This window comes from Macrobrachium nipponense, chromosome 14 (assembly GCF_015104395.2).
Source record: "Macrobrachium nipponense isolate FS-2020 chromosome 14, ASM1510439v2, whole genome shotgun sequence".
NCBI classification, from domain to species: domain Eukaryota; kingdom Metazoa; phylum Arthropoda; class Malacostraca; order Decapoda; family Palaemonidae; genus Macrobrachium; species Macrobrachium nipponense.
This window is the reverse complement of record NC_087207.1, coordinates 49,216,855-49,288,943: the sequence shown is the minus strand read 5'-3', so window position 1 is coordinate 49,288,943 and position 72,089 is coordinate 49,216,855.

The following is a 72,089-nucleotide window of genomic DNA, read 5'->3' as shown; positions in this document are numbered from 1 at the left end:
TCTAAGGCGAGCACTTTAGATTCTAAATTACGAATCGACTCTAAGATAAGTGTAAGGGTATTACCCTCCACAGACACTGTTTCAGGGCCCGAAGGCAACACTACAGGGTTAGGAGTAGTGATTAAAGGAGGGTTAGTAGGAGAAACATGAACTTCCTGACGTTTACCTGAAACGCTCCTGGAGGAAGACCTCCTTGACCTATCCCGTTCAAGCTTACGCAGATAGGACTCATACGCTCTCCATCCAGAATCAGAAAGACACTCACATTCCTTGCAGCGACTTTCATACATACAATCATGCTCTCTGCAACTCTTACACAAAGTATGAGGGTCTACTGATGCTTTCAGTAGCCTACCTCGACAATCACTCTTGGTACAAAACCTGGCGCTAGCCGAACTAGAACCAGACATCTTATTTAAAGAGAAATCAAGCCAAAATCAATCAAATCCACAATTAACGTGTGCCTAGCCACCGATCCAAAAGTCAAGATACCAAAAAATCAAAAAGGGGTACTTATAGTAGCCAAGTTTCCTAAATTCAAGACGGAGGTGCTGAAAACTGTGTTTACAACACCGGCGACAGAAAAATTATGAATAGAAAATGGGAATGATTCCTGATACCCGCCTCCCAGCGGCGGGAATGGGTACTAACCACCTGACTCCCACTACGTGTGTCGTAAGTTTTTTAATTTCTGTCGGACTTCGGAAAATACAGCTATATATATATCTGACAGGTAAGTTTCATGAACAAAATGAATTTTAATGAATGGAGTAATATATATTAAAAATAATTTAATGTCTTTAAAAATCTGTATATGATTAATAAAATTTATCTAAATATTATTAAAAATTTCTATACACTTTAAAAAGGAGATGAGAGCAGAAATGTCTGCGTCATCTCCCAAGATATTTGAGAGGGATTTACCCTGGAAATATCTTTCCCTTTGGTTAAAATATCTGGGGCAAACCATCAGAATGTGCTCCACTGTTTGTATCTCGTCACAGTAAGGACACACTGGTGGGCTGCTTCCTTCTAAAATAAACTGATGGGTTAAATAAGTGTGGCCAGTCCTTAATCTCGTTAAAATAACCTCTGTTCGTCTGTCAAGCTGGAATGACGAATTCCACGGCAGTATATTTTTCCTAATATTTCTATACTTATTATTATTGGCAAGAAGAGGAGAAGTCCATCTTTCTTGCCATTTACTTAATACGTAAGACCTATTAGGACCTTTTAGGTCTGTATAAGGCACTTTCCTGAAGGTTGTTTCTGGCAAAGCGCTAGCTGCTTTTGCTTCCCTGTCTGCCATCTTGTTTCCGTGAATCCCCACGTGAGAAGGGACCCAACAGAAAGAGACTGACTTACGCAGACAATATATACGAAAAAGCGACTCCTGAAGTTTTTGGATTAATGGATGAAAGCTATTAAATCTTTTGATAGCTTCTAAAGTGCTTTTAGAATCCGAGTATATGACAAAATTAGTGTCACTACTTTGAAGAACTAAATCTAGGGCAGAGACTATGGCTGTTAATTACAGCTGTAAATACAGATGCAAAGTCAGGTAATTTAGCTGTATATGCTGTATCACAAGGATAACAGCACACCCAACACCACTATCCGACTTTGATCCATCTATATATATCTTCACATAATTGGCATGGGTAACGTCGTGCTCTAAGAATTTTCCCCTAATCTCTTCTCCAGTACAATCCTTCTTCTTATATGGTTTCTTGCATACTAATGCTTCAGGAATAAGCCATGGAGGATTTACGGGATGTTTTACCTCCAGGACTTTCTGGGATTTGAGATGGTTATCCCTAACATCCTCGTTCAGTCTAATTTGGAATGGTTTAGAAGCTCTTGTACCAGAGAAATTCTGCGAGTCTGTTTCCTTAAGTACTTGAAAAGAGGGATTTTTGGGAGCACTTTTCATTCTAGCCACGTATCGCAACCCTAGCTCTTGCCTTCTTAGATCAAGGGGAAGATGATCTGTGTCGACATACATGCTTTCAACAGAAGTTCTAAAAGCCCCTGAGCATATTCTCAACCCCATGTTCTGTACAACATCCAATTCCTTTAGCTTGGTTTTACAAGCTGAGGAATAGATCTGACAGCCATAGTCTAGCTTGGAGCGACACAGTGAGTCATATAGCCTCAAAAGGGATTTTTTTATCAGCCCCCCAACTAAAACCAGAAACAACCTTTAAAATATTCAAAGATTTTTTCACATTAATCTTTAGGGCATTTATGTGGTTGGCCCATGTTAATTTGTGGTCAATAATCATCCCCAGAAATTTTACTTCATTTTCATAGGGAATGATAGATCCTTTTAAACTAAGTGTGGGAACTTCTTCCGCACGCCGGCATCTAGTAAATCTTATTGCAACTGTTTTGGAAGAGGAGAATTTAAAACCATTCTCATCAGCCCACTTAGTAATTGCATTAATAGACCTTTGCATATGTTTACATACTGACAATGAATCATATCCTGTGCAGTATATTGCAAGGTCATCCACAAAAAGTGAGCATTTTACAGAAGGCAAGATTTTTTCAACCACACTATTTATAGCCACTGAAAAGAGTGTTACACTTAAAACGCTTCCTTGGGGAACTCCTTCCTCCTGCATAAAAGGTTGGGAGAAAGTGTTTCCCACTTTTACCTTAAAAAATCTGTCCGTTAAAAAGGAATATATAAATCTGATCATTCTTCCACATATGCCCATCTTGTGCAATTGTTTCATGATGCCAATTCTCCAGGCAGTGTCATATGCTTTTTCGAGGTCAAAAAATACTCCAATGGTCTGACATTGTTTGGCGAATCCTTGCTGGATTGGTTGGTGGTCAGCCTCAGCAACGGATCAAGGGTGGAGTGGTTCTTCCTGAAACCAAATTGAAATGATGATATTAATCCTTTAGTTTCTAAGTGCCAAACTAGTCTAGTATTTATCATTTTCTCCATCAGCTTACACACACAGCCGGTAAGAGCTATTGGTCTATAGCTGGTGGCTAGGGAACCATCTTTATTAGGCTTTTTAGCTGGAACAACTATGGATATTTTCCAGTCGTTGGGTAAAATTCCAGTTTCCCATATTTTGTTTATAATCTTCAGTAAATATTTTTTGGCATCGTTGGGAGGGTGTTTAAGCATTTCATATATGATTGTATCCTCACCTAGACTTGTGGATTCACTAGAGGAGAGCGCCTCCCGTAATTCTCTCAAGGAAAATCTGTAGTTGTATGGTTCAGATTTTCCTGAATCGAATTCCAGAATCATTTCAGAATTCCTAATTTTTTTAAATTCTCTAGAATAATTCTTGGCGCTGGAAACTTCAGAAAAGTGTTTTCCTAGCTCATTGGCAACTTCAGTGGGCTCTGTGATCAGTGTCATTTATTTTTAATGAGGGTAATGGTGACGCAACAAATTTCCCACTCAGTTTCCTTATTTTGCGCCACACCACTTTCAGTGGAGTCTTTGAGTTTATTCCATTAATATAGTAAAGCCAACTTTCTCTTTTGGCTCTCTTATAAAAGCGGCATTGCTTAGCTAATGCACGTTTGTAGATTAATTTAGACTGAGGAGAGCCACTAGTTTTGCAACGTCTGTAGCACTTCCTAGTAATTTTCCTCAGAATACCACAAGTCTTACTCCACCAGGGAACTGCAGGTCTACGAGGTTTGCCTTTTGTTTTGGGAATAGAGCCTTCAGCACTCTTCAGAGTAGATTCAATAAAGTAATCATAAGCATCTAGATGAGAATGAAATGACTCAAACTCCCTATCTAGTATGACGCCCTTACTGAATTTATCCCAATCTGCCTCCTCTACCTTCCACTTTGGTAAAACTTCAGATGGACCATTCACAGCATATTTCAAATGGATCAGGTAATGATCACTCCCATTTAAATTTTTGTTAACAGACCAACTAAAATCAAGGTGGATACTTCCCGAAGAGATACTAAGGTCCAGTGCAGAGAAATGATGATCATGAATACTGTGGAAAGTCATTGACCCATTATTATATAGGATAACATCATTCCTATCAATAACGTCTTCAATTAATTTCCCTTTACTCTCTAGAAACCAACTTCCCCAAAGGGGGTTGTGGGCATTAAAATCTCCTAGAAGTAGAAAAGGAGCTGGAAGTTGGTTAATTAAGGCCTGAATATCTTCACTGATAAAAACAAGATCTGGTGGAAGGTATAAGGAGCAGACTGTTATCGTCTTTTCCAAGATGACTGAAATAGCAACAGCTTGTAGAGTTGTATTTAATTTTATTATGGAGTGCTGCAGAGCTTTATTAACAATAATTGCAACACCTCCATGGGCCCGACCACCACTTGGGGGAGAGGAGTTAAATATTGAATAATTTAGTCCAGGATTATAAGGATTGTTACCTAACATTGTCTCCTGAAGGCATATAATCCCTGGATTGGATTCATGAATTAAGACTTTAAGGTCTTCTGCACGGGCTCTGAGACCTTTACAGTTCCACTGAAGGATATCAAACATGAATGTTACGGTGGTAAAAAGTGCTACTTCCCACTCCTTAGAGGGGAAGTACTGTTCCTAGTGTGGAGAGGAAAGTTCTCCATAATAGTGATTGTTTCTTTAATCCTTTTCATTTGAATTGGAATTTAAGAGTTTTTGGCTGATCATATTTTGGTATTGATTCTGATCAGAATTTCTACTGTGATTCTGCGAATCACAAGGTTCATTGTCTTAGGCCGGCAAGACTGATCAGAACTCATATGTTTTTGGGCTGAAACTGCTTTTGGAACCACCTTTCTAGGTGGAGAGATCTCTTCCAAAACACTGAACCCATTTGAGGTTTTTATTTTAAAGCTATCATTATTTGGGGATGTATTCCTTGTGCGCTTCTTGGTGGTTGTAATTATAGTTTTGTTTTCATTTTTGTTTGTGGCTGTGACAATTGATGGCTCTGAAGTAGCTCTATCTAATTGGGCTTGGTCCCTTGGTTTATTCTTGTTGGAAGTGGTTTTTGGAACAGCTTCCCGAATTATTGATTGATTTGGCTCCCTTTTTGGGAGGAGAGCCTGCAACTATCATATTAGTCAGCTTTGTATTGACTTTGGTAGGCGAGTTTTCTATACTTCTTGAAGTACAACTTTTGGTGTTGGAGTTCAAGGCACTAGCAGATGAAAATTTCTTGACAGAATGGGAATTTTCATAATTTACAGTCCGTGGAGTAGCAGGTATGTGATGCCTATTATCAGATGCAGTTGTTTGTTGTCTTACATTGCTGGAACTTTTCATAAGTTTTATTACCGACGCATAGGTAGAGTTGGCACTTTTGTTTGCCCCCATTACCACACGCTTTGCTTCGCTAATGCTGACATGTTCATTGTCAGCCACTGCCAATACATCTTCTTCAAATCTGTATCTGAGGCAAGTCCTAGAATTTCGAGAGTGATCACCCTTACACTGAAAACAGTATTGGGTTGCTACACACTCGTCAAAATTATCATGTTCCGCAGAGCACACCGAACATCTTTTGTTGTTTTCAAAAGAGTTTTGAATGTGGCCATATTCAAAACATTTGCGACACTGTTTCAGATTTCTTTTATCTTTAACCTGCATCCTCTCATGGCCAAGAAAGGGATTTTGACGTAGGAAAAATCTATTTCTGGGTGATTGGCTCGTGTCGCCCTATGAAATATCCTTAAGATCATTATTTCTAGGTAAAATTAATCTAAAATTACCAGAGAAAAATAAAATTAAGAAAATGTCAGTAAAACTGACTCGCTCACTCTAGAAAAGAAGTGTCGGTACGGGAATATAGGCGAGTGGGATCACTACCAAGAGTCATTCACCATTTAGACCTTCCAACATAAAATCCCCACCAGAGAGCGTGATACTAAAGGGTGATGCGGCCGCTACTACTACTACTACCGACGCCACGGACAGCAGCGCCCTAGCGGTCATCCTTAATCTATGAACATCTTGTCCTGGTAGGGTGGGTAAAAGAAAACAGGGTGGGTTTCATAGGGGCGACACGAGCCAATCACCCAGAAATAGATTTTCCTATGTCAAAATCCCTTTTCTGGGCTCAGCTCGTGTCGGCCTATGAAATAGTACCAGAGAAACAGACAAGATGGGAATAAGGACCAAATGAAACCCAATAGTAAAAAAGTTATATAATATAAAGTGAATCAGGGAACATTACAGTATACAAAACAAAAGTACTTAAAGCTAAACTTATCCTAAACAATGGCATGGTAAAGAAAGCAATCAATATAAAGTACTAAAAATTAAACTTTATATAGACATGGTAATACATAATAGTGTAATGGCCAAAAAAAACAATATAGAATGATTCACTTATTAAGATATTTACAAAAATATACAAAACTCTATTGTTGTTCTACCCTAGCATTAGGGTTAGAAACACTGAAGTACATTATATGTACAATTAACGTGGATGTCCCTAGCAAAAAAAATAAGGGACAATCCACCAATATTGATTCTAGGCGGCTAAGGCTAGAGTATCCCGAGAGTAGCATGGCAATAGGGTGAGGCATGTTGGACGAGGTAGGTAGAAAGGAGAGACCTGGATCTATACTACAACTACTGTGCAGTATCAGGAGAAACAATGTTTCCCGCTGCTACTGCAGAAAAATTTTAAAGATTCCAAAGACTTCAGGTAATGACGTTTAAAGACTGTCGGTGATTTCCATCCAGTATACTTTTTAAGATCCTCAAAGTTCATATGTTGGAAGTGATTAATTGAGGTGGCTACTCCTCTGATGTCATTGTGCTTTTGGAAATGAATCAGGGTTGGCTTGTTTAATGAAGTAAAGGATCTGTTGTCTGATTCCTTTCACTGATAAAGTGCCACCTTTTTCTTCATAAAGAGAGAACCTGAGGATCTAGAGGATGTACTAGATAAAAGGCTCTTAAAGTTGCTACTGGGCAGAGAGAAGAATCTTGCGGAAGTGGGATGACTTCCAAGGAGCCCACCTTGCAAGAGGATCCTCATTTTTTGCTAAAAAGCTACGATCCGGGGAAAGTAGAACTTCTCCTGAGGGGAGAAATTCCACATGACCCGCATCTCTGGATAGAGCCGACAGTTCTGAAATTCTGGCTCCTGAAGCCAGGCTTAACAAAAATAACGTCTTTCTAAGGAGCATAATGAATGTGCAAGACGAGTTGTCAGTATCTGAGGCTAGTTTGAGGACATCATTTAAGAACCATGAAACTGCAGTAGGCCTTTGAGAAGGTCTAAGTCTAGCACAGGCTTTGGGAATAGACGTAAAGTAAGATTCTGTTAGGTCTATTTGGAAACCCAACTGAAAAGATTTTCTTCAAAGCCGATTTTATTAGTAGTGATAGTGCTAGCTGGCTAAACCTTTTTCAAACAAGGACCTGAAAAAGGATATAGCTAAATTAACTGTCATGGTTGTAGTGTTTGATTCATTCAGGAAGGATGCTAATTTTTTAACAGCTGAGTCATATTGCCTAATAGTTGACTCTCTCTTGTCTGATTCTAGAAAGAGGATGTTTTGTGGATCAATATTAGCATCTTTTTTAGCCGCAAACTTCATGAGGTCCATAAAGTTAGGGTCTGGAGAATTCCTGAGGAAGCGAACACAGTCCTCATTTGTACTGATTGCGACAACTTGGGATTGGGAATAACCGTTGAGGTCGGAGACCCAATTCCAGAAGCAGCGGATACCAGTTGCTTTTTGGCCAGTCTGGAGCAATCAGAGCTACTAGTCCCTTGAAAGTCCTCAGCTTGCTCAAGACTTTCAAAAGAAGATTCACTGGAGGAAATATATAGATTTTCCTCCATTGATTCCAATCTAACGACAGGGCGTCCGTGGCATAGGCCAGAGGGTCCAGGTTGGGGGCCACATAGCAAGGGAGCTTGTGGTTCGCTTGTGAGGCGAAGAGATCCACTTGTAAGCCTGGGACTCTCCGGCATATCCACTGGAATGACCTGTCGTCTAGGGACCATTCTGATTCCAGAGGGACTGACCGGGACAAAGCGTCTTGCTATTACATTTCTTACCCCTGCCAGGTGAGTGGCGGGACAGATGCCATCTGTGTTTGTCTGCTAGCGCAAAGATGGCTATCATGACATGATTCACGTGATTTGGACCCTCCTCTGTTGATGCAATGTACTACCACTGCACTGTCCAAAAACTAGTCTTAGATGATACTTCTTCGGGGGAAGGAGTCTCTTCAGGGTAAGAAATACTGCCATTGCTTCCAGGACGTTTATGTGAAGCTGGCGGAAACTGAACTGACCAAGTCCCCTGAACTTGTTTGAATTGAGAATATCCCCCCAACCGGACAGGGAGGCATCCGTGTGAATGGTTAACACTGGAAGGGGATATTGAAGGGGTACTAATTTGGCAAGATCTTCACTTTTGTCCATGGACGGAGCTGATTGCGAAGGATCTGTGGAATTACTGACAACTTGTCTTGAGATTTGACGTTTGCTCTCGATCGCCAAACTCGATTTATCTCTTAGCCTTGCTTTCAGGAGGATGTTCTGTCACTGAGGCAAACTGAAGAGAACCCAGGATTCTTTCCTGGTTTCTCCTTGATGATTGTTTGCACTTGAGAAATTGTTTCACAGACTTGGCTATTTCTTTTCTTTTGACCACTGAAATTGACAGATTGTGGGAAGACAAATCCCATTGGATTCCTAGCCACTGAAAACGAGACTCCGGAGTGAGTCTGGATTTCGTTTTTGTTTATCTGGAACCCCAGATGTTCCAGAAATTGAACTACCTTCTTCGTGGCTTTGAGACATTCCTCGACCGTTGGTGCCCAGATCAACCAATCGTCGAGGTATGCTGACTACCATTATCCTGAGTTCTCAACTGTTGAACTACCACTTCGCTATTTTCGTGAATACCCTGGGGGCTACATTCAGACCGAAGGGCATCACTTTGAATGAGAACCTCTGATTTCCTAGTTTGAAGCCTAGGAATGGACGGAAGTGTCTGGCTATAGGGATATGATAGTATGCGTCTGTAAGATCGATAGAGGTTGTGACGGCCCCACGGGGAAGTAAGGTCCGTACCTGCGAGATGGTGAGCATTTTGAACTTGTTGCAACGAATGAAAGAGTTTAGCTTTGACAAGTCTAAGATTACCCTTCTTTTTGTTGAGCCTTTCTTTGGCACGCTGAATAAGCGACCTTGAAATTTTACATGCTTGACTCTCGCAATAGCTCCTTTCTGAAGGAGTTCCTCCGCATAATCTGTCAATTCCTTTGATGGTACTTGATAGAATGATTTGATTGGAGGAGGATCTTTGATCCAACTCCAACCCAATCCTTTGGACACGATGCTCTGTGCCCATTTGCTGAACCCCCACCTGTGACGGAAGAGGAACAGCCTCCCTCGTACCTGGTTGACCTCCGCGCCCTCCTCTGAAGTGCTTGCCTCTTGCAGCTCTTCCTGTGCCACGCTGGCGAAAGTGGCCCCTCGCCCTGCTACCCCTAGAGAACCTGTTAAAGGTTGGGTAGGCCTGGCTTTCATACATTGAATTGAAGGCCGGCGAGACTGCATAAGAGGTGGAAGGTTGACTTTGAGGAGACAACAGGAGAATGGGCTGTGTCTGCTTCGAGGTTGACGGCTGTCCCTGTTGTGTAACTGGGACGGCCTGAACGAAATGCTGTTGCTGCTGTGTTTCTGGTAAGGTTGAAACCTTCTACCTGTCTTCTTTGTTAGTTTCTTACCAGCAGCAGGGGCGGTCTCTTGTTTCCTCTTGGAGGAGATGCCCCATCTGGCTCTAAGGCTCTGGTTAAGCCTAGCAGCCTCGTGGTGCACCTCATTCACAGAGGCCTCTGGGAAGAGGTCCGCACCTCACATGCTGGAAGCTAAGAGTCTATTAGGCTCATGCCTGATAGTTGCCTCCTGCAAGACATGCTTTCGGTCAGTTCCTTCTGGCTAGGAAAAGAAGTCAAAAAGCATCGGCTTGGACCGTCTGGAGCTGGGATTTAGCCAGTATCTTGAACAATAGTTCTGTGGCGTAAGACAGGGCAGCCATTTCCGTAATGATCAGGGAGTTAAGAGACCTCCCAAATCTTGTACGGGCATCAAACTCTGCCTGAATAAGGGTATCAGGCAGTCTTGGAAGCTTCTCGCCAAACTGATCCATTGCGCAGTCTGGCTTCAGCTTACCTACTGAGAAAGTGGCAGGTAAGTTCTCCCACAATTCTCCAAAGGCCGGGAAGAGCGGAGATGTAGATTCCGCTTCCCTCAACTGTGGCATGGGCTCGTCCTTGAGGACTGCCTGAAGAGTCGCTTCTATACCTTGGTAGCGAACGGAAGAGAAGCCTCCTCCTCCGTAGCGAAGATAGTAAATCGACTCTTGAATGCCTGGAGTTTGGTGTTGGTACATTCCCAATCCTCCAGGCAGTGAACCCATTCCCGCTGTGCATGATCCCTACTATACAGCACAGTCTCTCGGGAGATCTTATCCTCTCTATTGAGAGCAGTGACGGTCAGCCTAGCATACCCAATGAAAGGCTGAGTCAGTCCGGGAGGGTAGAACTCAAAGTCCTCAATCCTTCGAGTTCCACACTCTGGGATAGAAATCATGCCGTCCTTGAAGGGGGCATAAGCGGCCACTCTCCATGGGTTATCCATAGAGAAGGCTGGTAGGGATTCATAAGAAGGTAACTGTAAAAGACCAGTACCTGCTACAGGGGAGCTTGGCTGAGGAGCCTGGTTGAGGCCAGCAAAGCGGTCGTCGTGCTCTCTAACTCGGTTAGAGATATCTTGGATAGACTGACCAGATTGGTTAAGTGTGTTTGACAGCTGTGCAAACATCTGCTCAAACTTGGAGCCAAGAGAGCCAACCATCTCTCCCACTTGTTGCATTACTACTGCTGAGAAAGTGATGGGATCAAAAGAGCTCGGTCCCGCCACCCCAACAGGAGTTACCGGAGTAGATTCCGGTAGAATGTCTGAGAAGGCGTTGGCTCGCCGGAGCGCGAGCCTTCTCCTTGAGAAGCCTTGTTCTAGAGCTCTTAGAATAGGAAGAGCTAGGCTTTGCTTTCACCGCGTCTGCGTAGGAAGTCGTAGACTTCCTAGCTGAAGAAGACGACGACTTCTTAGAAGTCGTCTTATGTAGGGTCTTCTGTTCTCTCTGTCCCTTCACCTTCGGGGGTACAGAGAGAGCGGGAGAGTGAGCAGGGATCTCAGATCCCGTGAAGCCTTGGAATGAAGAGGAAGAAGGGACAGGGGAAGAAGATCCAGGAGCACCCAAGGAAAGACCTTGGGCGCCCGACACACCTACCTCAACCAACAAATCCTCTGCCCCTACCGCCATAGGTTCAATATTCAGGTCCAGGTTGGCCACATCTGGGACCGGCTCCTGCGTAGAGACGGACCCGAACGCCTGCTGCACCTCCTGCTGAATAGAGGCTATGAGTGGGGCTGCCGAGATGGGGTCCACATATCCCGTCGCCTTGCCTCCGGGGAAGATCTGGACGGCCAGCTTCTTATCGAGTATATAAGGTTGGCCCTTGGCGGCGTTCTTCCCGAAGCCGCCCACCCAAGCCTTCAGGGTTGCCAGGGCGACTTCCTTCACGGCGGCAGCCTGGAAGAGAAGGCGATATGAAGCTTCTAGCGGCGGGAGATACGGTTTTAAAGAAGCTTAAAACTAAGGTTAGTGGATGATAAGACGAAGAAAAGCTCCAGGAGTAAACTTACCCCACCCAAAAGCTGACTCACGAGGTCATAGCAGATGGTGCAAGCCTCCGGGGTGGGCCAAAACGATCAGTCCGTTGTGGTTGGTGGCACACGGGGCGTGGGTCCTACACTCTTCATGGGCACAGGGGTCGTACAACGTCGCGTTGCAACCTGGGACCTGGCAGTTGGTAGCCTGTAAGTGGAGAGATACATGAGTATCGATACATGAGTATCAGGTGCACACTTACAGCCTAACAAATACTCCGCTGCATGCCGGAGCATGTAAGTTAGATTAAACCAGAGCCCCGCCGTAATACGTGTGGTAACTAGGCGGTTGGAGGTGGTCTAAGGCTACGCCGGAGACAGGAAAAAGATTCCAACCAGGAGTGGTGAGCCGCCATGAAACCACGACGGAGAACGACGGAGATAGTATATAAAATAAATAAAACTAAAATTCACCATAACAGTAAGGGTATATCCGTATATAATGAGGTATAAAACTTTCCGTCTACTAGAAGAGTGCCCGGGTAAGGAGCGAGCTCTCCTCCGGTAGCGGAAAACAGGATATAGTAGGCAAGCAACAGACCACTAGTAGTTTGCCCACCCCGCCCACTGGCGGAGCCAGGCGGACCTATAACCGAAGGGGCCCCCGGCTTCAGCGGAGGCTCCGTCCGTTAAGGTAGGGGAAGGGTGGGACTGAGGCAATGGGGGGGGTCCCGGCGTAAACACGGCGGAAGAGAGAGAGGGGGGGGTGGCCTAACCCCCCCCCCCCCACTACTACCCGCTCGGTAACCCGGTACCCGAGACAAGTGGTCGCCCTAAACCCCAGCTGGTATGGAGCTCCAGGCCTCCTCAGAGGGAGAGGGAGGTAGGCTACTGTGGTTGTCATGACAACCAAGGAGATCCACAGACCCCTCCTATACCTGGGTAGGGAGGGAAGGGGAAGGGTAAGGTGCTAAGGGACACATGATCGCAGGTGGCCTAAGCCGCGATAGCAACACAACCACAGAGGGGCCACGTGAACCAGACTGTACCAACACATGGCACAAGCACCTAGGCTAGCCTAACGCCCTAAATAACACTGATAACACATCGTAAAGGAGGAAAAGACACTTTTAGTAAAAGAGAAAGAAGCCCAGGAGGAGGCAAGCTGATCCGAAGAACAGTTGACTACTCGGAGCCAGCGGTAGCCGATGAAGAGCAAGAGCTGGGATGCTGGGCCAGAAAACACGGTATAGCCCTAAATACCAAACTAAGAGAAAATGGTAAAAGGGCTGTGTCCTAGCTATAAAAACGATGTAATAATACGATGAACGTAAAAATAAAAAGCCCATAAGCATAAGATGTCCCAGTATGGGAGACCGGGAAATCTTAAACACGAGGCGGCACACGGCCGCCACGAGTCAACCGGGAGACCGTATATGACCTATAAAAAGGAAAATACTGGTCCCTGGAAGACTAAAATACTAGGAAATACTACTTATGAGGCACTTGACTTAGCCGAAGCAATTGCAGCACGTTCCATCGTGATGGTTGAAAGTAATCCGAGAAAAAACAACACAAGGGAAAAATGCACCTAGCGCTGTAAAGCTAATGATTAAGGATGACCGCTAGGGGCGCTGCTGTCCGTGGCGTCGGTAGTAGTAGTAGTAGCGGCCGCATCACCCTTTAGTATCAGCTCTCTCTGGTGGGGATTTTATGTTGGAAGGTCTAAATGGTGAAATGACTCGTTTGGGTCGTGATCCCACTCGCCTATATTCCCATACCGACACTTCTTTATAGAGTGAGCGAAGTCAGTTTTACTGACATTTTCTTAATTTTATTTTTCTCTGGTAATTTTAGATTAATTTTACCTAGAAATAATGATCTTAAGGATATTTCATAGGCCGACACGAGCTGAGCCCAGAAATGATAGTATCAGGTAAGTAACTGGAGGAGAAGGTTAAAAGGATAGCTGCATCCCCTCCTAGCTTTTTTACGTGAGATACACAAGGAGGACATCGATTGAGAATCTCCTCCTCTTCAAAAACATGCAGGTCTTTTGAGTATACTACTCCTTTCAGTGTGTTAAAGAATCTATGCGATGCAATACATTCGATATTTCCACTTTCAGGAGGTTTAAAATTCGCTAGCAAAATTGCTTGGGTTTCATTACCAGCTTTTATTAGCAAGTTCTTTCCATAACGCTTCAAGTTTCCAATGGGAATGGAACCTACCTTGCTCTCGATACATTCAGCAGCCTTTATCAAAATTTTTTCCTCCCTCCTTGTAGCTAGCAACATGCCATATAGGGGTAGGAAGCGCTCTGGTACATGGGGCTGGTCCATGTTCTTCATTCAAATGGCTCATCATTTAAATTTTTCACTGAAAACACTTTCGTGCTAAGAACCGAGTCATTAAGAATGTGGCCATGGAGTCTTTGTTGTGCCTCACTAGCTTCCAAGGGTGAGGAAAATTTAACAAAAGCAGAAAATGACTGCTTGTCTTTTTCCAGAACTAATTTAATTCTTTCCACTTTACCAAATTGTTTCATTAACACTGTACCAAACATTCATAATCTAATGACAAGTTTATATTAGTGCAATGAACGGACTCTACTATAAGGATGCAAATCCACCAGATTTACTAATACCCCTGGCGGTGTCTCAGTTTTTCATTCTGTCCGATAGCGAGCTCATATCCGTCTTCATGTCCCAGAAGGTTCGTTGCCAGTTGCCAGTAAGTCGTGGGATCCAGGGGAGGGAGAACTAGTAACCAAATCCATAGAATTATGCCGGTTCACATTCAGAAGTCCAAAAAGTGCACACCCAATACCCAAGAGCCCAGCTGAGACCCCAACAGCACATCAGAAAGGGAAATGAAGGCAGCCTCTAATGCCCAAACTCCCCACCCCAACAAACCGCACAAGCCCACAAAGCGATCCCAGGATACTAAGCACGCACACACCAGACCACCTCACACAAACCGGCTCACCTACACACCCAAAACTGCTTGGTTTTGTCAAGAATGTGTCGTGGATCAGTCAGGTATTCAAATTCTCCACCAATGGCACAAGTGAGAGTCGACTCCCAATGGTCCACCCCATACCCTACCCTTACGGGATAGCACCAATACGCCTGCAGTGGCCCAGGTATAAGCCTATCCGCCTGCTGGGAGTTCTGCCCCCACTAATGGGGACAGACTCCCCACTCCAAACGTATTGGTGGGCTTCCGGACAAAAGCCAGGAGTCCCATCCCAAACACCAGCCCCCCCTGGATTCCGATGGCTGGATGTTTGGAGATGGTTCCGCCCTCAAGGTAGCAATGGGGAGTCCCATCACTATCTCTTGGGTCCAAACCATATCAGGTGGCGACTCAACCACCACAACTCCCACAATTAGCTGTCCGATCTGTTAGGTTGGAGGCCCGCTCCTTCTCCGCATCAGACAATAAACGCGTTCATTCAAGCTGTCTGTCTCTGGAGTTTTTCGCCTGTTTGGCATTTGGCGCCTGGTTGGCGCTTCGTTGCCTGAGGATCCTGAACAAACCACAATAGTTTATCAGGAGACTGGAGAAGGGTGGAAGGAACTCTTCTACCTGGAGCCTCTGGCCTAGGGCGAGGGGAGGCGCTTGTAGCCAGGTACATCCAGTAGACGATAGGATATCTAAACAGGACGAGAGAGAAGTGTCTTCCTCCGAGGAGGATCCTTCGTGAGTGCTTCCATTGCTAACGAGATCTATTCCTTGCAGAATCTTCCCTTTCCTTGCCCGAAGGAGGGGAAGAAGCCTGGAAGTCGAAGAAGACTCTGAGCCGAAAGTGGGCGAACCCAGGGCTTTCTTGGCTCTTATCGTGTCCCTCTGAGTACCTTCTGGGAAGCGCTTCGAGCCCTCATCGCACCCCAAAGACTCTGTAGGCAAACGTTAAGCCATTTCTTCTGCTGAAGATAAAACTTACGTACCCTGCCTAGGCAAATAGACCCTTCTATCTCTTCCCTTATCAATTGGGAAAGTCCCTTGACTTCAAAGCTCTGAGCCAGGGTTAGAAGGGTTTTAGTTCTTTGCCAGGCATACTATGCTGGCAAGAACCAATCGCCGAGTCTCCATTGAATCTGATGCGAGATTCCAATACACAAAAATTCACTTGTCCTCTTGGTAGTTGGTAAGGTCAAGAGAAAAAATGAATTCCCTCATAAAATTTCTAAAAGAAGCTTGATGAGGAGAGGTTCCAACTTGTCGGAACACGGAATCTGCAGGCCACGAAAAGATACCAACTCGAAGTACATGATATCCTACTCTTGGTCGTATTGAGATATCGTATAAGATCCCGAAGATCTTAGTCCTCTGCTATCTCTAAGTCCCTTTGTAGAGACAGAGTATAGCCCCTGCTACTGTATTCTTTGATAGCAGATATATACAAAGGTGATTCTTCTCTCAGAAAGGGAAGAAAACCGCCATGTGGATCACAGAGGTATCGGAAGAGGACAGTTTCCTCATTCAACCCAGCACGATCTGCAGCACTTCTTTGTCTTGCCATGACACTTGTCATTCACTTTGAAAAATCCTCTCATTCATGTCAACTTCTCGTCAGTCTGCACGCAGACAGACTCAGAGTGGAGAAGTTCTTAAGGTCCCTTTCTAAGAGAGGCTGATAGAGTAGACCGACTCTCTTGGGAAAGCCTTTAGTAAAGTGCTGTAAGAAGGACGTGACCTCTGTGAATCCAGCCTCTCGAAGGCCAAAATGGGGCGAAAAGCATCATCCTCTCTTCCTCTGACGCCAGGAATTATCTTAATATATCTGTTAAGAATTTATATATAGGGGAAAAAAGAATGAAGTTTTTATGTTAAAAAAAAAAGTTTTATGCATACTTACCTGGCAGGTATATATATTGCTTGTCCTCTTGTCGCACTGGCAGAATTTCAAAACTCGCGGCAACCGCTAGTACACTGGTAGTTCAGGTGATCGCCACCCCGTTCCTGTGGCGCTGGTGCTCGGAACCATTCCCATTTTCGTCAGATTTTCTCTGAACCCTGTCTCCTGAGGGGAGGAGGGTGGGAATTTAATTATATATACCTGCCAGGTAAGTATGCATAAAACTTTGTTTTAACATAAAAACTTCATTTCTATGCATGCCACTTACCTGGCAGGTATATATATAGCTGATTGACACATTTGGAGGTGGGTCAAAGACAGAAACATCGTCATAATTTAAAAATTAAATAATTTTTAAAATTACTATTAGGTTCCTTACCTGCTAAGGTAGCTGACTTCGTAGGTCCTGCCTCTTAGCCTGCTAAACCTTAGTAGCTCTCAACTAGGATGTGACCTGTTTGTTGAGAAAGCTAATAACAAGGGTCTGACAACTGGACATGACCAATTTGCTGACAGGAAACCCTAGCCCTCATTTACCACAGGCATTCATGCTAGGAAAGTTAGTCACCTGAACCACACACAATCACTATAATAAACAACTACTTCATAAACTGAGCAGGCAATAAACCTTCTCAGACAACCATAAAACACTATAACCTAATTAAAAATAATAGCCTAGCATGTTAGTAGGTTATGGGGTGGAAACTCCTTTGCCCAGTACTGTACCTGAGGATACGTACGGGCCCAACGTTTGACAATTATCAAAAGTTGTCTTAATGTCTCTGAGGTAATGCGAGGCAAAGACTGAATTGGTCCTCCAAAACGTAGAGTCAATAATCTCCTTGAGGGCTAAATTTTTTCTGAATGCCAAGGACGTAGCTACCGCTCTCACTTCGTGAGCTTTAATCTTAAGTAAGCCGAAGCTCTCTTCTTGGCAAAGCAAATGTGCTTCCTTGATGACTTCTCTTACGAAAAAAGCCATAGCATTTTTAGTCATGGGTCTAGTAGGGTCTTTCACAGAACACCAGAGAGAGCCTGAGGTCCCTCTAATGCTTTTTGTCCTTTCTACATAGTAATGTAAGGCTCTTACCGGGCAAAGAACCCTTTCCTGTTCTTGACCCACTAGATCGGCCAGTCCTGTAATCTCAAAGGACCTTGGCCACGGATGCGAAGGATTCTCATTCTTGGCTAAGAAATCTTCCTGGAACGAACAAACCGCTTTGTTGTGCTTCCAGCCTACTTGTTAATAGCTTGCAGCTCACTAATCCTTTTAGCTGTAGCCAAGGACCAAGAATACGTATAGTCCTCTTCGATACCTCTCTCAATGAAGCACTGTCCATAGGTTCAAACCTATCCGTTCCTAAGAACTTGAGTACGACATCAAGATTCCAAGAAGGCGCTCTGCATTGTCGATCCTTCTTTGTATTAAAAGATCTGAGAAGATCTCTAAGATCTGCGTCATTGGACAGATCTAATCCTCTGTGCCTAAACACTGAAGACAACATACTTTTGTATCCCTTAATGGTTTGATTTGCTAAACCCAATTCCTTCTTCAGATACAGAAGGAAATCTGCAATTTGGGTCACAGAGGTACTGGATGAAGAAACCTTCCGATTCTTGCACCATTTACGGAAGTTCTCCCACTTCGACTGGTACACTTTGATAGTTGAAGCTCTTCGTGCTCTAGCAACTGCCTTCGCTGCTTCTCTAGAAAAACCCCTCGCTCTGACGAGTCTTTCTGATAGTCTGACGACAGTCAGACCCAGAGCGCGGGTGTTCTTTGTGGAACCTGTCGAAGCTGGGTTGTTTGAGAAGATCTACTCTTGTGGGTAGTCTTCTCGGAGAATCCACTGTCCATTCCAGTACCTCTGTGAACCAAGTTTGGGCCGGCCAGTATGGAGCTATGAGTGTAAGCCTTGTTCCTTGACTTTCCCTGAATTTCTTCATTACCCTTCCTAAAATCTTGAACGGTGGAAAGGCGTACGCATCCAGCCCCGTCCAGTCTAGTAGGAAGGCATCTACTGCGACTGCAAGAGGGTCTGGGACTGGAGAACAGTAGTTCGGTAACCTCTTCGTCGTTGCGGTAGCGAAAAGATCCACCACTGGGCTGCCCCAAAGATTCCACAGCCTCTGGCATACTTCTTGATGCAAGATCCACTCCGTCGAAAGAACTTGTCCCTCCCTGCTCAAAAGGTCCGCTCTGACATTCTTCTCCCCTTGAATGAACCTGGTGAGCAGGGTGACGTTCTCGCTCTCTGCCCACAGAAGAATCTCCTTCGCCAAATTGCAAAGAGTAAACGAATGGGTCCCTCCTTGTTTGCGTACGTACGCCAGAGCTGTGGTATTGTCTGCGTTGATCTGCACCACTTTGCCTCCGATCAACGATCTGAACGCTTTCAGAGCCAAGAAAATCGCCATCAGTTCCTTCCTGTTTATGTGCCAAGCTGTTTGCTCCTTGTTCCAAAGGCCTGACACCTCTCGAGGGCCCAGCGTCGCTCCTCAGCCTGCGTCTAACGCGTCGGAAAATAATATCAGGTCTGGGTTCTTCTGCTGGAGTGACGTACCCTCTGCTAACCTTCCCCGGGGTTCCCGGGGTAGCCCGCCACTTCAATTCCTCCTTTATCTTGAAAGGAATTGGAAACAGAAGGAATCTGGTTGCGATCTCCTTGGCCAGACTTCGTTCAAGAAGACTGTAAGGGCCTAATGTGAAGTCTTCCTAGAGAAATGACCGCTCTAGCGAGAGTGTCCCCAGTAAGCTCATCCACTCTCTCGCCGAGCATTGGTCTTTCTCTAGGAATTCTTGCACCTTCCGAAGGCACAAGGTCTGCCTTTCGGGGGACGGAAAAGCCCAAAAAGTCACTGAGGATATCAGAATCCCCAAATAAACTATCTCCTGTGGTGGGGATCAGTTGTGGACTTTTTCAGGGTTTCACCATCAGACCCAACACTGCCTTGTTAATTCCAATGTAAGCTCCGTGTCCTCCAGACATGTTGCTTGATTGGGATCTTATGAGCCAGTCGTCCAAGTAGAGGGAGACTCTGACACCTAACAGATGAAGCCACTTCGCCACGTTCGCCATCATCCTTGTAAACACCTGAGGGGCTGTGCAAAGCCCGAAGCAAAGGGCTCTGAATTGATATATCTTGTCCTGGATCACGAATCTTAAATATTTTCTGGACCTTGGATGAATCGGAATATGAAAATACGCATCCTGAAGGTCCAGCGTCCCACCATCCAGTCCCCTGGACGTACGCTGCCAGTACTGAATCGTTCGTCTCCATCGTAAACTTGGTCTTTTCTACGAACAAGTTTAGATGACTTACGTCCAATACTGGCCTCCAAATTCCTGAAGACTTCGGTACCAGGAAAAGTCGGTTGTAAAATCCTGGGGAATCGTGATCCAAAACAGGTTCTATGGCTCCTTTCTCTAACATGCTGACAACTTGATGCCAAAGAGCCTCTCTCTTCTCTAAATAAAATGTAATGAGCCCCTAGGGCTCTCGGGGATGTAGCGAGAGGTGGTTTCTTTAGGAAGGGGATCTTGTAACCTTCCTTCGCTACACTTACGGACCAAGGATTCGCTCCCCTGCTTTGCCAGACTTCCCAAAAGTCTAAAAGTCTGGCCCCAACACACGTCTGGAGGACTTCCAACTCATTGCTTGGTTGAGGTTTTCGAACCTCTCTTGGCAGGAACTCTTTTACCTCTAAAGGCTGGTCGGGAAAAGGTCTTACCCCGAAAGGGCTGCTGGGTTGTCCTTGATTCCTTCGGTGTCTTCTTTACCACCTTTGTCGGCAAATACTTCCTCACTGAAGAAGTCAGAAGGTCCTGGGTAGCCTTCTGAGTAAGGGAAAGCGCGATATCCTTAATAATTTCTGATGGGAAAAGTTGTCCTGAAAGGGGGGAGAACATCAACTCCGACTTTTGCGCGTTCGAGACTCCCTTAGCAGCGAACGAGCACAACAGAGACCTTTTCTTCAGCACACCTGCCGTAAAAAGTGAAGAAAGTTCATTAGCTCCATCCCTCAAGGCTTTGTCCATACAGGACATAATGCTTCTGGGTAAATCCAAATCCGAAGGTTCCTGCATCTCCAGAGTACGAGCCAAAGCCCCCAACAACCAATATGATATTGTCATGATACAATAAAGTTTGTTCATACTTACCTGACAGATATATATATAGCTGTATTCTCTGACGACCGACAGAATTTCGAAACTCCCAGCAAACGCAGTGGTCGGCTAGGTGGTTAGTACCCATTCCCGCCGCTGGGAGGCAGATAACGGGAACCACTCCCATTTTCTATTCAGATTTTCTTTACCACTGTCCCCTAAGGGGAGGTGGGTGGGTACTTGATTATATATATCTGTCAGGTAAGTATGAACAAACTTTATTGTATCATGACAATATCATTTTGTTCATGACACTTACCTGCCAGATATATATATAGCTGAATCCCACCATTGGAGGTGGGAAGGGACAGAATAGAAGGATTTTGGAAACATTTCACATGCAGATGATTGACATCTTGGTTCCCTACCTGTTAGCATAGCTGACTTCGTGATTACTGTCACCCAACGCCTGCTTCCGAGTAACTAGAATTTCCAGCTGGATAGTTCTAGATGATCTGTCAACGGGAGCGTGACCACAATGTGACTAGACCATATTGACCATACTGAAGACAACGAAGCATAATAAATACCACCTAACCTAGCCTCACTAAAGTTAGTCCCATAACTTTCAGGCTAATTAAAGGGAAGACCGCCTCAAGCGGCCAACCCATACCGACCGTTAAAAAAACAAAACCCATAATTAAAATCACACCACATCCATTTTCTAAAGGATGGGGTTCGTATTGCTTCTCGTCCCCAATACTGTATCCGCGGAAATGTATGGTCCAAGCGAGTAGCAATTCTCATATGTCGCCTTCACATTTCCTGAGGTAGTGTGAAGCGAACAAGAGGTTTGCTTCGCCAAAATGTGGCACCCAGGAATATCACTGAGTGCCATATTTTTCTGAAAAGCCACCGAAGTAGCTACCGCTCTAACCTCGTGAGCATTAACTTTTAGCAGTTTAAGATCAACATCCGTGCAGGACGAATGAGCTTCCCTGATGGTGTTTCTCAAGAAGAACGTAAGAACGACATTGGTAATTCCGGCCTCTTGACCGAACACCACAGGTTGTCTGACGGGCCTCTACATTGTTTGGTCTTTTCCAGATAAAATTTGAGAGCTCTGACAGGGCACAAAAAAACTCTCTCGGCTCTCGTCCGACGAACTCTGATAACCCCTTGTGATATCAAAGAGCTTTTAGGGCCAGGGGTTGGTGGATGGGTTTTTGTTCTTAGCCTAAGAACGAGGGGCTCAGCGAACACACCCGCATTGTGTTCTCTGAAACCCACATGTTTACTCATAGCTTGGATTTTGCTAACCCTCTTAGCTGTTGCCAAAGCGGTTAGGAAAATAGCTTTCCTAGTTACATCTTTCAAAGAGGCAGCGTGCATAGGCTCAAATGGGGCTGACATTAAAAACTTTAAGACAACATCTAAATTACATGAGGGAATCTTGTCTCGTGGAGCTTTTGAGGTTTCAAAGGACCTCAATAGATCGTGAAGATCTTTATCATTTGATAAATCCAAGCCTCTGTGTCGAAGACCGTTGACAGCATACTTTTGTAGCCTTTTAATCGTTGACACAAAGTTTGTCTATATTTCTAAGATGTAGGAGGAAATCAGCAATCTGGCTCACAGAGGTCGAGGAGGAAATATTTTGCCTTCTACACCAACTTCTGAAGACAGCCCACTTCGATTGGTAGACAGCTTGAGAAGATGTTCTTCTAGCGCTGGCAACATAGTCTCTTGCCACCGATCTTGAAAAACCTCTCGCTCTGGCCTAACTTTTGGATAGTCTGAATGCAGTCAGACTCAGAGCGGAGAGGTTTCCGTGATACCTCTCGAAGTGGGGCTGTCTGAGTAGATCGATTTTTTCTGGAAGTGTCCTTGGGAAATCTACCAGAAATGACATGGCCTCTGTGAACCAGTCGCTTGCAGGCCAAAAGGGGGCGATCAACGTCATTCTTGCTCCTTCCGACGCCGCAAACTTCCTTATTACCTCTCCCAGGAGTTTGAATGGAGGAAAGGCGTAGAGATCCATCCCCTTCCAATTCCAAAGCATGGCGTCTATTGCTATTGCTCCTGGGTCTAGAACCGGAGAGCAGTAAATAGGAAGCCTCTTCGTTTTCGCTGTCGCGAAGAGGTCTACCAGTGGGCGTCCCCAAAGTTTCCATAACTCCTTGCAAATCTCTGGATGGAGAGTCCATTCGTTTGGAAGCATTTGATGTTGACGGCTGAGGAGATCCGCATGAACGTTCTGCTGTCCTGAAACGAATCTCGTTAGAATCATTACATTTCTCAGCTTCGCCCAAAGTAAGATTTCCCTCGTTATCCTGAACAGGGAACGAGATAGAGTTCCTCCCTGTTTTTTGATATACGCGAGCGCCGTGGTGTTGTCCGAGTTGACTTGTACAATTCGTCCCACAATCCTTGACTCGAAGCATTGAAGTGCCAAACGAATCGCCTCTAGCTCCTTGAGGTTTATGTGCCAGGACCTCTGTTCCCCTCTCCAGAGGCCTGACACTTCTTCCTCCCCCAGTGTTGCTCCCCAGCCCGTCATGGACGCGTCTGAGAACAACACTAGGTCTGGGCTCAGAACTTTGAGGGACATCCCTTCCGATAGCTTGACGGGATCGGACCACCACTTCAAATGCTCTTTGATCGATTGAGGGATTCTCAAAATCTCGTCTAGGTCTTTCTTGTTCTTCCAGTTGTCCTGCTAGGAAAAACTGAAGCTGTCTGGGGGGTGCATGCCTTCCCAAAGAAACAAATTTCTCCAGCGAGGAAATGGTCCCCAGCAGACTCATCCATTCCCTTCGCCGAGCATATTTCCTTTCTCTAAAGAATACATATACTTTCTCTAAAGCATTTTAGCTGACGTTCTATGGATGGAAATACTTGAAAAGCCACTGAATCCATCTGAATCCCCAGATACACGATGGACTGTGTGGGAATCAGATGGGACTTCTCGAAGTTGACCAGAAGGCCTAGGTCCTTCGTCAGCTGTAATGTCGTATGTAGGTCCTCCAGGCACTGTTCCTTTGACGTGGACCGGATCAGCCAGATCAGCCAATCGTCTAAATAGAGTGAGACTCTTATCTTCGAGAGATGGAGCCATCTTGCTACATTTCGCATCAGAAGCGTGAATATCATAGGGGCTGTACTCAGCCCGAAACAGAGAGCTCTGAATTGGAAGACCTGTCCTTTCAGAACGAATCTGAGGAACTTCCTGGACCGAGGGTGTATCGGAACATGGAAATAGGCGTCTTGGAGATCCAAGGACACCATCCAATCTCCTGGTCTCAGGGAAGCTAAAACAGACTGTGCAGTTTCCATCTTGAATTTTATTTTCCTTACAAAAAGATTCAGCCTGCTTACGTCTAGGACAGGTCTCCATCCTCCGAGTGCTTCGGAACAAGGAAAAAGACCTGTTGTAGAAGCCTGGAGAGTTCCGTGATACAACTCTTTCTACTGCTCTCTTTTCCAACATTTGATCCAAACAAAAGGTCTAATAAGATCTGTTGCTTCGAATCCTGATAAGAGGGCGAAAGGTCTATTGGTTCTATGCTTAATGGCGGTTTCGATAGAAACGGGATTTTGTAACCTTTCTCGATCACTTCGAGTGACCAAGAGTTCGCCCCTCTTATCCTCCATGCTTCGGCGAAGAGAGCGAGTCTTGCCCCGACTGGTGGCTGGAGGGCCGAAAAGTCATTTCTTTCCCCTGGTTTTTGAGGAGGCTCTGCCCCTAGGGAAACTCCTTCCTCGAGCAGCAGCTCTCGAAGAGGCTCTTCCACGAAAGGGCTTATAATTCTTCCTAGAAGCTTGCGTGGTTCTTGAAGATATCTGATCAGTCAGGTACGTTTCGAAAACTCGACCCGGACAAGATAAGTCCTGCGTCGCCATGATTCTTGGAGATTTACTGACAAATCCTTTACCACCATCGATTGTGGAAAAAGATGAGCAGAAAAGGGAGCGAACAACAATTCTGCTTTTTGCGCAGGCGACACTGACTTAGCTGTGAAACTACAGAAAAGTGCGCGTTTCTTCAGAACTCCCGACGCAAAATGTGATGCCAGTTCGTCGGAGCCATCTCTTACTGCTCTGTCCATACATGACAAAATACTCGCTAAGTCCTCTAATGAAATAGAATCTGGGCTTCTAGACTGCACATCCAAGATGCCCAAACACCAATCTAGAAAGTTAAAAACTTCTAGAGTTTTGTAAAGGCCTTTGAGATGGTGATCTATCTCTGACATTGTCCAAGAAACTTTTGCTGATGCCAGGTAAGATCTTCTAGGAGCCTCCACTAAGTTGGCGAAATCCCCTTGTGCGGAAGCAGAGATTCTTAAACCTGCTTCCTCTTCTGTCTCATACCACTTCCCTGATCTTCCACTAAGCCTTGTGGGGGGAAGTGCAAAAGAAGTCTTGCCCTTTGTCTTTTTGGATTCCATCCAATCGTGGATTCTTTTAAAAGCCCTTTTAGTTGAGAGTGAGGTTGCCATTTTAACAAAATTTGGAGTCTTCCTTGCCTTCGAAGAGGTTAGTTGCAAAGGTGGAGAGAGAGGAACTGGAGCTCGAAACTTCTCTGGAAACAAATCTTTTAAAAGACGAGTTAAGGTCTTATAATCCACAGAGGATGAGGTTGTAGGATCCTCCTCCTCTTCAGAGACCGGCTCGCTTGACGATTTCTCTTCTAATGGAGACGTAGGCTTATCCTGAATTGAACGAGAAGAAACCGAAGTTTCACCTCCCTTTCGAAACGCAGGTCTTGCGCTTGAAATCAATTTTGAAGAGGAGAGCCGGCTATGTTCTCCTAACCTTGACTTTCTCTCCGAATTTTCCAAACTAACGTCATACGATTTCTCTTGACGAGCACTCATATTATAGTTTCTCCTACCTTGAAGCATATGGCGCTTAACCTTCTGACTAGCGACCTGTTCTTTTCTTCCCAGGGTAACTTTATGCATCGGACGCCTAGCGCCCTCAAAAGCATCCTCATTTGCGTCCTGGAAAGCGTCCTCATTTGCGTCCTGAAAAGCGTCCTCATTTGCGTCCTGGAAAGCGTCCTCATTTGCGTCCTGGAAAGCGTCCTCATTTGCGTCCTGGAAAGCGTCCTCATTTGCGTCCTGGAAAGCGTCCTCATTTGCGTCCTGGAAAGCGTCCTGATATGAAGGACGACGAGCGTCCTTACTAGCACTACGCCTCGCGTCCTCAAAAGCGTCCTCATTTGCGTCCTGACGTGATGGACGTCGTGTAAACACTCCTTTAAAACGGTCCTGAGTTGTAATACGCCTCGCGTCCCTCAAAAGCGTCCTCATATGCGTCTTCATATCCTTCTTCTGAACTAATATCGTGAGTCTGAAGTCTCTCCAGCCGACGTTTACGACACCGAGCGTCCCGAGAACCGTCCTTACGAGCGTTTTGATTAGCAAGGCGTTTCTTCTGTTGAATATTCTCTTCCTGTAAGCCAAGATCAATTCCTTCCAATTCTATTTCTGAGAGATCCTTCTGAACGTTCTTCGACTCTTGGAAAAGACGACGGCCGCCTGTGCGGCACCTATTGTCTTTTTCTTTACCGCCAATACTTCTATAGACTCTATCAGCAGGACTGCTTGCGCGTTCCTGATTGAGTCGATGAGGTCTAGAAGGCGACGAATCAGAAGATGACGAAGAACGAAGAGAAGCCGCAGGAGAACGTCTAGATTTCTTGACGGGTAGCCATAGATCTTTTTTACAACTACGTGATCTTTCTTCTTTCTTGGCGAAAAACGCATCCAACTGTTGACGAATCGCTACGAGGGTCTTTTTTTGATGGTGAAGAACCATATGATGGAATGAACCTTTGAGAAGATGGGTGAGAGGACGCCTTCTTCCTTCTCTCCGGACTCAAATCAGGACGCTTAGAAAGCGTCCTGAATCTCTTGTGTGGGATACTGTCTTCGAAGTCTTCCGGAGAAGACCGAAGTGTAAATCGAGGCGGAGGGCACTCTCGATCTCCCGATGAAGCGTCCTCTTCCATCATACCTTTCCTAAGAGGGCGAGAAAGACAATGGCCGCCAGTGCGACGTCTTACGTCTTCCTTACCACTCTCAATTGGAGAGGCTGCGTCCTCTTCCGTAAGACCTTTCCTAAGAGGGCGAGAAAGACGATGGCCGCCAGTGCGACACCTTACGTCTTCCTTACCACTCTCAGTCGGAGAGGTCTTCCGAGATTCCCACCCACGGTGAGGTGAGGACGTCTCGGAGGAAGAGAAGCATTCCTTCAAGATTCGAGCTTGCACACGATCTTTGGCAGCCTGGGATGCGTCTTCAGGATCTGCCGAAGGGACGCCAGACCGGTGTTTAATTCCCGTAACCCTCCTTCGGCCTTCGACATGTCCATTCCCTGTGTTCTGGGAGTCCGACAGAGGTCTCAACCTGGAGGCATCATAGGACCGATCTGACGCCCCCTCCACTTCACTAGGGGCACTAACATTATCACTACACTTTTGCACATTAGATTGTAGCACTCTCATTTTCGATTCAAGGTTCCGAATAGATTCTAAAATGGTAGAAAGGGCATTCCCTTCGGTAACAATCACTTCCTTATCTGAAGGTGAAATTATAGGGTTATGCGTAACATGTTCTACATTTATGTTAGATTGAGCAACTTTACTTTGACTTTTAACAGAAGCACTCCTGGAGGAAGACCTCCTAATTCTGTCACGCTCAAGTCTACGAATGTAAGATTCATACGCCTTCCATTCGACATCAGTTAACACTTCACATTCTTTGCACCTATCATCCAACAAGCAAACATGCCCTCTACAATTCACACACACCGTGTGAGGATCTACCGAGGCTTTTGGTAGCCTCACCTTACATTCTACTACACCGCACACTCTGAAACTAGTAGAACTAGATCCAGACATCTCAATTCTAAGAAAAATCAAAGCCAAAATCAAAATCCAAGCCACAATAGCGTATGCCAAATCACTAAGCCAGTCCGAAACCAAAAGACAATCCAAATACTCAAGTGACAAATGAAGTTTTCGAAATCCTAAGCGGAGGTCTGTAAACAGATGTTTACCGACCGGCGACAGAAGAAAATCTGAATAGAAAATGGGAATGGTTCCCGGTATCCGCCTCCCAGCGGCGGGAATGGGTACTAACCACCTAGCCGACCACTGCATTTGCCGGGAGTTTCGAAATTCTGTCGGTCGTCAGAGAATACAGCTATATATATATCTGGCAGGTAAGTGTCATGAACAAACGAGGAAATTAAAGACTTCAAAAGTTCGATAAATGCCTTTCAGCAAATGATCAAACTCTGATGAAGTCCACCACACCTTGGCTGCGTGTAGGGCATGCCTACGGGAGCTATCCATGATATTAGAAAAGTCCCCCTGGGAGGAGGCAGGAACTCCCAGGCCAAGACTTTCCCCCGTAGCGTACCACACACCAGACTTCGAAGCCAACTTGGCTGGAGGGAAAGCGAATGAAGTCTTCCCCGCTTCTCTCTTCTCCTTTAACCATTCATTGATGCGTTGAAGGGCTTTCTTAGCTGTGATCGACAGCGTCATTTTCAAGAAAGAAGATTTCTTGGGCGCTTTAGTCTTCGAGAATTGAGACAGAGGAGATAACGGAGCTGACGGTTGAAAGTCTCCTTCAAACAACAAAAGGAGGCACTCAGTTAGCTTCTTATAATCCGAGGAAGGAGCTTCCACATTCTTGTCCTCTTCCGAAAAATCAACGAAGTCTTCCTCCTGTGAAGAAATATCCTGGAATTCCAGATCTTGATGAAAATCAGTAGAGGGATCCTTTTCCAAAGCTTGCCTGGACAGCGAATGAGAAACTGCCTCCTTACAAAACCCTTCCCCGTCTTGTCGGGATGAAGACGGTTCAGCGTGCTGCCGCCTGCGTCCTGCGTCCACTGCAATAGCTGCGTCCACCATGCGTCCATCACTCTTCCTCTTGCGTCCTGCGGCGTCAGAGAAACGTCCCTCCTATAGGACACACTGCGTCCTGGATTACGAGATAATGCCACCTGAGAAAGAGGAGGCAACGGCTTATCCTGCGTCCTCTTGGAGGACTTAACTGGAAGAGAAGCGTCCTTACGTCTAGCCGAAGGTAGTTCGGACCTTTCCCAGGATTTAACAAGGACTGCTAATTTCTCCTGCATATCTCGCAAAACTTCCTTAGTCTCCGCTTCCTGACGAAACTCATGAGGAGGAGGCGAACGAGGACGCACAGGGCTGATACGAAGAGGCGAGCAATCCTGACGTCTACGAAGCGGAGGTTCTCTATTAGGAGAATAACCGACCATCGCACGGTTAGCAACATCTAAAGGACGAGAAACCCTCTTCCTTTTGATAGGGATTGCGTCCTCATCTTCCGTCGAAAAAATCTCAGGGCTACTCCAACCCTCTTGCGCGTAGACCCTTTCATCCTGGGACGAGGTCGGCATGTACGATCTCTTGAGAGGACGCGATTCTTCCAAAAGGCGTCTATTCCTTCCTGACGCAGAACTATCTGAAGAATAAAAGCACTTCCCAGTAACGCCTTTTCTCTGGCGTACTGCTGCAGCCTGGGACACAACAACAGGACTGCCTGAAGGGACGACTGATCATGCTAAAACCCCTCTCGCCTCCCTTCGACTGTCGACATGCCTTCTCCCTTGGGTCTGGGAGCTTGACAGAGGTCTAGGTCTAGGAGCACGAGACGGACGATCAGGCGCCCCCTCCACAACACTGTCACCCACATTAAACACTTCCACTTTATCCGTTAAACACTTGATCTGATCACCCATAGAAGCAAGGGCAGCGAACACTTTCACAATCTGCGGATCAGTCGTGTCCTCAGATACAGCAACGGGCGCAGGAGAAACCTGAGGAGAAGGTGCTACTAACTCTACATGAGAATGAGCTGGAGAAGAAACAGAAATAGAATCATTCAAAGGTTTACCAGAAGATCCAGATCTCTCACTTCTAGACACTGATCTTCTCACCCGATCTTTTTCCAATCTTTCCACATACTTAATAAGAGCCTTCCACTCTTTCTCATTCACTCTCACATTCATTGCACCTGTTCTCCCACGTACACACAAACTCTCGACACTTCTTACATGCAGTATGGGGATCTACCGATAATTTCGGCAGTCTCACTTTACACCCCTCTTTCACACAAACTCTAAACATGCTACCTGAATCAGACATACTAACGAAAAAACAATTGCGATTGCCAAGCTAACTTTCCAAATACGATACCAATATCCAAACATAAAAAAATCAGTCAACGAGCAGGATATTCTATCAGAGAACCTTCAACGATGTTGCCGGTTCGGCTGGCAGAGAAAATCTGACGAAAATGGGAATGGTTCCGAGCACCAGCGCCACGGGAACGGGGTGGCGATCACCTGAACTACCAGTGTACTAGCGGTTGCCGCGAGTTTTGAAATTCTGCCAGTGCGACAAGAGGATAAGCTATATATATACCTGCCAGGTAAGTGGCATGCATAAAACTAATGTTTATTCCCCTTTCAAACTAAAGGATGGCTTATATTGCTACCGCTCTTGGATCGAGAATAAGGAAGCAGTCTAGAGGAAGCCTCTTCCTCTTCAACAATGCGAAGAGATCTATGAAGAAGACGTCTCGCAGGTTTCCACAACTCTCTTTCCAACTAATATTAGACAGACGTTAATAGTTATTATCGTCGATCGAGAAGGTTCCCACGGACGTGCAACATCGTGCAGCGAACCTCTTAAGGATCGTTACGTTCCGTGTCTGTGTTCCAAACAGGTTCTCTCTTGTTAACGCGAATAAGGGCGAAAAAAGAGATTCTCGATGCTCCTTGAGATATGAGAGAGCTGTGGAATTGGCCTAATTGATTTAAAAATTCATTTTGTCCCTCCTTGGGATCGAACCCCCCTCCAGTTAGACGGGGAACGAAATCAGGAATGAATCGTGACGTTACCGAGCCTGCTGTTAGAGAAGCTACTGAACCCTTCGGTTAACAACTCGCTATATCGAGAAATTATCAAGTCATCTAAATTGCCTGCAATTCTTTTAGACTATGTGCCAGAACATCTGTACCTCTGTCATGGTACCAGGCACCCTCTCATAAGTTATTTCCGTTTCTTGGCAGGAAAAACTTTATAGGCGTAATATAGTCCATTCAGGGAAACAAACTTCTGCCAGGAAGAAAATGGTTCCCATCAGACTCATCCATCTTCTCACAGCATGCTCCGTTCTCTAATAAGGCTATGCTTTCGTAAGCATGAGAGCATTATATAATATAGTGCTCTGCCGCGTTAGAATCCTCTATAATTCTGTTACATTGCGGTAAACAGCATTGAAAGGTTGCAAGAAATCTTTCTATTGAAAGCTTCTTAGCAAAACGCAGACAATGTTATTCATGTTTGCCTACAAATCCCCTTAATTCGAGGCTAAGTCCATGATTGTAGGGGAGAGATACGGTTAGCCAGTCAATCCCGTAAGAGAGAGAGATGTAACCAACGGCTCATGACCGAGAACTAGATGGTACTGTGTTGGCCTACAGTGACAGCAGTCTTCGTTCGCTGTCCCGCCGTACTTCCTGAGTTGCCAGTTACTCCATTCAATGAAGGAATATGATAAAATTATTATCGAGCCTAAGGAAGTTCTCAATAATGCATATTCAAGCGAAACAACCTTCGTTAAATACAGAAGCCGAGTCGATGTTGTCGTAACAAACCCTTTAAGCGTAGTCCTTACCTAGGAAACTCCTGGAAGTATACAGGGAATTCAGTTGCCAACCATAGAGGTAACTACGTTATGCGCATATGACTTGACCATACAGTAGTCCTATACACCAAATTCTCTACTACATTCTTTCCTCGCCGAGGCAGAGAGAGAATGGAAATTTACCATCTTCGTTCTTTTCGTCAATAGAATGAATTAGTATTAACCGAAGGAGATCCCAAGTGAGAACCGAGGATCGAAAAGAATCACTCAAGCTTCCTATTCTCTTGGACATAAGGACGTATTCTACGCGTCTATTACCTGGAAGAGCCTCTAATCAATGAATGAGAGCTCCTCCGAATCTTGTCCAAGAGAATCTTGTCCAAGAGAGCTTATATGCTTACGCAATAAGATGTATTGAGATCTTTGTCAATGAGAACTAACCCATTAAGATACAAAGAGTATACATTTTTTGTCAATTATGTGTTATGCACTTACTTGATAATACGTTTAATATCTTCCTAAGGAAGGAAGTTAATCCAGGAACTCGTTAAGTCTTCGTGATTTCCACAGAAATCACGAAAGGGACAGGATTCCTGTTCAGATCTTGAGCTTACGGAAGGAAGATTGATGTTCCCTTTCCGCAGTCATTCCCGAACGCCGAATAGATGAGATTCTTATTAAGAAAAACTCCCGTAGCTCTTGCCTCATCATAATGAGGGAAGAGTATGAATGAAGGAGAGAGTCCACGCTGAGAAGAACTGCCTGTTACAGCAGTCTTCTGAATATTGGAGAAGGGCTTCTCTCAGTATCAGAGTCATCCTGACAAAAGCAACGGCTGCCTGTGCGACATCTTGCGCCTTTGCCAGGAGAAGGCCGATCCTGCTAAAAACTAAAAAGAGGAGCCTTGCGACTGACCTCTCTCTCATAAGGCGATTCGGGATATCCTGGCGCCTCGCGCCTGGAATGTTTCGTGCGCCTGGAACGTTCCGCTTGTGTGGGAGGTTCCGCGCGCCTGGATAGTTCCGAGTGCCTGGAAGGCACCTCACTCCTGGAAAGATCCTTATGCCTGCTAGGCTCTACTTGCTTAGGAGGCTCCTTTCACGCTTCTTGGAAGATTGTGGATCAGCAGACAGGAACTCTGGCGCCTCGCGCCTGGCTGCTGGAACGCGGCTCGCGCCTGGTTGCTGGAACGCGGCTCGCGCCTGGCTGTTGGAACGCGGCTTGCGCCTGGCTGCTGGAACGCAGCTCGCGCCTGGCTGTTGGAACGCGGCTCGCGCCTGGCTGGAGCCTCATCGGTTGGCTCCTGGCTGGTGCTTCGCTCCTAGTTGGCGCTCAGGGTTCTCTTAGTTTCCAGAGAACGCGATAGATCGTCCGAACTCCAAACATGTCCATTCTTTGTCTTTTTGGAGGTAAGATGAAGAATCGGAAGAAGAGACGCACTTTTTAAGGATGCCTTTGCAATGGCGATCCTTAACAGTCTGGGATGCTCCAGATCCTGCCGAGGGGACGCCTGATCGGTGGGGATTCTCCGTAACCTCCGTAAGGCTTTCAACATTCCTTCTCCTCTGGGCCTGGGAGCTTGGAAGAGGTCTAGGCCTGGGAGCGAGACAGAGCCGATCAGACGCACCTCCAATGCACTGGGAACACTATATTCACTTCTTACCTTTTTTAAGAGCTCGCATTTTGAGCTTCCTCCATTTATTCTTCAAATTTGCACAAGATGAATTTGTAGTTTCTGTGAGGTAAGAAGGTGATGAGGATGCAACAACTACTAGTACTGTTAATACTCTAACTGCTCGTTAGCAAGAGACTTATTAAAGCTTCTAAAGGAAGCGTTTCTAGTCATATGCTTTCTGACTTCCTTAAGAACAAGTTAGAGTATTTATATTTCCTCAATCAAGTTTTAACAATTCTTACACATATTAGTGAATAGATATTATTTCCCTTTATTGCAAAATATGTATCTACCGAAAAATTCGGTAGTTTCATGTAAAATTTTCTTTGAAAATTCGAAGCCAAATTCATTAAAAAGTTACTAAAAGCGTATGCCAAACCAAAGACCCAGTACTTCCCTGCAAAAGAAAGCCCAGAAGATTGATGGCGATGAAAAACGAAAATCAAGTCAGGAGGTACCAACAACGATGTTGCAGGCACCGGCGACAGAGAAAATCTGATTTGTAAACAGGAATGGTTCCTATTCCTGCCACCCAGCGGCAGGGCGGTAGATCACCTGACCTACCTGTAGTGTGTGCCACGAAATTCGAATTTCTGTCGGGACGACGGAGTCTATAGCCAAGTATATATCTGACAGGGAAGTTGAATGTACAAAAATAGGATTTAAAGTAATAAGGATACTCCTCTCGCATCCAAGGGCACCGCCGTCCAAAAAGAAAAGAGATCCCCCAAACACCAACACCACACGATAGCTAGCGAAAGGACAAAGAAGAGGAATTACCATAAAAAATAAAGAACAAACCTCCGAAGTTCCCCTCGGTAATTCCCAAAGCGTAACTATCACAAAAAGTGTGTTTGCATATTAATTATTAAATTCAATCAATTATTAATATCAAACACAGTACATATATATATACAGTAGTGCCTCAGGATGCAAAATTAATCCGTTCCAAAGCAGTCTTCATAACCTAATTTTTTCGTATCTCAAACTAAGTTTTACATATAAATTGCCTAATTCGTTCCAAGCCTTACAAAAACACCACAGTAAATTTTACAATAAAGCTAAATTGACCAATAAACAATGAAATACAACAATTTGGACCATTCAATACCTAACATAACCTTTATTGCTGTACGTACTTGTAAATAAAGTGTATTAGTGTACAAGGTACAAGAAATACTGTACGTACAATGTGGAACCTCACCTTTCGAGTGAGGCGATCTCCGAAAGTGGGGACAGATTAGGATGACAAATGGCAGAAAACATGAACACTTAACTTTACGAAAAACATTAAAAAATGGCAGAAAACATTAACACTAATCTTTATGAAACACATTAACAAATGGCAGAAAAGATTAACACTTCTTGATTATCTCCATCTTTGTTCTCCATAGAAATCATCCTCTTCTTTCCGTGAACTTCAGCAACATTCTTGGGACCCATGGCTAATAACGTAAGTAATTAACCCTCTAACGCCGATTGCACGCATTAAACGTCGACATACATTGTCTGTCGAGTGCCGATTGGACGTATTAAACGACTATAAAAAGTTTTTTTTTTAATTCGCGGAAAAATACTTATATGCCTACCAGGCGAAAACTTTTGAATCACGCACCTTGGGGGATGCTGGGAGCTCACGGATTACTACCTATAGTAATAGTAATTTTTTTCCATGAAAATCAGCGCACAGCTGATATTCAGTGGCTCCAATCGCCATATCTTTCTGGGCTCCTGGTTAAGAATAAATTGCTGTATCTTATATGGCTCTAGGTTAAGTTTAAAACACTATCCCTCTTACTTGGCTCCAGGTTAAACCCCAAGGTGCGGCGCATCGCTAAAATCGACGCTTTACATGCTGCACAAGTATGACGTCAATATGAACGACGCTTTATTTTTAAGATATCGCAGTAAATTTAGTCCCTACCCTTAGCTCTGTTTCAGCGACGTCAACAGTCTCACCAGCCATTCTGCTAACTCTTGAACATAAAAGATGCCAGATTTCTCTTAATCATAGGTGTCAAAATAGCATAATTGTAAACAGCATGACCAGGGTGGCTTTCATAGCCTGAAGTTTCAATGTTTTAAAATTTATACAAATCTTGTTTATATTGTAAATTTTGTTGATAATAGCTTTTGATGATGATGCTTATTCTTTTCCATCAAATAGTGATATAGAGACATAATTAGTGACAGTGACGATAGTAATATTGGTTTAAAAGTTAAGTGTGCATATGTCAGTTAACACACACATATACATAGCTACTATATGATTTAACCAATAACTGCTGTATATATTTTGTAATTTTATAGGTGTTTCTTGAATAGCTAAGGAGTAATAGCATGTTGTCATGAAAAATATGATATTGTTATAATACAATAAAGTTTCATACATACTTACCTGGCAGATATATACTTAGCTATTTGACTCCGTCGTCCGAAGAAATTCGAATTTCGCACACGCTACCTTTAGGTAGAGTTGATCTACTTACCTGCCGCTGGGTGGCAGGACTAGGAACCATCCCCATGTTCTATCATATTTTTTCTATACCGCCTGTCTCCTGAGGGGAGTCCGGGTGGGTATAATTTTTGTATATATCTGCCAGGTAAGTATGTATGAAACTTTATTGTATTATAACTATCATTTTCATACAATGAACTTACCTGTCAGATATATACTTAGCTGATTGGCACCCTTTGGTGGAGGGTAAGAGACAGCTAATATGGAATAGACAGGTAAACAACATATGTTGTAGGTATAAAAGAAAAACCTTGGTTCCTACCTGATAGGTGGTAGACTTCGTGGCTGTAGCCCGGTAGTCTGCATCACCTCAAGACTTTAGCGAGATATGTGATCTATGGCTAAAGATTTCTTGTGGTCTGCCGATGGGTATATGAACCGCTTACTCGGCAGAGCCTGAAAGGACTTTGTCAATGGGTACTGGACCACTTCTATGACAACACACCTTATGAAGGAGCACAACCAATCCCGACCACCTGATCCTAACCACCATGTTAGTATATAGAATTGTTCTGAGTTATCCCCGAACTCATTACAAACAACCCATAACTCGAAACTAAAACGCATTCATACAAAAATTCTCAAAAAAAAAAATTTTAATACTCCTCTAAAAGATATCACAAGAGTTCCTTACTGAACAACAGTGACTGGGCGCCAGTGCAGCACCGAGCCCTCTTTGTCAGCAGAAATCTAGAACATATCTAGTAGAAGGTATGTACAAAGTTAAGGATTGGTGTTTGCTCCCGTACCCAGTATCGTATCCGCCGATACGAAAGGCCCCAGAGAAAAACATTTCTCGTAGGTCACGCGAACGTCTTTAAGATAGTGAGATGCAAATACCGAATTGCACCTCCAATATGTCGTATCAATGATTTTCTTTAGCGACATATTCTTCTGAAAAGAAAGAGACGTCGCCACTGCTCTAACTTCATGAGCTTTTACTCTTAAAAGCGGAAAAGAGTCATCAGGACAGAACTTATGAGCTTTTACTCTTAAAAGCGGAAAAGTGTCATCAGGACAGAACTTGTGAGCATCTGTAATGACGCTCCTTATGAAGAAAGCTAATGCGTTCTTAGACATGATTCTTGTGGGGTCCTTAATCGAACACCAAAGACTTTGTCTAGAGCCTCCCATTTGTTTCTTCCTTTGTAAGTAGAACTTCAAGGCTCTTACAGGGCAAAGAGACCTTTCTGTTTCTCTACCTACTAGACTCGATAAGCCTTTAATCTCGAATCTCTTGGGCCAGTGATTCGAGGGGGTTTTCATTTTTCGCTAGAAAAAGTGTTCTAAACGGAGCAGAAGGCGAGTCTCTGTTAAAGCCGACTTCATCTTCAAGGGCGTGAAGTTCACAACTCTTTTGGCTGTCGCAAAGATAGGAGAAACAAGAATTTCCTCGTTAAATCCCTAAACGAAGCTAAATGAGGAGGCTCGAATCTGTCAGACGAAAGGAACTTGAGAACTACATCCAGTTCCAGCTGGGAGGAGTTAGTTCCTTAGATTTTGTCGTTTCAAACGATCTAATCAGTCGTGCAGATCTTTATTATCAGCAATCTCTAGGCCTCTGTTTCTGAAGACTGCCGAAAGCATGCTCCTGTATCCTTTGATAGTCGATACAGATAAGTGAGAGACCTCTCTCAGGAACAAAAGGAAATCAGCGATTTCGGTTATAGAGGTACTGGAGGAGGACAACTTCTTAGACTTACACCACCTTCTAAAAACCTCCCACTTAGACTGATAGACTCGTCTAGTGGAAGCTCTGCGGGCTCTAGCGATAGCGCTTGCAACTTCGCGAGAAAATCCCCTCGCTCTGACAAGTCTTTCGATAGTCGAAAGGCAGTCAGCGCGAGAGCGGGGAGGTTTTGATGAAACCTCTCGAAGTGTGGCTGTCTGAGAAGATCCATCCTTCTTGGAAGGGATCTTGGGAAGTCTACTGTCCACTTCCAGCACCTCTGGCAACCCAATCTTGTTGCTGGCCAAAATGGGGCTATCAGGGTCATTCTTGTCCCGTTGGACGCTAAAAACTTTCTCAACACTTGCCCCAGGATTTTGAAAGGGGGAAAAGCGTACACGTCTACATGAGACCGGTCTAGCAGGAAGGCGTCGACCACGAGAGCTCTTGGGTCTTCCACCACTGAGCAAAAGACTTCCAGCCTTTTTGGAAAGGAATGTGGCGAACAGATCTACATGAGGAGTGCCCCAAAGATCCCAAAGACTCTGACCACCAACCTCTGAATGAAGGGTCCATTCTGTGTGAAGGACCTGGCTTCTCCTGCTCAGTCTGTCCGCCCTGACGTTTCTCGTACCCTGAACAAATCTTGTCAGGAGGGAGATGTTCCTCTGGGAGGTCCAAAGTAGCAGATCTCTTGCTATTTCATATAGGAACAAGGAGTGTGTTCCTCCTTGCTTCCGAATGTAGGACAGGGCGGTAGTGTTGTCCACATTCACTTGGACCACACTGTTTGCCACAAAAGGTTCGAAGAACTTTAGAGCCAAGTGAACTGTAGAAAGTTCTTTGCAATTTATGTGCCAGGACACCTGTGCTGCCTTCCAGGTGCCTGACACTTCTCTCTGGTCCTAGTGTTCGCTCCCCAACCCTTCTCCGATGCGTCTGAATATACACTCGGCTTGGGTTCAGAACTTCCAGAGAAATTCCCTTGTTCTCTTTTAGAGGGGACAACCACCATTGCAGGTGTTGGTTTCATCTCCATTGGAAGGAGAAAACTGTCGGAGAGAAGTCCCGTCTTCCAATTCCATGATCTCCTTAGGAAAAACTGAAGAGGACGAAGATGCAGTCTTCCTAGAGGAAAGAAACTGTTCGAGCGAGGAAAGGGTCCCTAGAAGGCTTAACCATTCCCTCGCCGAAGTTCGTTCTTTCCCATAAGAAGAGAGAGACTTTCTCCAAGCCTCTCACGATTCTCTCTTGCGAAGGAAATACTCGAAAACCCCGAGAATCCATCTGAATCCCCAGATAGACCAAGTTCTGTCTGGGGATCAGTTGTGACTCTCGAGGTTCACGAGTAGTCCCAACGCCTTTATCAGGTCTAGGGTCAAAGAAAGGTCCTCCAAACACTGTCTCTCTGTTCTGGCCCTGATGAGCCAATCGTCCAGATATAGAGAGATGTTGACGCCTTTGAGGTGAAGAAACCTCGCCACATTCTTCATCAGGTTTGTGAAGACCTGAGGAGCTGTGGACAGGCCAAAACACAAGGCCCTGAACTGAAAAGATCCTTCCCCCCGTCATGAAACGGAGGTACTTCTTCGAGAAGGGTGAATCGGGACATGAAAATAAGCGTCCTGGAGATCCAGTGACACCATCCAATCTCCTTGACGTAAAGCCGCAAGGACTGAGGCCGAAGTCTCCATAGAGAACTTCTCCTTTAGAACGAACTTGTTCAGAGCGCTGACATCTAGTACTGGTCTCCAGCCCCCCGAGGCTTTCGCAACCAGAAAAAGCCGATTGTAAAACCCCGGAGAGTTTTGCTCCAGAAACTAATTCTATAGCTCGTTGCCCTCCCACATTTGATTCACCATCAGACGAAGAGTATCCCTCAGTACAGGGTCCCTGTATCTGGCTGACAGTTCCCGCGGAATAGTCGTTAGGGGAGGACTGTCCTGGAAGGGGATAAGATATCCCTTACCTGATTATGGACATCGAAGAGGCCGTCCGAGTTTATGAATGTCCAGGCGTCTGCAAATTCGAGAAGCCTGGCACCCACTGGTGTTTGGAGGTTGTCTGTCTCACTTCCCTTTCTTAAAGGACGGGAGAAGCTTTACCTCTCCTCTCAGGACCTCTTCTCTTAGAGGAGCTCTGGAGGGAGGGCTCCTCGAAAGGGCTGAACCGTAGAAGTCGTCCTTTCTTGTCAACCGCAACTAGGGGTCTCTTCTTCCTTGCAGTGTGAAGGAGAAGATCCTGTGTCGCCTTCTCAGTCAGTGAGCGAGAAATGTCCTTCACTAACTGAGAAGGAAACAAGAAGTCTGACATGGGAGCGAAAACCAGGGCTGCTCTCTGTGAGGGAGAAACCGCCTTGGTTAAGAAGGCACTAAAAATACTCCTCTTCTTAAGGAGTACCGCTCCAAAGAGAGAGGAGATTTCTCCCGATCCGTCTTGTACTGCCTTATCAATACATGACAGAATACTAAGAATGACTTCGGGGTATAGACCTTCCGAGTCATGAGCCTTCTTAGACATCACCCCAAGGGACCAGTCTAGGAAATTAAACACTTCCAAAATATGGAAGAGGTTGCCCTTGAGAATGATCAGTCTCAGAAATCGCCCAAGTCACACGAGCTCCATTCAAAGCGTGTCTCCGCGATGAATCAACCAAGGTTGAAAAATCCGCTTCAGCCGCCGCTGGGCTAGAGAAAGGCCCATGTTCTCCCCAGTTCGGTACCAGAAACCTCTTTTACCAGAAAGTTTGGCTGGAGGCATACAGAAGGTGGTTCTGCCCATATCCTTCTTCGACAACATCCATTTGTCAAGAGACTGTAGAGCTCTCTTCATAAAGATCGTAGGTCTCATCTTCTCACACCGACGAAGACTTCGGTACGATCGCACTCGAAACAGTGATCGAAGGCGAGCGGAGCCGCAGGAGTCAACGAATCTCCATACTCCTTGCAAAAGAAGGTCCGTCAGAACTCTATAGTTAGAGAAGCCTTCTCTACCGTTAACCTCGTCTTCCGAATCTACTTCCACACCGTGCGGAGAATCGGCTTGAAAAACGAGAGGATCTTCACCAAGTTCTCTCTCTACTGGCGACAAACTCCTACTAGGAGAGGGACTCATAGAGTGAACAGATTCTCTCTCAAAGTCTACTATAGTCGATTCATTTAAGGTAGATTCTTGCGCCTACGAGACGGTTGTTTGGCAGCCTCTGATTGGCTGGTACCGGGAGGTAGGCCGCTCGCTCATTGAGTCATATTTTCGTCTGTGGCTTAGAAAACATGCAGTATGTTTATATTTCTTCATTTATCTCACGTTTTCCAAAAGATAATAAAGATTTGGTAATACCAAAGGATTCGTATTAATTGTACAACTAAATAATCTTTTCCTGAAATCAATTAGATACACAAAGGAATTACAACGAGTAAAAGTGAAGAGAAAAGTTTCAATCTTTACACCTGTTTTTATTTATCATCGGATTTTTAATAAGTCATACGGTCAAGATGAATTAAAACTTGTATTTTCATACAATAAAATCACCCTGAATACGCTGGTGCTTTCAGATTTTGGATGCGTGTAATATGTGAAGAGAAAATGAAGAATATGTCTTATTATGTTGCAGCCGTACTTGACTCAGCCTGATAGGAAGTCAATCTTTCTTAATTATTTGTTGTTTATTACTTCACTGAGATTATTATTTCATATCACTCAATAAATCTCTGATGTCTGTTTCATTTGAAATATATTCATAAAATAAAATTAGAAACAATATCTTGAAGCAACCTGATTAAAGTTTAGGCTGAGTTGAAGAGTGTGAAGTCATCTTTCCACAGAGTTCAACTTCTTTGCTGGATTGGATTCCCGCGCCGCATGGGTCTGAGCTAACGATACCAGATGCATTCATCTGATTATTATTATTTTTTTCCGTTATTCAGATAATCGGCCACCAGACATACTATATTGATATTGGATTTAAAATGTTCGACAGTTATAATGTAAATTCTGTGTATTTATTTTCAGAAAATGTAATAATATAACATGGTAAATATTGTAGAAACTGCAACCTTTTACATCGCTAATTGGCAACTCAAACTCTCGCTGAGGCGACAAACACAACGACGACGCCTTGCAGATCTCATTCTCTCAGCAATACCATCCAACTTTGAATCATTTACTGATGCAACATAATAAGACATATTCTTCATTTTCTACCTCATATTTTACACGCATCCAAAATCTGAAAGCACCAGCGTATTCAGGGTGAATTTGTTGTATGAAAACACAAGTTTTATTTTATCTTAATCGCGTTAATGATGCAAAATCCGATGATAAAATAAAAACAGGTATAAAGAATTAAATGCTTCTCTTTTCACTTTACTCGTTGTAATTCCTTTGTGTTTTATCTTATTGATTTCAGGAAAAGATGACTTAGTTGTACAATTAATACCGAAATCCTATGGTATGACCAAAATGTTCCTATCTTGAGCAAAGCGCGAGTTGATTGAAGAAATATAAACATAATTTTGCTAGTTTTCTAAACCACAGTAGAAAATAATGAGACTGAGTGACGGCCTACCTCCCGGTACCAGCCAATCAGTAGGCCGCCAAACAAACGTCTCGTAGGCGCAAGAATCTACCTTAAATGAATCGACTATAGTAGTCTCGTGTCTGCTTGACTTCTCACGCCTGGAAAGCTCTTCGCGCTTGGCTGGCGCCTTGCGCTTGTCTGGCGCCTCGCGCTTGGCTGGAGCTTGTTGCTTGGCTGGCATCTCGCGCCTGGCTGACGCCTCGCGCTTGTCTGGCGCTCTGCGCTTGTCTGGCGGCCCTCACGCATAAGCTGAACTCCTCGCGCTGGCTGGCGTCTGCGGGGTGCTTGGCTCTCGACTCCTCGCGCTGGCTTTTTGCTGAATCCTCGCGCCGCCGGCTGGCGCCTCTGCGACTTGGCTTAGATTCCCTGAAATTTCCCGCGCCTGGCTGGCGCCTCGCGCCTGAGCGTATCCTTATCTAGAGCGCAACTCGCTCGGATAGCTCTGACGCTTGAAAGAATCTTCGCGCCTGGAAGACGTCTCACGCTTGTAAGGCTCTTCATGCCTGAAGGACACTTCACGTCTGGCAGGCGAAAGAAGACGAGACTTCTTAATAGGAAGTCTAGCGTCCTTCTTGCGAGGGAGATCCCTCGAAAGAACTCCAACCAAAGAGGCTAACTGCTCTTGTACTGCTAGCAATATCCTCTTGGAAGCCACACCAGCGTCCTCTTCAATAGAAGAAGCAGGAGAACTCGAAGGAGTGCGATCCTCAACTACCGATCGAGGAGGCTCGAGACAGCTTAGCCTTCTTGATAGAAGAAGGGGCTTCCTCCGAGAAGCGCTCCGGGCTCAAGTCAAACGCGCGTTCTTTCCAGTGCCTTTTCAGTGGCCTAGAAAGATCCGAGTCCTTCCACCCTCGTTTAGGTGAAGGAGAACCGGACGACGAGAAACAATCTCGTAGGACCGCTTCTATTAAAGCGGTCCTGAGCAGACTGTAGCGAACAGAACCTGCTGAAGGGACGCCTGACCGTTGGGGTATTCCCCACAACCTCCGTACGACTTTCGACTTTCCTTCTCCTCTGGGTATGTGAGTTTGGAAGAGGGTCTAGGCCTGGGAGCATCGCAGGGACGGTCAGACGCCCCCTCCACAACACTGGGAACACTCACTTCACTAAGTAATTCACTATCACTTCCCTTACCTTGCATGGCCGCCATTTTTGTCTTCATTTTACGAAGAGTAGCCTTCAGATTGGCGATTTCAGAAGCCGAATCCTAATGCAAAGCCTGTGAGGGTTCAGATACATAGGGAGAATCAAATTCATTAATAATAGGAGAGTTAGACTCAGAAAAAGGCTCTATAGGCCTTGTACTCACACCCTTTTGTGCAGCCCGTCTAATTCTATCCCTCTCTAACTTCTTCAAGTAAGAAGTTAGAGTCTTCCATTCATTAGCATTCAACTTTTCACACTCAATACAGGTGTTAGCTAAAGAACAGTCAAACCCCCTACACTTACGACATACAGTGTGAGGATCAACCGAAGCCTTCGGTATCCTCACCTTGCAGCCTACATTCACACACACTCTCACACTAACACTTGAATCAGACATTCTATCAGAAAAATCAAAAGCAAGTCTAAATCCAGTCCACAGTAGCGAATGCCAAAACAACGATCCAGTACGTCACCAAGAAATCCAATATAGATGATCAAAAAAGTCTTGAAAAGCGAATTCCAGTCAGGAGGTAGTAACAACAATGTTGATACCACCGGCGACAGAGAAAATATGATAGAAAACGGGAATGGTTCCTAGTCCTGCCGCCCAGGGCAGGCAGGTAGATCACCTGACCTACCGGTAGCGAGTGGCGCGAAATTTGAATTTCTGTCGGGGACGACGGAGTCTTAGCTAAGTATATATCTGACAGGTAAGTTCATTGTATGAAAATGTGAAATTATCTCAGGATGTACGGCATAAAACATTACAAAACTAAAATGCTTTTTTTGAGAGAGAGAAAAAAAAAAATTCTTTCCAAAATATATTCTTTTTAAATAGGGTAAACAACCACGGACGATCCATTGTCATCGCGCTGGCCAGGCCTTATTCACTCAATATTTAATTGGTGAAACAAGAATACAATTACAACTTTAAGCATACCATTCAAGAGATTGAAGTTTTGTCAACATAACGTAATATATGAAAGCCCCAATCGAACTAAAATAAGCATGTGAGCTCTTCGTAAAATGTTTTCAAGGCAGTTTTGAAATCCAATACGACGGTAATTGTGTGGCTGGCCGGTCTAACCACAGACAATCCACCTACTTTCCAAGCCTTCCCAGCTCTCATTTGAACAATGTTAGCTTATATATGTAATGTTTATTGATCTTACTCAAGATTGCTGTTGTAATCAGCACAATAAAACATTTTGTTGCCTATATTAGGGAAAGTATGAAACTTTTTATTCCCAGGGTTTGAACTAAATTTATTTTTACCTTATAATCGGTGGTTTTATCCTTACTGCCATCACATCAAGTGGGTACTTAGAAAAATATTAGTTTCACAGGAAATATTGGCGGATGGTATTTTGGCGTAAAATAGTCGGATAAGTGACTTTTCTGGTATATTTTGGAATTCTGGACAACTTTTATTCTATGCATTTTGTTATTTTGGGTAATGGTTCTGGAATTGTAGGATCTGTCCCCGGGTCTGCGAACTACCCAAAAGACTCATCGTTGCCAATCTAGAGGAGCTTCACACATACGCCAATGCATTTACAAACTGTTTCCATGGATTCTAGTTGTCATAGTAATGCAGTAATAATAAAATTGCTGTAATATGTATATATACTACAAATAGATACGCTAATTTCACTTATTTCCCCGGTTTTGTGTAAGTTTTATACCTAGTTTGGAGGGTAAGCACATACCAATTGACAATACAGATAAACAATTAACGAGTGCAAAACGCTGAAAAGAATGCCGTAGTCCCCTTGAAAAAGTACGAATAAGTACTGGTTAGAGGTCGGGGTAACTATTGTTGTGATGAAAGTGCCCCAGCGTCTATGGGTACAAGTGGTGTGTGGATTTAGCACAGGAAATGGGAAGTTTGTCGACACAAGCGACTCTGCAAACATCGAGATGGTGTCAATCTTCTAAATATTTGGAGTTTTAAGTAAAAACTTCGAGTGCGTTTCGGGGTTGTGGGCACTGCGTTGGCCACCATTTTCATTACCCTCTGTTTAAATCTTAAAATATGGCCTTAATTTCTAACTTTGGAGAAAATACTTACTTTGAAAGGAGAGTAGAGGTCTTGAGCTCCTGTTATCACCACCAACTCCTCATGACTGATGACCATCTCCGGTGTCAGGACGTGTTAAGGGGGCCGGCCGGCTAATGCCCTTTTTTAAGGACAGGACTTTGATATTCATACCACTTAATAAGGTGACTTGGGACATCTCCAAACCGCATATGATTTTCGCCTCTGACCTTCGGTTTTGTGACGCCAGGGCGATTTATCCCAAAAATAACCATTTTTCAAATTGTATCTCCTCCCTTGATATTTAATATGAAGACCTGGGATTACTACCATATATAGACCTGATGTAGACCTCCAATCGAATGGAGAGTTTTTTTTCTAAAAGTCATTTTTTTTGCTAGATATGAATTTTTCAATATGGTAAAAAAATAAACCCTATAAATCCGGAGAAAAAAATTTATAAAAAAAAAGACGAAACAAAAATTGAAAAAAAGGGCTCTATTTGATTGTTCTATAATGTCTTTCTGAGTTATATACCAAATTCCAATGTTACAGCTTTAAAACTAAGTGAGAAGATAGATTTTGAAGGTCAATAAGTATAGTTTTGAGATACGGGCGTTCAAAGTTTTCCTTCGTATTTCTATGAAGACAATGTTAATAAATAATGATTATTATGAATGTATATTCTTTTTTGTGTATTAATAAACCAAAACTATTTTATTTATCATAATTTAATCATAAATGATGATCGCTTTGCTCATATATCGCAGCCTGGGGCACTGCTTGAGGCAAGATGGGCACTCCTTCCTACGCAATTCTTCTTCCCTTCTCCCCTTCACTAACTCGGCTTATTACAGAGAATTTTCTTCTTCTGTATGTTAGCGAGATGTTTTCCTTGTATTTTCCTCTTTGGCATGATGAAATTCTTGCCCAAAACAAAGATAAACAAACATAAATGCAAGAGAATGTCAGAAGTGAAACTCGAAGGTGTACACTTTTTTTTTTTTTTTTTTTTTTACAAAGACAATTTAATAAATCATGATTATTATGAATTTCATATTCCATTTTGGGTATTAAAAAACCAAAACTTTGTTATTTATAATAAATGAAGATCTCTTTGCTCAAATATCGTAGCCTTGGGCAGAGTGTGACGTGTACTGTCAGGCAAGAAGGGGGCGTTACTAAGCAACCCTACCCTCTCTCTTCACTAACTACGAGAATATTATGATATTCTGTAATAATACTAGAGCGATTTTTCTTCGTCTGTATGTTAGCGAGATGTTTTCCTTGTCTTTTCCTCATTGGCATGATGAAATTCTTGCCGAAACATACATAAACATACGTAAAGGCAAGCGAATGTCAAGAGGTGAAATGGCACGTGTAGACTACTTTATGTCTGTGATCGCACTAATTCATGACTGGACTTGGTACCTGAGCCTGAAGTCCCCTTCTCGACTCAGGGAATGTCTACAGATGCCATTTCTCCCAATTTCTTTGACAATAATTATAAAAATTTACGATAATAGAAGAAATATTGCATTTTCTTGTACGGATCAGTGTTTTAGGCTTATTGAGTTATGTTAACTAATTTCCCTGTAACTACGAAAATAAGAGGAATTTTGACAAAATATTTCGTATACGTATTCTCAATTGCCATATGAAGCTCCATGAATTTTTTCATGACTTTGCATTTTTCGCCCTATACCACCATATATAGCGGTTCCAGCCGGCCCCCTTAAAGTACTTTTTCGGAAGGTGGCCAAAAACCTTGGTAGTCAGCGAGTTAGTCAGTCCACTCGCTTGTTTCCCCTACGCATCAATTGGATAAAACACTGTAGCCTACCTAGTATCTTACTTGGCTCCAGGTTAAGGATAAAACACTGTACCTTGGTATCTTACTTGGCTCCAGGTTAAGGATAAAACACTGTACCTTGGTATCTTACTTGGCTCCAGGTTAAGGATAAAACACTGTACCTTGGTATCTTACTTGGCTCCAGGTTAAGGATAAAACACTGTACCTTGGTATCTTACTTGGCTCCAGGTTAAGGATACACCAATACAAACCCATTTTCTCAGTGTTCCCTATTAGCTAACCTACTGTTCCACCTAAAGGATAGCCTAACCCATCACTAAAACTACATTTCTGTGGAAGCGAAGAGCAAACCACTTGGAAACTGCCCCTAATAGGTAGCTAGTACTGTAGCCTACAAGGTATTCCTTGCAGACTGTTTTGCAGTCGGTCACAACACGTCCCTGACTGATAAAGAAATCGCCGTTCCTAAAGTAGGCTAAAGCCTATAGCCTACTATGTTAGGTAGTTTGCCTACCTACTACTAGCCTACTACCTTGGGATGTAACTTACCTGGCACTGAGAAACAGAAGTCACTGATGACACTCAAGAGACTACAAACAACTACAGCCTAGCAGTGCCAAAAATCACTAACATACGTCATGCAGTAACTAACAGTAGGCCTACTATTCGTTGGGGGTTCAGAAATCAGATTAAGCTGACCTTAAGTCGGTAAAGGTGCTTAAGTGTAGAAAAGGATCGAGGCGAGGATAAGCGCAGAGCCACAACCTCTCTCGACCAACAGACCAATGTCACTAGATCGTAAAGCGTAGGCTGCGTAGTGCAAAGCCGAAGCGACTCGACTACGAGGGAAGACTTTCAGGTGAGCTTTAGGGGTACGATTCCGCGCAGTCGACCTCCTCTAATAATCGTCATTCCCAAAGACTACAGTCTTTGGTCATTCCCTTGGAAACTTGGAAAGCAAGTTCCAGTTGCCAACTTGCCAGTCACTGATTTCCTGCCTGTGAGAAATTAATCTCACAACGATTTTTACTAATGTCAGGCCCGTACCCGGGGGAGGGTGGGGGTGTCGAGGTTCGAAAGACACCTCACCACAAAATTTCTGTCAATCAATATTTTCTGTGACCATCCTTTTCATCAAACTGTACTTACAGAGTAATAAATAATTGTTGTTTTTTGTTTGTTTGTTTGTTTGTTTGTTTGGTAAGTCAAAGTATATAACATAACAACAAATAAAGTAATATGCATGTTATTCTTAACATAATAAATGAATCAATCAATAAAATTGAAGAAATATACTTGAAATTCAGTGCAAACTTTCAACATTATAATGTTAACTTCTGTTAACCAAATTGTCAATTCTTTGAATAACATCTAATCGGGAAGAAGGGCATAGACCGCCAACCCAATTTTTCTTCTTAATATAGCTAAAATAACATTTTCAATTATTTCATCTTGTACCTATGTAGTTAATGACATTTATAGTGGAAAGGGTCCAGTTTTTGGAAAAACGACACCCTCCCATAAAAAACTGGGTACGGCCGTGAATGTTTTTGTATATTCACTTGTTTCTGTGCTGTCTAACTCTTTCTACGTATAGTTATTAGTGTCTGTCTCATAAGAAATTATTGATCGATTTTTCACTGTGAATTGACGTAAGTCAGGTGGTTAACAGACAGGAACTGTGTCACTGTATTTGTAAGCCATTCTGTGAGGAATTCCTCTCACAACGATTTTATTTTCTAATATTTTTGTGTATTCACTTGTTTCCATGCTATTTTTCTTTTATTATAGTTATTAGTGTCTGTCTCATAAGAAATTATTGATTGATTTTCACTGCATATTGCCGTCTGTCAGGTAATCGACAGATAGGAACTATGTTACTGTATTTGTATTCATGTGAAAACCAAATATATTCGCATGCCCATATATTTTGTAAAGATATGTACGTCTACATCGCATGACATAATAAGGGTGAAAGATGTGGCGAAAAAGATGGACTTATAGTGGACTGTATTTTATGCTTAACATTGTTACTTGGTCAAAAACCGCTAAAAGCCTTACGTAACAACTCCACAAAACTCCCTTTGCGGTTTCTAAATTACGGGGAGATATCTCTCGACCCAATTCATTATTGACGAGGATAACACACCAATATCATTAATGAATAGTAGCACAATTAAGTACTTTCACTTACTGAGCAGTCCTTGTAGACATGAACTCAGATCATAAATCGCTACACGAGATACGACGAGAGGTACGTGCCTCTCTCTCTCTCTCTCTCTCTCTCTCTCTCTCTCTCTCTCTCTCTCTCTCTCTCTCTCTCTCTCTCTCTCTCTCTCTCTCTCTCTCTCTAAATGTTGCGAGTGCTCACGGGTTGATTTTCAGACCTTAGAGGACCGCTGTGTCATATCGTTTCTAAAAGTTATTTGCATGACCTTAAAGTATGAACACAATAAAGGTTTATCAGATCAATTCATATTCACCATCCACAAAACTGAAACATAGGAAAAATGAAATAAAATCGAGGGATATTGAAACGCATTTGATAAATGTAAAGTTAAAATTAATCTAATAACTAAAAGTTAAACTTATATGTTATTAAAGAGTAATAACATATAAGTGACAAATGAAATTAATCACTCAAGGGGAATTGTAAATCAATGGCACTCAAATGAAACAAATTACGACAAAATTCAAAGAATCAGGGCAATCGCCCTTTCTAAATCCACACACACATCACTACACAAACTAGATAACAGGTCACCTCAAAAGTTGAGCCAATAAGCTGTTCGTTCCGTCCTGCATTCGGGTTTTGTTGGGGAAAAGAGACAAGTTATTCAATTACCACGAATGTAGAACTGACGTATAAGGTTTTCATGAACAATAATTATCAAGTTCGTTGTCAAAAATAAATTCCAATTATAATAGTGTGCAACTTCAACATATTTATTAAATGTAGTGAATTAATTGGTGGTGTGTGTCAATACAGTTTTGGGCGATATCATGCCCATACAGTGGACTACGCACATACCCATACACACTCCTAGAGGGGCATGCAAAGGAACGTTCAGAGGGGCGAACTACTACCCTTCCTCTCCCCTCCCGATCTTTTGACCTCTCCTAATGGCTTCTCTGGCGAGAGGCACAAACAAGACCCAATAACACCAACTCTTACCATACGTAATATGCGCAATACATTCACCAAGAGCAATTTCATATATATAAAGACAAATGAATTATCATAACTAAAACAGTAATTATACTTCGTTACTAAAACGTCTACTGACGTTTGTGTCAAAAGACTTCGTCTTTGTGTAAAACCATCTTTTCAGTGCTAACCGCACCACAGATACTACGTACTAGAACATAGCAAAATCAGATAATATAATGTTAAGTGTCATTTTCAAATAGATGTGGTTCTTTCACCCTTATTATGTCATGCAATGTAGACGTACATATCTTTACAGAATATATGGGCATGCGAATATATTCGGTTTTCACATGAATACAAATACAGTAACATATTTCCTGTCTGTAGATTACCTGACAAACGGCAATACGCAGAGAAAATCAATCAATAATTTCTTATGAGACAGACACTAATAACTATAATAAAAGAAAAATAGCATGGAAACAAGTGAATACACAAAAATATTAGAAAATAAAATCGTTGTGAGAGGAATTCCTCACAAAAGAATCACATCTATTCGAGAATGACACTCTCAACATTATTTTATCTGATTTTGTTATGTTCTAGTACGTAGTATCTGGGGTGCGCTTAGCACCGAAAAGATGGTTTTACACAAAGACGAAGTCTTTTGACATATACGTCAGTAGACGTTTTAGTAACGAAGTTTGTGCCTCTCGCCAGAGAAGCCATTAGGAGAGGTCAAAGATAGGGAGGGGAAAGGAAGGTTAGTAGTTTGCCCCTCTGATCCTCCTTTGCATGCCCCTCTAGGGGTGTGTATGTGTAAGTGCTACATATGCAGAAATATGGAATGTTATTCCATATATAAAAAAAACTAAAACTATGATTAATTAAAACCAGTGACCCAAGAGGTCAACCAGTTTGCTTGCAGGAATGTGATCAGACCAGATATGATAAAGTAGGCTAAGATTACCTGTTGTAATGAGTCAGTGTCTAGTTGCCGTCACCTGTGGTCATTCATTTGTTTTGTAAACTGTATTCCAAGCTTCCTGTTTGAGACAACCACCATGACCTATAGCTCAAACGGCCTACGTGACTTGTAATCTATGTCATCTAAGTGTATGTTCGTATGTTTGAGCTACTGTCTGCTTCCTTTATGATTTGTAAACGAGATTGTAGTCAGAATTCAATTAGCCATCATCACTGGCAGACCTGTACCATTGTATCTGATATTCATCATGTAATCTCAGAGAATAGAGATATTTTTGTACTTCGTGTTTTCTACTAGAAACCTCACATCAGAAAGAAGATACTGAATAAACTTAGAAATTATCATCATGAGTTTGAAACATCTCCATCGTCATAACCAAAGAAGATACTGACTTCGTAAGTTATCATCGAAACCCAAGACACTCCTATGAGTATGAAGAAGTCATAACAAACCGACCTTAGCGTAAAATTATCGCAGGTCTAAATAACCTCATAGCGCGCCTTATTATACCAAGGCAACAGCCTTAATATTGGTGGCAGCCTACTACAAGAACTCTTCAACGTCTTCCGAAGAATAACCAGAATAATGAATAATGTATCATATAAGAAGTCAACAACGACGAATGCAAGAGATTCTTCAAGCAACCTAGTATCATCGTTAAGTGAGCGACTTCAGCAGTGCATATCTTCAAGAAACAAACCTGACGTGCCTGCTTCCTACGGCAACGCAAGCTTCGAGATGTCTCTCATTAGAATCATTCAAGAAAACATCATCGTTTATTGAGTGAGCATTTCCAGCACTTCAAGAAACAAACCGGACGCGTCTGCAGCATCGGATCTTTAAGGAATCGAATCATCCAACAAACAAACAACGCACACGGGGTAAACTCAAGCTAAAAACCAGGGTCATCCGCTAAACAGAGAAGGAGGGCCAAGGCCGTATCGAAACACTGTGACTGAAATTTTAATCCTTCCCGGCACTCTGAAATATAACGATTTCTGTGAACAAAGCACTATACACTGTTGACTCACAGCAACAAGTTAATATTGAAGCCTGTAACCATCCTAACACCAATCTAGTAATCCACAAAACCTATATATATATCGTGGATATGGAAGTTATAAATATCGCATTTTTTACTGTTGCTAAATTTAATCACGCCCAACCAGTTATACTCTATCTAAAGTAATATCTGTAAAGTCATTCAAGCAGAGGTAATACAGCAGAAATTTTTTTATCTTTTATCTGAATACCAGGATGTTTCTCCACTAGCGAGTGATACCTTGGGGAAAACGGATGTCATTGAACACAAAATACGGTCTAAGGACAAACATAAAGCTATATACGTACCTTCGTATAGACACCCAATGAAATTTCAAAATGAGATAAATGATGAAGTTGAAAAAATGTTAGTAATAGGAGTCATTAGGAAATCAAATAGCCCATATAATTTTCCCCTTAAAACGTCATGCCAAAAAAGATCGGACTTGGCGTATCTCATTAGATTTCTGTCGCTTAAACAAGGAAACGATTCCCAATCGTTCTCCAGTGCCATGTACCGACAATATCTTATCTTTGTTAGGTCAGAATAAATTTTTCACCAGCTTGGACTTACTTAAAGGCTTTCACCAGATACCATTAGCTATGTGAGTGTAGCTCATACACCGCTTTCAGCACACTCATGGGACATTATCAATTTTTATGTATGCCTCTGGCTTATGTTGCGCCCCAATTACATTCACCAGAATGATTAATATAGTGTTTGGAGACTTTTTAGGGGGATACCCTACATGCCTATATGGTTGGTCTTGTAGTCTTTTCTAATACCTTAGAAGTACATTTGCATAAACTAGAGCTAGTGCTACAGAGACTAAGACAAAACAATCTCAGAGTAAAATATCTAAATGTGAGTATTTAAAAACCAAACATGTTTATTTAGGTTTTATATGTGTCTAGTCAAGGTCTTAAAGTAGTCCATGGTAAGGTGTCGGCCATTCTTAACTTTCCGGTACCTATTAACATAAAAGGGGGATACAGCACTTTTGCGCTGTAGTGGGTATTACTATCGTAAGTTTATATGTAACTTGTCAATCACAGCAGCTCCTTTAACAGATCTTACAAAGAGGGGCGTAGATTTATTATGGTCTGAAAAGCATCAACAGGCGTTCGCTATCTTAAAAGCGGAATAATGCAGCTCACGTAACTTAAAAATCCCTGATTTAAATAAGGAATTTTTTTTCTTATTGCAACAGACGCCTCAGACCAAGGGGTAAGAGGGGTACTACTTCAGCAATATGATAAACAGTTCTTTCCTATAACTTTTTATTCACATAAACTAAAGCCCTCTGAAAGTAAATATGCAGTATAATAGGCGAGGAAGGGCTATGGAATCGTTAACTCACTAGTACATTTTAAGTTCATAATCTACGGCTACCCTGTTAAAGTCCTTACTGACCATAAGTCCCATACCAAGTTTTGCAAGGCTTTAATCACAGTCCCAAAGGTATTCGGTGGCATATGATCATTCAGGTCTTTGGAGCCAAGCTAAGATATCTACCTGGGAAAGCAAATATCATAGCTGACACATTATCCCGCAATCCCGCACCATACTGCAAAGAATCATTAATTAGACTAAAAGATATAGAAACATCCATGCCTATTGTTAAAACCGTATCTAAACAAGAAAATTCATTAACCCAAGAGATCGTGAACATTGAATACCTGGGTTGGAGCACTGAACTGTTACAAACTGAACAAAGCAAGGGTCAGCAGCTAAGCAAAACAATAAACACTTTGAACGGAAACCCTAAAGCAAAAGTATATTTAAAGTATGTGTATCAGAATTATGTAATCAAATGTAATATTATATGTAGGTCTGTGACGAGGAAAACCCGAAGAACACAGCAGGTGACTAACGACCAGGTAGTAGTAATAATCTCTTTCATAACAATCGTCCTAAACTGGTTGCATTCCAATCCATTACATGGTCATCCAGGGTTCTCTATTATGTCACAGAAAGCCAAATCACTATTTTACTGGCCTACAATGCTTATAGATATAAATAGCACATAACTAATTGTAACATGTGTCATGAAAACAAGGGACACACTAAGACACCTGTTAGTTTAGGGCCTATCCCGTGCCAAATCAATCCTTGAAAGAATACACGTAGAATTATTAACAGAGTTACGAGCCCGACAGAGGAAATAAACACCTCTTAGTGGTAAAAGTTGCCTTGACACATTATATAGAATTAATAGCACTAAAAGACAAACACCGCAATTGAGTGTGCTAGGAATATTTATGAGTGCTTCATCAGTAACCATGGAATTCAACACATGATAATCTCTGACTCGGGTGGTGTAAATCAATAATAATTTCCTTAACTCGTTGTGTGAATTCCTTTCCATTAAGAAAACCAATTCCATATTTTATCACCCAGAGTCCATCGGTTTGGTAGAACGGATAAATAAGAGTCATGTCCTACGAGTTACACTCGTGATATTGGATCCGAACTGGATTATAGCGGTTCTCGCGGTTTTAAATACCTTTGTCATTCATATCTTGTATCTATAGAAATGATACCGCAAGTAGCCTTATACAGTACGCTGCTAGAACACTTTTCCATATATTCAGGCCAACCATTAATTTATCAAATATAAAAAAAGTATGGATACAAGTGGAGTCAATATATATACTCCGTAAGAAGTTGGAAGGGTTACAAATTATAATAAAAAAGGAATCATGATAAAATCAATAAGCAAAACGTAACCATATGCAGTAAGCGTTTATAAAATATCCAAATACATATGTGTAAAGATTTGAGCTCTAACTTAACGCTTTAGTTTAGTATTCCATTCAGTATTCTAGGGATATTAACGACAAATAAGCTAAAAGTTTAAACACATATCAAAACCTACTGGCATATTGTCTATCCCGGTGGTTTATATTCGTAGTCAATGAGGAGAGAGAGAAAAAAAAAAGATATTTTAAAGTCAGGAAGTCTAGAAGTGAAAATGTATATCTATGTGAATAATCCTATATGGATCTTACAGGGTAAATAATATATATAAAATTTGTATGGAAAACCTTTTTCACTAGTTTGAATAAGGAATATCTAATTTAACATAAGTAATTACATATATTTTACAATCTTGCAGGTTTCCAACGTGAAACTAATATTACATTGTTCAATTTTGATACTGTTTTTCAGACATTTTTCTCGTGTGGGTGGAGTATTAAAACAAAAAATATCCAATTTATACATGGCTGTCATTTGAAAGTACTAAAGTTGTATTTATTACAGTGAGTAACGTAACTCTTAAGCTGGATGAGCACAGCCTCCTGCCTAGTGAGTGTTGCTGAATCATCATATAGATCGCACATGCATCACTGTTCCTTTTAACCCCAATAATCCGCTCGCACAGGCTTCATCTGTAGTGTGTGTTGTCTTGTGCTTACAAAAGAAGTTAGCTGGAGAGAGGAATGCTTAGCTCATGAACCTATTCTTATACGTGTGATCAATGCAAGTTTAGTAAAGGAATTGCAATAGTTTTAAAATTAATGTAAAAAATAAGCAAACAGAATTTCTATAACATCAAAATGAATTAATTTTTTCTGAACCTCATGGACAATTAGAGTCAATAAATCAGCTTATGACATTGGTAAACGGACACTTTGAAGTATCAGGTCATGGGTATGAAAAATTTACTTGCAACACTAGCATATTACAATTCAAGTAGATCACATTCATGGGAAAATGTCACATTTTCTTGAAAAACCCAAAGTTTATATAGAAATTAGTTATATAGTGGGTTCTTTCGTTGCATCTCCTGCCTATTAAAGTTTTAAAAATTAACCTCAGAGGATGTGCACGAGAAAATTGTTAGGGGCACATAGGATCGGATTTTATCACAGCTTAATTTCAGTAAGCGTAGAGAAATACAGAATCAAGATTAATATTCTCTTTGACTCTTATGTTGCCTGGCAATCTTACAAATAGCTCCGTTTCCCACTTCTTTGTCTAGTAACTTACTACCAGTAATAACGAATTTTCTTTGGGATTCGTATTGATATCTGTTAATATGGATATTTTTACGGTCGTCAGAGACCTGGATAGGTTCACTCATTGTTATAATACCATGGACAAAAAAGTTTGTACAGCTGACTCTTTTGAATTCCATAAAATATCAGCGAATTCATGTGGGTTAAGTCTGGTCCTTAACAGCTTTCTCCTGCCCATATTTGGATGTTGTCTGAATTTACTTTGCCCTTGTGACAAGTATAATTTCACTTACAGGCTGATTAACGGAACCTGCAGTACGAGTGTTTCACATTGCATGCCTGGACAGATCGTCTACAACTCCCAAAACCCGTTCGTCGTTGCGGATGACTGCAGTGAAGTAACAACCGCCTACAATGTGAAGGGAATAAGCACCTTCATAAATGAACAAGCTTATTTCGTGGACTTCTTGGACCGACACCCGTATCCCGTCGTTAATCTTGTTTTTAATGCAGAATGCTCCAGCAGCTGTCAGAATTGACTACAAAGGGACATACTTCCGACAATTACGACCAAGCAGGATATTCAACTCTACGTTTGCTGGTGCAGGACTCGTGCTGGGGATGATTTTATTCATCGCGAACGTATTCGTATGGCATAGGATGCAGAGGACAAGTATGGTCGCAAAATAGAACGTCGGACCCTGCCCAGGCAATTTCCCCTTGTTTTGAACCATTTGGAATTGGCCATTTCATTTGGCTATAGGTGGTTGTCTGGAACTGTGTAATGGACGAAAAGTTGTTTGAAATGCTAGTTAAATGTGCAGTGGGTGTATCCTCGGTCATGTATTCCATATATAAAGTATCAGTAAATAATATAAGTATCATAGCTAAAGTATCAGTAAATAACATAATCAGTATCACAATCTATATTTTATTTGAAGAATATAGAAGTTAATCAATGAATCAATACGTTCATAATTATATGAATCCATATATATATATACATATATATATATATATATATATATATATATATATATATATATATATATATATATATATATAAATCAGGTAGTCTATAATCAATCTGTTACCTTTTATCTTACCAATAACTGCAGTTAGTATATGGTTAATGAATCAGTTAGTATATGGATTAATGAATCAGTTAGTATATGAGTTAAAATATCAATTACTATATCAGTTAGTATATGGGTTAATGAATCAGTTAGTATAAGAGTTAAAATATCAACTACTATATCAGTTAGTATATGAGTTAAAATATCAATTATTATATCAGTTAGTATATGGGTTAACGTATCAGTTACTAAATCAGTTAATATATGATTTTTATCACTTCATATATGATTCTTATCATGTTAATCTTTATGTTATGCAATTATCAGGAGTACATTAGTACCAGTAAATAACATAATCAGTATCACAATATATATTTTATTTGAAGAATATAGAAGTTAATCAATGAATCAATACGTTCATAATTATATGAATCCATATATATATATATATATATATATATATATAGATATATATATATATATATATATATATATATATGTATAAATAAATCAGGTAGTCTATAATCAATCTGTTACCTTTTATCTTACCAATAACTGCAGTTAGTATATGGTTAATGAATCAGTTAGTATATGGATTAATGAATCAGTTAGTATATGAGTTAAAATATCAATTACTATATCAGTTAGTATATGGGTTAATGAATCAGTTAGTATAAGAGTTAAAATATCAACTACTATATCAGTTAGTATATGAGTTAAAATATCAATTATTATATCAGTTAGTATATGGGTTAACGTATCAGTTACTAAATCAGTTAATATATGATTTTTATCACTTCATATATGATTTTTATCAGTTAAAATATGATTTTTATCATGTTAATCTTTATGTTATGCAATTATCGGGAGTACATTAGTATTTTCTGTAGCATATAATGAGTTGAAGAAAAAAACTATCATTATATATCACGTGATCATTATTATTTACGAATATTATCATATGCATATGTCTTATATCTTATTACATGAATCTGTATTGTGTACACCATGAATTTTTTTACTTATAAGTATTTTCTATATATCTACATATATTCACCATAGTGTCTGTATCACACTTCTATAAGTCAGATGCAAGTCAAGCTTGAGTACTATTCAGTGGTTGGTTTTGTACCAACCGAGCATTTATGTAAGTGCTACATAAGCAGAAATATGGAATGTTATTCCATATATAAAAAACTAAAACTATGATTAATTAAAACCAGTGACCCAAGAGGTCAACCAGTTTGGTTGCAGGAATGTGATCAGACCAGATATGATAAAGTAGGCTAAGATTTCCTGTTGTAATGAGTCAGTGTCTAGTTGCCGTCACCTGTGGTCAATCATTTGTTTTGTAAACTGTATTCCAAGCTTCCTGTTTGAGACAACCACCGTGACCTATAGCTCAAACGGCCTACGTGACTTGTAATCTATGTCATCTGTGTGTATTTTCGTATGTTCGAGCTACTGTCTGCTTCCTTTTATGATTTGTAAACGAGATTGTAGTCAGAATTCAATTAGCCATCATCATTGGCAGACCTGTACCATTGTATCTGATATTCATCATGTAATCTCAGAGAATAGAGATATTTTTGTACTTCGTGTTTTCTACTATAAATTATATAGAAACCTCACATCAGAAAGAAGATACTGAATGAACTTAGAAATTATCATCATGAGTTTGAAACATCTCCATCGTCATAACCAAAGAAGATACTGACTTCGTAAGTTATCATCGAAATCCAAGACACTCCAATGAGTATGGAGAAGTCATAACAAACCGACCTTAGTGTAAAATTATCGCAGGTCTAAATAACCTCACAGGGCGCCTTATTATACAAAGGCAACAGCTATGCGTATGTGCGTAGTACACTGCATGGGCATGATACCGCCCAAAATTGTATTGACACACACCACCAATTAATTCACTACATTTGATAAATATGTTGAAGTTGCACACTATTATATTTGGAATTTATTTTTGACAACGAACTTGATAATTATTGTAAAGTTTTTTATGTTCATGAAAACCTTGTAAGTCAGTTCTGCAATCGTGGTAATTATATAACTTGTCTCTTTTTCCCCAACAAAACCCGAATGCAGGACGGAACGAACAACTTATTGGCTCAACTTTTGAGGTGACCTGTTATCTAGTGTTGTGTAGTGATGTGTGTGTGGATTTAGAAAGGGCGATTGCCCTGATTCTTTGAATTTTGTCGTAATTTGTTTCATTTGAGTGCCATTGATTTACAATTCCCCTTGAGTGATTAATTTCATTTGTCACTTCTATGTTATTATTCTTTGATATGTTTAACTTTTAGTTATTAAATTAATTTTAACTTTCCATTTATCAAATGCGTTTCAATATCCTTCGATTTTATTCCATTTTTCCTATGTTTCAGTTTTGTGGATGGTGAATTTAAATTGATCTGATAAACCTTTATTGTGTTCATACTTTAAGGTTAAGCAAATAACTTTTAGAAAAGAGATAACACAGCGGTCCTCTAAGGTCTGAAAATCAACCCGTGAGTACTCGTAACATTTAGAGAGAGAGAGAGAGAGAGAGAGAGAGAGAGAGGAGGGAGAGAGAGAGAGAGATGAAGAGAGACGAGAGGGAGAGAATGAGAGAAGAGATAACGAGAGAGAGAGAGAGGCGCGTACCTCTCGTCGTATCTCGTGTAGCGATTTATGATCTGAGTTCATGTCTACAAGGACTGCTCAGTAAGTGAAAGTACTTAACTGTGCTACTATTCATTAATGATATTGGTGTGTTATCCTCGTTAATAATGAATTGGGTTGAGAGATATCTACCCGTAATTTAGAAACCGCAAAGGGAGTTTTGTGGAGTTGTTACGCAAGGCTTTTAGCGGTTTTTGACCAAGTAACAACGTTAAGCATATAATACAGTCCACTATAAGTCCACACATTCATGCGAAAACCAAATATATTTGCATGCCTATGTACTATTTTGTAAGAATGTGTACGTGTCTACTGCATGTCAAAATAAGGGTGAAAGACACACCTATTCGAGAATGACCCTCTTACATTATTTTATCTGATTTTTGCTATTTTCTAGCATGCATGTAGTGTCTGTTCTGTGGTGCGGTTGTAAGGACAACGCTTTTTGTAGTTTTATTGTCCGCGTTGTACCTCATATCATTATATCAGGGCCGTTTCTAGCTTTGTGGGGGCCCTAGGCAAGATGCTGTTTGGAGGACCCTAGATAGATAGGTAGATAGGTACTTTGTTTATCCCCGAAGGTTCTGTCAAACTGTGATGAAGCGATTCCTAGCCATTTAGTTGGTCTACTAAGATGAAAGAAACTAATACACTTGACATTTCTTTATTTCACATTTATTTCAAAGTGCAAAGATAATAAAAAACCCGACACTTAAAATAATGCTTAATTAACATCACAGTCACACTTAGCAGAAAAATGTCTAATAACTCACATTATTCACAGGAACAATGTATTCACAGTAACAATGTCCGCTTCCTGGCTTTTTTACTCGCAAACTTATGAATGATGTCCTCATATGACACCTGCTTGCCAACCTCATGGTTGATAAGGATTATTTCAATATCAGTGAGTCAATCCTGTCCCATGGAAGATCTTAGATAGGTCTTGATGAGCTTCAGCTTTGAGAAGCTCCTCTCTGCTGAGGCCACCATAGTCACAGGCAGAGTGCAGGCGATCCTCAGGGCAACCCACAGATTGGGATAGTCACTCCAAATGTTTTTTTGTGGATAAAGATAAAGGTGAGGAGCTCAAGAGCAGTCATGCCATCTGAGGATAAGCTTAGCAAGTTTTTGACCTCCACAGCCAATTCCTTTCCATCAATGTCTCTTTCACTTCCAGTGCTGAATGTCATGCAGAGGTTGTCACACTGGTTGCTCAATGCCTAATAATTCAGTTTTAGGAAACTGAACAGCACTCCAAATCTGTCTCTCACTTCACTCAGTGTTTCAAACCTATCAGTTCAAGGATTCAATGGCTTTGTCAACAACATTAAAGAACATTGCTTTTAGCCTCTTTATGGCATCTGCAATGTGCTCACCCAGGGCTTCATAAGCAAGATGCTTTTTTGTGCTTTTTAAGCGTTTCTCTTTGAGTACAACCTCTACATTCCTTTCCTCACACATGTCTGAGCTGAAGCAAAGCCAGTTCTTTAGTCAGAGATGCTTTTGCTTTAGTGAGGCGGTCAACTGCCACATCAAGCTGCCTTTTGGGAGACTGTAGGGGTGCTGACATGGTTCACGTGGTGTAGAATGTCATACCATACAACTGTGCAAATGTTAGATCGGTATGACCTCACCTCTTCTGCCAAACTTTGGACTTCAATCTTGGTCAGAGGATCCGTCACTTCCCAGATCTACAGCAAAGCTTTCCTTATATTAGGGGCCTGGTACCGCACAGGCTCTCTGCCAGCGATTCCCAACCAGGGTTCTGTGGAACCCTGGGGTTCCTCATGCCATCATCAGGGGTTCCACAAGTCTTGAAATAATTATGCATTGCAAATGATGCTGATCTGAATTTACACAGCTCGAATAGCAGTGGTAGATATTGTTTGATTTATATATATACATACATACATACTTACATACATTACACAGCTTGAATAGCAGTGGTAGATATAGTTTGATTTATATATATACATACATACTACATACTTACATACATAGAGTGCCTGTAGATAAAGGTTCCCTAGGATATGAAATATTTCAAGGGTTCCTTAAAGGTATGAAGGTTGGGAATCACTGCTCTATGCTGTTAATATGGCTCTCCCACCTTGTCACTCCAAGTCTTGAGTGCAACAGTGACATGTTCCCTTAGGATTGCCCATCTTTTCTGTACATTGCTGAAATAGCTGAGGGCATCTGTTGAAGCTGTTTTGCATAAGATACCACCATGTTTAGGGAATGTGCCCCACATGGAACATAAAGTGCACGAGGGTTCTTCTCAAGTCTGGATGGAACTCCTTTGTTGCTCCCTTTCATGTTGGCACCATTATCATATGATTGTCCTTTGCAATCATTAAAGGGAATATTCAGCTCCATTAGTTTCCTCAAAATCGATGATGACAAACCAAGACCTGTTGTTTCAGAAGCTACAAGAAATCTCATAAAATGTTCCTTGATTTCTAGTACTTTATCCATTTTAACAGTCCTTATGATGACTAACATTTGTTCTTGGTGACTTACATCGGGAGTACAGTCCAAAATGACTGAATAATATTTGGACTGTTTAATCTCAGTCACCACTGTGTTCATCATTTTCCCACTGATTGAGGCAATAAGTTTATTTTGGATGATATTTCCAAGATAGCTGGAATGACTCAACTGTCCACTCTCAACACACTCAATGTGCTGCTTCATGACAGGATCAAATTTAGCAAGTAAAGGGAAATTTCAGCTTTTCATCGGGGGGACCCCAGTTGGCTTGGGAAATTGAAATTTTCAAAGCTACCCAGGGTCCCCTGGTGGCTTGGGAGCCCTAGGCAATCGCCTAGTCCGCCTACAGCTTGAAACGGCCCTGGATCAAGATGTGCTGTTGAGACTCATTAACTAAAAACTATCCCAGGATCTAGTGTATCAAAAGATTGTTGAGTATCTCAGACGAACTGTTCGAGGCATTAGATTTTCTCATCCGAAGCATGGAAGATGACTACAATACCACAGAACAGGCTGAACCCCGGACTTATACTTATTTTGTGTACCAGAGTCTGGTTTCCACTTGTATCAGCCATTCTGCTTTCTTTATGAAAACTCTTATACTTCAGGATCTGCCCCGACCTCAGTAACATTGATATGTTTATGCACACACAAACCCCAACCCAGAAATTAATAATACATCATCCACCAATAAAAGATAAAATAAACATGCACCACCTCGATAAACCGCTATATGAACTCACAGCTTCTCAGGTTAAAGGTTAATCAGCTGATTTAACTGGCACAAGGTCATGCCGGTATACAAAAAATGGGAAGAAGATAGTTTGGGAAAGAAAACGTTATGTCGAACCCTTAATTCGCTGTATCAGCGTCTGTCCACTCGGCTGCCTCTCTCTCACTCTGTCTCTCATGCCAAGCACAAAAATGAAACTTACAATACTTTTCTAATGTATCATAAAACCACAAAACCTAATGTCCACCGAATCTTGAGGGACATCAAAATAAAACACACTTTTGAGTAAATTAACGCCAATAAAAAGAGAGAAAAAAGAAAACAAACTTATACACTTACATCTTCATAGAACCGAAGTCGGTATGCGACTACACTTGCAACCGCGCGTAATCAATTCCCATTACGATATAAATTCACTTTACCCCCTCCCAAACACAGGAACACGTCTTTACAATAAACCACAGCTAAGAAGACTATCCACATTAGGTACCTTGTGCCTTGCTTCTAAATCTCCTTAAATCAGCAAAAGAGTCCGTTGCCCAAAAGATAATTATAATCACTCTCCCCAAAATATGCCTAACCTATATAGTCTCTTCGGAGGCGCTACCTATAGGCATTTATTTACCTTTCAACCACTGCCACCAAACCTATTAGGGATCTTTGAGGTCAAATGACACTTGTTTAAACAAAATGAAACAAACAACTAACCGGCAACTTAACCTACCCTTATCCCGTTGCATATCACTCTTGGGAGTTGGCTGAAAGTCCAAGCTAGGCAAAAATAAACTCCCGTAATTACAAAAATATAGTTTTTATTTCCCAAAATTAGCTAACATTAAAATGGAATAAAATAAATTAACTCTGACTCAAAAGAAATGTTAAGCTGTCATATTCCTCTCAGATTCATATTTAAGTAAGTACCACTTCTTATCTCATTCTGTCTGACTAATCATAATCTTTCAATAAGTCAATACAAGTCTTGAGAAATCCATTTTTCTATATGGTGACTTTGAATCCATCTGAAATAAAGAGACCATAATTATGACATCACTTAACCATTAAATTTAGTCAAAAAAGAATGTGTACCACACACAACTTTTCTTTCTCCAGGCACAAATAATTGTCACTTCAAAGGTTAACTTTTCCAAAGTTCTTTCTTACGTTACCTTGTCCGACAGACCTGCAACACCTCTTTCCAGGCGTGTTCCACACACTGTCAAACACAATCAGTGAGTCCCCCCTTAGCACTTATTCTCCAGAATAAATTTCCTTTTCTGTTCGTTACGAATACACTCACATACCCCGTTTGGCACACAATGAACATGCGTGCTTCATGCCTGAAACTTGTGATCTTCGAGGCATCATTGACCACAAAGTGTATTGGTAAGATATATATAATGGTTAAGTGATGTCATAATTATGGTCTCTTTATTTCAAATGGATTTGAAGTCACCATACAGAAATATGGATTTCTCTAGACTTGTATTGACTTACTGAAAGATCATGATTAGTCAGACAGAATGAGATAAGAGGTGGTACTTATTTAAGGGGGCCGGCCAGAACCCCTATATAGGGGGGTATAGGGCGAAAAATGCAAAGTCATGAAAAAATTCATGGAGCTTCATATGGCAATTGAGAATACATATACGAAATATTTCGTCAAAATTCCTCTTACTTTCGTAGTTACAGGGTAATTAGTAAACATAACTCAATAAGCCTAAAACATTCATCCGTACAAAAAAATGCAATATTTCTTCTGATATCGTAAATTTTGATGATTATTGTCAAAGAAATTATGAGAAATGGTATCTGTAGAGATTCCGTGGGCCGCAGAGGGGAGTATCAACTATCAAGTTCAACCAAGATCAGTGTGAGGACAGACTTCAAGTAGTCTACACGTTCGAGTTCACCTCTGACATTCGCTTGCTTTTACATATGCTTATCTATGTTTCGGCAAGAATTTCATCATGCCAATGAGGAAAAGACTAGGAAAACATCTCGCTAACATAAAGACGAAGAAAATTCGCTCTAACATGATTACAGAATATCATAATATATGCGATATTAGCGTAGTTAGTGAAGAGAGAGAGAGGGAGGGTTGTGTAGTAAGTAAACGCCCCCGTCTTGCCTGAAGCACACGTCACACTGTCCCCCAGGCTACGCTCTTTGAGCAAATGGATCTTAATTTATGATAAATAACATAGTTTTGGTTTATTAATACCCAAAAAGGAATATGAAATTCTTTATAATCATGATTTATTAACATTGTCTTTGTAAAAAGAGATTACAACTTCGAATTTCACCTCTTGACATTCTCTTGCATTTACGTTTGTTTAGTTTTGTTTCGGCAAGAATTTCATCATGCCAAAATGGAAAATACTAGGAAAACATCTAGCTAACATACAGAAGAAGAAAATTCGCTGTAATAAGCCGAGTTAGTGAAGGAGAGAGAGAGAGTTGCGTAGGAAGGAGTGCCCCGTCTTGTCTGACGCAGTGCCCCAAGCTACAATATATGACCATATGGATCATAATTTATGATTAAATTATGATAAATAAAATAGTTTTGGTTTATTAATACACAAAAAAGAAATATACATTCATAATAATCATTACTTATTAACATTGTCATTATAAAAATACAAAGAAAAACTTTGAACGCCCGTATCTCAAAACTATAGTTATTGACCTTCAAAATCTATCTTCTCACTTAGTTTTAAAGCTATAATATTGGAATTTGGTATATAACTCAGAAAGACGTTATAGAACAATCAAAGGAAGCCCTTTTTTCCAATTTTTGTTTTGTCTTTTTTTTTTTTTTTATAAATTTTGTTTTTTCTAATTTATAGGGTTTATTTTTTTACCATAATGAAAAATTCATATCTAGCAAAAAAATGACTTAGAAAAAAAAAAAAACTCATTTGATTGGAGGTCTACATCAGGTCTATATATGGTAGTAATCCCAGGTCTTAATATTAAATATCAAGGGATGAGATAGAATTTGAAAAATGGTTATTTTCGGGATAAATCGCCCTGGCGTCACAAAACCGAAGGTCAGAGGCAAAAATCATAGGTTTGGAGATGTCCCAAGTCACCTTATTAAGTGGCATGAATATCAAAGTCCTGTCCTTAAAGAATGGCATTAGCTGGCCGGCCCCCCTTAAATATGAATTTGAAGGAATATGACAGTATAACATTTCTTTTGAGTCAGAGTTAATTGATTATATATATATATATATATATATATATATATATATATATATATATATATATATTATATATATATATATATATCTTAAAGGCATAGTAGTGAGTTGTCAACATTAGCTCTTCCCGGTTAGAGACAAGTGCAAAAGGCTGGATTGTTTGTTTGTTTATTTGGTGTTTTTACATTGCATGGAACCAGTGGTTATTCAGCAATGGGACCAACGGCTTTACGTGACTTCCAAACCACATCGAGAGTGAACTTCTATCACCAGAAATACACATCTCTCACTCCTCAATGGAATGGCCGAGAATCGAACCCGTGACCACCGAGGTGAGAAGCAAACACCAAACCAGCCATGCCACTGAGGCGCTAAAAGGCTGGACTCCTCAAAGATGCAGAAATGAAACACAGACAGGATATCTTACCAATGCACTTTGTGGTCAATGACGCCTCAAAGTTCACGAGATTTAGGCGTGTGTGTGTGTTCGTAACGAACAGAAAATGACATTTATTCTGGAGAATAAGTGCAAAGGGGGGACTCACTGATTGTGTTTGGCAGTGTGTGGAACACGCCTGGAAGAGGTGTTGCAGGTCTGTCGGACAAGGTAACGTAAGAGAGAACTTTGGAAAAGTTAACCTTTGAAGTGACAATTACTTGTGTCTGGAGAAAGAAAAGTGGGGTGTGACACACAATCTTTTTTGACTAACTTTAATGGTTAAGTGATAGTCATAATTATGGTCTCTCTATTTCAAATAGATTCAAAGTCACCATATAGAAAAATGGATTTCTCAAGACTTGTATTGACTTATTGAAAGATTATGATAAGTCGAACAGAATGATATATATAGATAGATAGATAGATAGATAGAGATAGTTAGATAGAGAGAAGAGAGAGAGAGAGAGAGATACATCATCCACCGACATATTCTAACATTACATAACACCATTAGAATGAATACTGCTCAATATGTGAGGTTTACCTAAAGACTTTGCTTTTTGCAAAAAAAAAAAAAAAAAAAAAAAAAAAAAAAAAAAAAAAAAAAAAAAAAAAAAAAAAAAAAAAAAAAAAAAAAAAAAAGTGCACTCGAAGGAAAATGGACCATATAGTGATATATGGCATCTCAGCCACTCCACAGGTCATGCATGGCGTAGGTACACCATCCAGCCAGACCTTCCAACACAACAAAGACGCATGACTATGCACACTGTTCATTGAGTAATTGTTATGTAATAACTTTGATTTTCGATCACCTACCTCTTAAAGGTGCGTGTGGGTCGACCTCTACCCGAGCGATTCTCAGAAAAGGGGTAAGCAATTGAGGCAGATGTTGGTAGGTCTGAGCACAGTCGCAGCCTGTAGAGTCTGTGAGTCGATCACACCCAGATATGACATGGGCGATAATTAATGGGAAAAAAACGTTTTTTGAAATATGCCTCGGGTATTCAGGGTTAAAAATCCTGCTGATGACCTAACCTCCATTGGGATTCAGACTTTGTTTCGAGCCGAGTAAGACAATACCTTGCTTCATATATCATTCCTTGATTGTAGGATTAGCCATTAGGGAACATAATCATTGTGGTATGAATTAAAGATACTACTGTTAAATTTAATATACTCACTTAATTACTGTTCCTGTTGATAAAATTATATTGAGAACTGAATGACTCTCTGAGCAGAGCTTCATAAAATGAGCTCGATAACAGGTTCACGAATTCTCTAACCTAAGTTTGATATATCTAAGAGAGCTTTACCAATTACAAATAAACACTTACCTTTTATTCAAGCTTGGAGTAATTGTAATTTATTTGAAATTTTTTTAATTACAAGTTTGTAATTACATTTGTTCTTTATACTTAGTGGTAATTGTAATTGCAATTGAAAAGTTCAAATAATAAAGTAACTTTATTTGAAATTGTTATGCTAGAGCAGTCCTCTTACTTTTCGAGAGCTCGTCTTAATAGAGAAGTGTTTTGAGTCGCTACCCAATTAGTTATAAGGAATCTTAACAAGTCAGCTACCAATTATGAACAATTATGGATTCCATTTTCTTTTTTTTTTTGTGAAAAAGTTTTTTAGATAAGCTTTTCCAATATTTGAGTTTCGTATTTTAGTTTTATTTTATTATAAGCATTATAATTTTCAACACAGTAAACATACTAACAATTTACTTAGGCAAATCATAGGATGTTAAAGATAATTTCTGCAGGAGTTCTAAAATACTTTAAATATGTTTGTTTTGTATCTGTACTAAAGGTATTATAATTACAACTTACAACTGTTGCAGTAATTGATTGTAAAAAAGGACACCAAACTCAAGTATAAAGTCTTTGCAGCTATCTGCATTTTGCTTTTTTTTTCAAGGAAATAGGTGTGCGAAATGTAATTGAGCAATAAATTTTATATATGTATTTGTAGCTGTAATTACAATGTTGAAATATTAAAATTGTGAAATTATACTAATGATTGTATTTGGTATTGTTCCCCATCTTGTAGTTGAAGTTGTAATTACAATTCGATAACAGGCCAGGTAATTATGATTATAATTGTAATAGACATAAACCAAATGTAATTATCCCTAACCTGCTTATATATGTGACATTAGCTATTTCATATTCGTTGGTATTACATTCATACTACCAACATCGATTATCCACTGAATCGAAAAAACCCATAACCAAACAGATAATGTAGGTGTGGTGTGATGGAGAAAAATAAATAAAAAAATTAAAATTAAAAAAGTCCCAGAAGCTTGAATTTTTCTTACTTACAAAAATCACTACAACACAGACTTTCCCCTTACGTTATCGGTAACTGGACCCTCATACAGAAATGACAATTAAACAAAACATAATCCTAAAAACTATATCCACTAAAACTAAAACAAACATTTAAACACCACAATACCGACTTCAAACCAAAGCACACAACATGAAAAATACCCACAACCTAAATATAACAATTAACTTGAAAATAATAGGACACTGTTGCCCTACACACTACACTGAAAAGTATAGACGGGCAGTGTAGCCACAGCTTTGTGGGCAAACGGTAACTTCTGTCAATCTGACGAAGCAATCAAATCCCGAGAACCTTACTCGTTCGGGGTCATTATCATCATCATCAAAAGTGGATAAAATTCTTTCCCAAGCCTAGTCCTCAACAATCAATTACTATCCTCTAAGAGCAGTCTATTTTAAGTTTTTGATTCAAGTAGGGTCGTCATCATGCAATTGGCATTCATAACAGAAGAAGGGAAAAGAAGTTTCACTCAACCAGAGGATGTAATAGGACGAATCGCAGTTCTGCAAGTAAATAAAAAAACACTTAACACCACTCATAACTAACTAAACTATCACACAATATTCAAAATAAAAATAATAAACTGATTCTGTGAGGTCTCAATGAAACAGAAATGGGTACTGATGATTACTTCTTGTCGTTGGAGATTAAGCTGGCCTTATACCAGCACGGGCTCTTGCTCATAGAACAGGCAGTAGGTCATATTGAATATTTTACAGGTGGAAAGGTGAGTTTTAAAGATATGAGGTGAGCCTGTATTATGATATCAATGGAATATGCAGGCGAGATGGTATGGTTGTAAAAGTGAAATGAAAGGTGAACAGGCAAGGTTACAAACGGAAAAAAGCAAAACTCTATGGAGTTAAGCGCCATTTTTCATTACTCGAAGATTTAAAAAAAAAAAGCACCGATCGTTAGTAGTAGAGATCAATGAGAGAAAACAAAAATTTATCAGTTTTAGAAACAGTGAAACAGAAGTTAGTAACAGCTTAAGCGGTAGTTTGAGTGACAGCTTAAAAATTCGGTCATTAGACGTGAGGCGGCTGAATATGGAAGGGAAAGGAAGGTTGTTTAGTAATAAAAAAAAGTGGATAGTTGCCAACCAATTAGTTAAAAACTAATTACCATTGGTTCCGGTTCTGTAACGGTATACATCGGTGAGAGGAAATCGTCTGGGATACTAATCTCTATATCTTGGACTTCTTGGCAGAGTGCAGATATCGTTTGCTCTTTGTAGGATGGTTGAACTTGTGTAACGTCTGTTGCCGAGAGGGCGGCGCGATTGGCGCCAATGTAGCCCGGGTGTCTGGAACTTACTTGCAGTCACACCTCTGTATAGACTGGACGTTTAATAAAGCACTCTAGTGACACATGGGTTTCCTTCTGTTTCCTACATGGCGCAGTGAGTAGGATACAAAGAATAATCATGTCAACACCAGGGAGACCATCTTTCACGGCATGGGGGCCATGACGATCCTCCAGGGGTGCCCACGTACTCCCGTCGGAGTGGTGTCAAGATCACCAGCTCTGCAACCCGTGGTTGCCGAGGGTCAAGATGCATTGCAAGCCCTTAACGACCGTTTGGCTACAATGGCGAGTGGTTCGCATCTACAGAACGGCCCCAGGGCCCCGGCCCTACCAGAGAAGTGTGCTTTGGAAATGTCATCAGCCTCCTACAGGACTTGGAAACGGTCCATGACACATTGGCTTAGGCTACATAAGCTTCAACCAGCGGATGCAGTTCAACACATCAGGCTTCATAGCACCCCAGAGTTGCAACGTACGCTGGATGCCAGGTATAGTGATTTACAGTGGGATAACGTGTCTCGCAAAGTGCTCTCAAAAGGCCATGGACTGTGGCTTCCAGTGCCTTAGGTGTCATTGAGATTTGTCTGAATATATGCTCATTAGAAAGCTTATGGTGGGTCTAAGGGATGAGATATTGTAAAGAGACCTTTACAGGTCATGTGATTCTGTTTGTAGTGTAGATGCTCTAAGGGCAGTGTGTGCAACATACGAAGCAGCCCGCAAAGATGCATCCATGCCCCAGCACGACACATGGCATCAAGAGCCACGTGCGGCCGATGTGGAGACAGACCCCAGCCTCCCCGAGTGTGCAGCAATGAAGAGTAATGAGAGGGCATCGGTTCCCATCAGTGCTCGTGTGTGTGGGAACTGCGGAGTGCAGCACGAGCCCAGAAAGGTGTTGTGCCCAGCGAGAAATAGTGTTTGTCATGGCTGCCAAAAAATTGGCCACTTGAAACGGTTTTGTAGAGGCAAGAAGAAGATGGTGAATGATGTCCCTGCTTCATTAGTAACACTGGAGGCAGTCACTGCTGGGGTACAACCCAGTATGCAGCCTATTATAAAAGTGGTAGTGTCTTCATCAGTGCATAGCCCTAGGCCTAAGGGTCACAGCCCTGTACAGGCTGTGGTAGACACTGGGGCCCAAGTGTGTGTTGCAGGACCCACCCTGCTGTCGACCCTCGTTTAAAGGCCTACCCTTTCACGACACTACGGGGCCCTACGTGACGTTGCCAACATTAGATTGGAGTGTATGGGAACTGCCCCCCTTTGCGTTCAATATGGTAACAGGACAACCATCCAAGAAGTGTACTTCATCAAGTCTGCGAGGTCATTCTTTCTTTCATTGGCTACTTGCAAGGACCTTGGCCTCGTGCCCCAGTCCTTTCCCCACCACTTACCGGTGTCAGCAAGCCTCACACTGGAGCATGAGGTACTCACCCCCATTGAGCAGTCCTTGCCTAAGCCCTCATCCATACCCTTCCCACCAGTGGAGGAGAACGTCCCGAAGTTGGAGCAGTGGCTCTTCTGCCATTTTTCGTCATCGACATTCAATACAGAAAGGGAGCCCCTCCCTGTCATGGAGGGTAAGCCGCACCATATTCATCTAATGCCAGGGGCAACCCCCTATGTATGCCACACCCCAGCATCTGTGCCAAAGCATTGGGAATCAGAAGTGAAGATGCAGTTGGACCAGGACATCAAGAAAGGCATCATCAAGGAGGTACCAATGGTGAAGCAACAGAATGGTGTGCGAGGATGGTCATTGTTACCAAGAAGTCAGGTCAGCCCCGCCGCACCGTGGACTTTCAACGCCTCAATGCCTCCTGCTGGAGAGAGAGACACATCACACCCCTGCTCCTTTCGACATGATTTCAGGGGTACCCTT